Source organism: Dermacentor andersoni, chromosome 2, assembly GCF_023375885.2.
Source record: "Dermacentor andersoni chromosome 2, qqDerAnde1_hic_scaffold, whole genome shotgun sequence".
Lineage (NCBI taxonomy): Eukaryota > Metazoa > Arthropoda > Arachnida > Ixodida > Ixodidae > Dermacentor > Dermacentor andersoni.
Window position 1 is genome coordinate 8,119,532 of NC_092815.1, and position 72,089 is coordinate 8,191,620.

At 47.0% G+C, this 72,089-nt stretch overlaps 1 long non-coding RNA gene and 1 pseudogene across 1 annotated transcript; both read right to left on the reverse strand.

Annotated features, from left to right (window-relative positions):
* Window positions 1–12,308: 12,308 nt before the first annotated feature.
* Window positions 12,309–18,439, reverse strand: LOC126543022 (uncharacterized). The gene is made up of 3 exons (XR_007601910.3): window positions 18,315–18,439; window positions 13,243–13,452; window positions 12,309–12,406 (listed from the first exon to the last, which is right to left on the reverse strand). It is a non-coding gene; the product is annotated as an uncharacterized lncRNA (long non-coding RNA).
* Window positions 18,440–51,620: 33,181 nt separating this feature from the next.
* On the reverse strand, window positions 51,621–52,722 carry LOC126542899 (uncharacterized; annotated as a pseudogene).
* Between the last annotated feature and the right edge of the window lie 19,367 nt (window positions 52,723–72,089).

The following is a 72,089-nucleotide window of genomic DNA, read 5'->3' on the forward strand; positions in this document are numbered from 1 at the left end:
AAACTGGGTCCGATGAGGTTAACTCGATGTCGTGAACGATCGCAGTGGTCCTGCCCTGTGTGTCAGAAAATACGTCTTTAAATTCAAACCCGAGTTCCCTCAGTTCGGCCCTTTGATTGGGATTCATCTCCGCCTGTTCTACTAAATTGTCACTGGTCTCGTGAATGTCTTTTGCCTCCGTCACTGCTGTTAACTCCGGAAAGTCGACAGGCATCTCCTCAGGTTGGTTAAGGGTCATGTTCACAATGGCTTCCCTCTGCCGGTGGCGTTTAAGTACATTGCTATGGTACACTTGTAGTGTCCTTCGTTTTCCCGGTACCGTGGTTACGTAGTTTGTTTTAGTTAATTTCTGAATCATGTCAACCAGTCCTTCCCATTGAACCTCTAGCTTGTTTTTCAATGAAGGTTTCAGGATCATTACCTTTTTCCAAACTTCAAAGCGTCGCGTCCGAGCCGTCCTGTCATAGTAATGCTCAGAATTGCTTCGTTCCTTACGCATTTGCTGCTCAGCAATTATTGTGGCAGGGCTTATGTTCAATAACTTTCTCCTGCATTCTGCCTCTCGAGACATTTCAGGCTCCGGCGCTTGGCTGACCTCTTCATTAGATGGTGTACTTTCCGCATTATCCCCTATAGGGCTATCCTGTTTGGTGCTGGTTGACGAATCCTCCGTCAAACCTGTTTCCTCCACCACTGGACATTCGTACACTGCCTTGGCCGCGAGCTCCCTTGCCTTGTAAAGAGTTAGGGCTTGTACTGTTCCCTCACTAAACACGATTCCCTTGCGTCGCAGAATCCTCAGATTTGTTAGAAAGCAAATGTGGATGCTGAGGCGGCAGATGTGCCGAGACGGCAGCTTCAGTGTCCAGTACTCCAAAAGGGCCTTCGATATGAATCTTGGCCACAGGGAGACAAACACTGGAGGCCTCTACGGCTTGCCTTATCGAAGCACATTCTCCTGTGAATTGGCCTTCCTCTACGTACGACGGATACACTACGTCCATTGCGGCTGCCGAGTCGCGAAGCACCCTACACGGTTTGCCGTTTACCACGAGGTCTCGAATGTATGGTTCTAGCAAGTTCAGATTTTCTACGTTACTACTTAGTGACATCAATACTAGTTTGGGATTTGTGCACCCCACGGAGATATGCCCCGTTTGCTGGCAGTTGTAGTGAACTACTGGTTTCTTTGCCTCGAAAGCCTTTTTTTCTTGCCTCTCTCCCCTCCGTTCGGGCGACTCCTCCTTTCCTTCGCTGTCCTCGTCACTAGTTTTCACCGAATCTGACCTTTCCATTGTTTTATACCGACTCGACTTTGACCATCGCTTTGGCTTGTCGAGTCTGTATTTATTCATCTCCTTCTTAGGAGCGTCGTTGCCTTCGTTCGCACGGCGAGTTACGTACTCCTCACCAAGATCGGCCGCTCTCGTGATAGTGTCTGCGCCTGGTCTATCCTGAACCCAATACTTGATGTTTGCTGGCAGCCGGTGGTAGAACTGTTCTAAAGCAACGCACTGCATTGTATTTTCGGCGTCGCCGAGTGCACCCTCTCCTCTGAGCCATTCCTTCAGGTTTACCTCCAAGGTGTATGAAAAATCTGAGTATGATTGACTTTGTCTTCTCGACTTCCCTGAATTTTCGCCTACATGCCTCTGCTGACAATCAGTACTTTTTATTCAGCTTCGCTTTAACTTCATCGAAGTTCTCTGCTTCTTCTTTCCCCATTTGGGCAATGATATCAGCTACCTCACGTTGCAGTAACGTAGGCAAGGGTTGCGGCCACGGGTTTCTCGCGAATTTTGCATTCTCACACGTGCGCTCAAAGTGTACCAGAAAAAGACCTATGTCCCCTCCTACTGCGAAGGGTGACATCAAGTCGTGCGCTCGCTTTCACGTGCCTCTGTGCTAGGTCTTTCAGTATTTTGAGCTTTCTGAAGCTCAATCTCTAGGCGCTTCCTTTCGAGGTCGCGCCCTTGTTTGGCCTCACGTGCTGCCTGCTCGCGCTCTGCTTTTCCCTCTAGGCGCTTACGCTCTTCCTCCTTCTCTGCAATGCTCTCTAGGCATTCCTTTAGTTCATCGTCGTCGGCCCCCATCGCATCGATCGCCTCAATTGTCTCCGGCTTTCTCTTTGATTCGGCAATTTGGAGGCCCAACTCTTTGGCCAAGCTCAAGAATTCGGGCTTCTTTAGTGCCTTCCAGTTCATGGCTGCCCTTAGTGCTACTAACTCTTCACTCTGTAACAACCTTGACGTACTCAAAACTTCCGTCAATGGTTAAAGAAAAATTGCTGCATGGTACATTAAAAAAATACGTAAAGCCAAGTGAGTGAAGCCAACCCACGCAGAAGCGGCTGACATCGCACGCAGCGCCCTCCACTCAGTCGCCTACAAAAGGGATCGTCCACAAGCACCGAACGGGATTTGCAGCCGACTGTTCGCAGCTCACGCATTATTGTTTCACGTATCATAGGTTCTGACAATTTCGAGAAGCAAGCGACCAAGTGACGACACGAAGATTGTGGCGCTCCGAGCCGATAGCTGGTCATCGAACCACCTGCCGAGCTGCCTCGTGGCTACAGCCTGATCGCCTTCCATCGCGCAGGCGATCTGCGCCCCAACCCACGCAGAAGCGGCTGACATCGCACGCAGCGCCCTCCACTCAGTCGCCTACAAAAGGGATCGTCCACAAGCACCGAACGGGATTTGCAGCCGACTGTCCGCAGCTCACGCATTATTGTTTCACGTATCATAGGTTCTGACAATTTCGAGAAGCAAGCGACCAAGTGACGACACGAAGATTGTGGCGCTCCAAGCCGATAGCTGGTCATCGAACCACCTGCCGAGCTGCCTCGTGGCTACAGCCTGATCGCCTTCCATCGCGCAGGCGATCTGCGCCCCAACCCACGCAGAAGCGGCTGACATCGCACGCAGCGCCCTCCACTAAGTCGCCTACAAAAGGGATCGTCCACAAGCACCGAACGGGATTTGCAGCCGACTGTTCGCAGCTCACGCATTATTGTTTCACGTATCATAGGTCCTGACAATTTCGAGAAGCTAGCGACCAAGTGACGACACGAAGATTGTGGCGCTCCAAGCCGATAGCTGGTCATCGAACCACCTGCCGAGCTGCCTCGTGGCTACAGCCTGATCGCCTTCCATCGCGCAGGCGATCTGCGCCCCAACCCACGCAGAAGCGGCTGACATCGCACGCAGCGCCCTCCACTCAGTCGCCTACAAAAGGGATCGTCCACAAGCACCGAACGGGATTTGCAGCCGACTGTTCGCAGCTCACGCATTATTGTTTCACGTATCATAGGTTCTGACAATTTCGAGAAGCAAGCGACCAAGTGACGACACGAAGATTGTGGCGCTCCGAGCCGATAGCTGGTCATCGAACCACCTGCCGAGCTGCCTCGTGGCTACAGCCTGATCGCCTTCCATCGCGCAGGCGATCTGCGCCCCAACCCACGCAGAAGCGGCTGACATCGCACGCAGCGCCCTCCACTCAGTCGCCTACAAAAGGGATCGTCCACAAGCACCGAACGGGATTTGCAGCCGACTGTTCGCAGCTCACGCATTATTGTTTCACGTATCATAGGTTCTGACAATTTCGAGAAGCAAGCGACCAAGTGACGACACGAAGATTGTGGCGCTCCAAGCTGATAGCTGGTCATCGAACCACCTGCCGAGCTGCCTCGTGGCTACAGCCTGATCGCCTTCCATCGCGCAGGCGATCTGCGCCCCAACCCACGCAGAAGCGGCTGACATCGCACGCAGCGCCCTCCACTCAGTCGCCTACAAAAGGGATCGTCCACAAGCACCGAACGGGATTTGCAGCCGAGTGTTCGCAGCTCACGCATTATTGTTTCACGTATCATAGGTGAGTGGGTTGTGACGAGAGCTTCTTCAACTTCGTTACTCTTTAGGCTGCAAATCCCGAGTGTCGTTTGATTCACCATGGGCATTGATCTGTGTACTTACCGTGCGCGGATAGGCCGCTTTGTAGCGCATGGCCATTTTGCCAGTGGTTGTTCGCCAATATGGCTTAGGCCTGCCTTGGCTACTAGTTGCTGGCGCGTGGGTGGACGCTGTTCCTTGGTTTTGTTTTGTATTGCTCATTTGATACTCTGCGCTGGCGACGTAGAGACCAACCCAAGCCCGGATAAGGTGGACCAAGTTCTCGCGCTTGTTAAAGAGTTAACGTTGTCAAACGAAAAATTTCAGAAAGACACTTCAAACAAGCTAAAGGATATTCAAACGAGCGTCACATCACATCACATCAAAAGGCGACTCAGTGGTGTCGAAGAGCGACTAAAAGCAGTTGATAACCTGTGTCATGACGTCACCACCGTTAACTCAGTCGTTCAGGAATCGCAGGAGCAGCTGAAAACCATAGAAACTAAACAGTTGGAGCAGGCCAATCTGGTTGTTGATGACCTAAATAACCGTATGCGCAGAAATAACCTAATATTTAAGGGAATCCCGGAAGAACCAAAGGAAACATGGGTTGACACTGAACGCATCATCAACCAGTTTGTGTTAACTAAGCTAGGCTTCAATGCAGGCGAAATAGAGCGAGCCCACAGAATAGGTCGACCTAAAGCAGGTCACATCCGACCAATTGTCGTGAAATTCCTGAGTTTTAAAGACAAGAGCATCATTTTAAGAAATGCTTCCAAATTGAAGGACCTGCAGAAGCCACGCGTGTGGATTGAAGATTTCTCGGCCCGAATGCATCTCATCAGGAAAAAACTCAGAGATTTCGCTCGCGAAGTACGTAAGCCTAACGAAAAATATACTGTGGTCTACGATAAATTTCTTCTTGGAAGCAAATGTTACACCTTTGATTCATCACAAAACAATGTAACCTGTCTTTCAACGCTCAATGAAGCCGAAGTATGTCGGCTGAGTGAGCAACCTACTGTTGGCGCACGAGAGGACGAAACTAACCAGAATGATTGACATAGTCATGCTAATCAAGGTGATTCATTGTCACTCCTGCTGTGCAACTTTCGAAGCATGTTTCACAAACAAGACCAGCTATGTGCATTTATTGAGGCTTGTTCTGTAGATATTGTTCTTGGGACAGAAACTTGGCTTACACCCGATATTGGGGACAACGAGCTGTCGCTCTCTAGAAACTTTACTATATTTAGAAATGATAGGGTGGGCGCACGGGGAGGCGGTGTTGTAGCTGCCGTGAAATCTAATCTATGTGCTCGCGTTGTTGACACACAGTCAAATATTGAAATTTTGTGGATTTCACTTCAGGTCTGTCCCTCTGTGACTTGCGCAGTCGGGGTCTGTTACCGTCCGCCTGATGCTACTTCTGAATTCATCGAGAGTCTTAATCATTCCCTAACTTTAATCCAAGACAAGTATCCAACTTCACCTATAATCCTTGCTGGCGATTTCAACTACCCCACAATAAATTGGCAGACGTGTGCGCCCCTAGGTTGCGCAAGGAAGAGCGAATGCAAGGAATTTCTCGATGTTCTTTGTTCATTTGATCTGCATCAAATAGTTTGCAAACCAACACGTGAAAACGCTATTCTAGATCTAGTTCTCACAACCGAACCGGAAAATATGCTTGTTCACGTCCTTGAATGTATTAGCGACCACAACGTAGTACACTGTGAATACCAATTACAATGTAGTAAACCAGAAAAGGCAAAGAAATCTATTTACGATTACTCCCGTGCAAATATCGACGCGATTCTTACAGAGCTGTCATATTTTTCTGTGTGGTTCTTGGAAACATGGCTTATCGAAATGCAAATTATAACTGGCTCGCTATCCGAAGAAAGCTTATTGAACTGAAACAAAAGCACGTTCCCAAAATTAGAATAACGTCATCAACACAGAGCACATGGTTCACGTCCCAAGTAAAGAGAGCAATAAATAAAAAGAAACGCCTTTACTCTAAAGCTAAGTTGTCCCACTCGGATGGTGATTGGCAGCGATACCGAGAACAATCAAATAAATGTAAAGCTGAAATTGAAGCATCTAAAGGCAAGTTTTTTAACGGTGACATCGTCAGCATGATAATGAACAATCCGAAAAAGTTTTGGAAAGTAATTAACCCTAAACACTGTTCTCAATCCACTATACCAATCGTTAATAACGGTGAGCTACTCTCACCATCTGAAGCTGCGACTGAATTAAACTCGTTTTTCAGCTCTGTATTCACAAACGAAAATCCAATTACACCTGACCTTACGTTTCCTTCAATTAACTCATCTATGAATGATCTCATAATTACACCAGAGGGAATAGAATCGGCCATCGATCGACTTTCGAATAACTCAGCGCCAGGTCCAGACGGCGTCTGCACAAAGATGCTTAAAATGACTAAACCTATAATATCTCCCGTATTAGCCGCCCTTTTCCAGCAATCAATAGATACAGGAATTGTACCAGATGACTGGAAGGTCGGTCGTATCACTCCCATTTAAAAATCAGGTGACCGATCAGTGCCCTCAAACTATAGACCTATATCCTTGACTAGTATTCCATGTAAATTACTTGAGCATATCATATCTTCCGCAGTTATGAAATATTTATCTGAACATAACTTCTTTTCTAACAATCAACATGGATTTCAGAAAGGACGCTCTTGTGAAACACAGCTTTTTGAACTTATAACTGATCTTCATCAAGCTGTTCACGATTCCATAAAAATCGATGCCATATTTATTGACTTCAAGAAAGCATTCGATAAAGTTCCCCATTCTCGCTTAATGATGAAACTTAGCCGGCTTAACATACATGGTAAAATTATTAATTGGATCTCAAGTTTTTTAACCAATCGCTACTAATTTGTTTCCGTAAATGATCACTTTTCCGCTTTAGCACAAGTTAAATCTGGCGTTCCTCAGGGATCCGTTTTTGGCCCAATCTTATTCTTAATTTACATTAATGACATCAGTAACAACCTGACCTCAACAGTTCGATTGTTTGCAGATGACTGCGTTGTTTACAGACAAATTATCACCTCTGAAGACACTAATATTTTACAGGCCGACCTAAACAAAATTTCACTTTGGTGCGAGCAATGGCAAATGGAAATTAATGTTTCTAAAACTAAAACAATGACATTTAGCAGAGCCAGTAACGTTCATTTAAGTTCATATTTTATGAACAGCATATGCATAGAGAATGTGTCTACATTAAAATATTTGGGAGTCCATTTAACTTCTAACCTTACATGGAATGATCACATTGATGAAATAATTTCGAAAGCAAATAAAACACTTGGATTCATTAGGCGAAATTTGTATTTAGCAAATTAGTCAACTAAATTATTAGCTTACACAGCTCTAGTTCGCTCAAAGATTAAATACGCTTCCATAATATGGAATCCAAATCAGACTTACCTAATAAACAAGCTGGAATCTACAAAATAAAGCAGCACGCTTCATCACTAAAACATACTCTAGAACATCCAGCATCACGGCTATCAAAGAGTCCCTCCAATTACCGTCTCTAGAAACACGACGACTGTTAGCACTGCTTTCCCACTTCCACAGATTGTATCATACCCCGTCATCCTTTACAGCATCCCATATCAAACCCCCACAAAAACTTTTTCCCCGCCTCGACCATCCCTTCAAAGTGCGTCCCATGTTTGCACGTACGAATCTCCTGCGACAATCACCGCTCTTTCTAGCTATTCATCACTGGAATAAGCTGCCAAAAGAAATTGCTTCTATACGTGATCATTACTCATTTGTTAGTAATTTGAAGCGCAGTTTTACGCATGTTGGGTAAAAGCAGAATTTTATGCCTTTGACGCATTGTAAGTGTATCTACATGCTTTGTACGGAGTGTTGTTGTTGTTGTTTTCATCATGTATGCAATTCTCTTTCCTTTTTTTCTTTTTATATTTTCTTGTTGTATTCGGTGATCTTTACCACGGTGTTCTATATTGCCTTCCCCCCCCCTAATTGTGTTTGAAATATCCTGTTGTTAACCCCCCCCTATGTAATGCCCATAAGGGCCTTTAGGGTATCTGAATAAAAAAAATATCTTAGTGAAGGATAGCCGTGCACTCACCATATGCAGTCACGAATCCAGACACCTTCCTTCCGAACGTTTTCACCAGAACGAAGAGGCTACGATCTCGTACTTGTCGTCCAAGTTGGGGTCTCCAGGGTTGCGTATCCTAATCGCTGCCAGCCAGTTTGTTGCGTACTCCAGGGCAGCGTATCGTACTGCTGCCGAGTTGTAGCGACGCCTGCCTATCGAAGCTCGACCGACGTTACTATTGGGTAGCGTGGCGTTGTCGGCGGGCTGCAGGCATCCGGTAGGCCATGGCAACCGGGCAAGGACGAGACGATTTCTAGTGCGAAACTTGCACGGTTTATTCAAAGGTTGATGAAACATAATGAGAAGAGACTGAAGTGATCTAAAAAGTACATTTCAGAGCCCCTTAAATAGGCTCTCTACAATCGTGGGAGGGATCTTGCTTCCGTCCACGTCGCGTGACTGGCATAGAGTCTAATTCGCGGAAAGAGGACCCGTCCTCCTCCGGTTATACCGAGCCTGTGGTTATACCGAACATGCTGCAAGGAGGAGGGCGTCCCGCCTCCAGTTATACCAAGCCTCTTGTCCGGGAATTGCAGATGCTTGTCCTTCTTTTTTGGGCGTTGCTGGTTCGCGGAAGTTCCCCTGTTGGGTTTGACAGTTCGAGAAAAGGATCCCTCTAAAGTCGCACACGCACGCACAAAAGAGGCATGTAAATACTGCGGGGCTTCCGCCAGACCGGCATACACTTGAGGCGACCAAGACGAATTAGGAAGTCGCGCTTCATTTCGCTGAGGCATGGTGGGTGAAAGTCCTTTCTGCACGAGGTGCTAGACGCCAGCCGTAAGAGCCTTCACTCCTCGTTTCTGCGCTCTTTCACGCTCCCTCCTCGACTATGGCGCCGCCTACGCTGCTCGAGTGTAGCAACGGCGCCAACATGCGTTCCTCGACACTCTGTAGGCGCTTCTCGAGCAAAAATGGCGCTGACGCGCCGCGCGAGGGCCCACGTGATGCTTATTAGGCCAGTAGCGACCCGGCGTCGGCCTCGGCCAGAGCGCGCGAGGAGGAGACGGCATTCTTCAAAGCGTGCCGCACACTTTACGAAGTTTAAAGGGCTTTAATGCAGCGTCACCACTCCCCCGGTTGGGTGGCCGGAGATTTGAATTTGGAAAAAGCTATTTGGACCCTACAGATGCAATTTTCTCATAAACTGAGTCCTTTTTTGGCCCGAAACAAGCGTTGCGAGGTTTCCGGAATGATATTTAGACAGTCCACGTCGACTTCTTATTTGCCTTTACTGTCCCTTTGAGCCATCCAGCTTTCCTTGAAATTAGCACAGGTAGCTTAGCTGCGGAGTCAACGTTCACTCGCCTTTTCTAGAAAACCAGAAGCTCCTTACTTTTAAGAGGCTGTCAGGCAAGAGGCTCCAACTTTCATTCTCAACAATGTGGATGTCACACTCTTGCTATTTTTCACTTACATGCCATGCAGCATCAATTCACCGGGAAAAATCATGTAAGCAATTTCTGCTTGCTGTGCTAATGAAGCGAAGTTTCAACATTACTGTTCAAAGAAACAAGTGGTTCTTTTCTGCATCCAGGTCGACAGCCTATACCAAACTAAGCCATGATAAAACACAAAGAGGTATTTTAGGTGTAAAAGCTAATATATGCGCGAACATTAAAATAGGCGCTTATAGGCCTTTTAGACGTTTGAATAAAATGATCCCGTGCGCATGGTTTGTGTTTTAGTTAAGTAGGAAGAATAATGACGTGAGTAGAAAAATAGGAATTGTTGCCTGAACCTCGTGTCCCTAGTGATTACATTAGCAGATGGAATGCATTATATTCGAGGCTTTGTCTTATTTTCTTGTAATTTAGTGAGAAGTGTAGTGTTACACAAATACCACATGCTCTTATTGTGGTGTTGCATTTTGTGGCAACAAATACAGAAACATAAAAGTATATTGCTGCACACTTTCTTAGTAATACTGTAAACAGCACCATAATATAGTATGCAAGAGGTACGGAACCAGCTAAGCACATTATAATATATAGGTAAGCTTCATTTTCCTTCGGCCATAAGGCTGCAGCTGCTTCGTGCTAATTCAGATAACACACACGTATAGCTTATAGGGGTATTACTAAGGCTCGCGCGTGCGCACCTGACCCTTCTCTGGATCGCACAGCGCCGATGGAGCGGCAGTCGCTCGCTAGCACTTTCGCAGCAGCCCTAGCAGTCAGAGCTGTGACCCCTAACCCGCGGTTCGCAGTGAGTTGCGACCACGGCGGGTTCAGGCCAGGGGGGACAGGGTGAGTCTCGACCTGAGGTGTTTATTCACCTTAGAGTACATGTATACCAACTGGCAACAACAGCCACAACACATACAAATACAACACAAAACAAAACCTCAGCGGCGGAGCATTCCGCACGTCTGTGGTGAAATAAACCGCACAGTGTGGGAACCACAAAAGAGGCTGATAAGAGTTCAGCTCACCCAGAGTGGATCCGCGCTCGGGCCTTGGGGCGGTCAGTCGCTCACAAAGGCCGAGAGCAGCAGGGGGACGGCGTGCGGCGGTCTCAGCGGCTGAATTGAGATGCGGCCAGTCGCAAGCTCCTCAGCCGAAAGACAACGGTGCATCGGGGGAATAGCGCTTCTCCCCGAGCGGCGGAGAGGGAGTCTCCCCGGTTCCAAGAAAGGGAAAGGAGGGAACGGGGTGCCTTGGCTGCAGCGTCGCGGCCAGGCGCAAAGAGCAGCGGGAGCGGCGAAGGTGCCCTCTCCCCGCTACCCTCCGCGAGCGAGCACGTGATTATCGCGTGATAACCGCGTGGCTGCTCCGGAGATATCGGGATGCGCGTGCGATCCCCACATCCCCCCTCCTTAAAATAACCCTTTAGCCGCTAAGAGGCCGCCGTCACCTGAGGCTTTCCTGAGAGAGGCATGCTACTCCGACAGCAACACGGTTTGAGTCCATGTTGGTGAGGGAGCAGCTCTAGCTGCAGACCGTCGTTGTCGCCGTGTAGGTAGTCGCGAGCCAGGCCGGAACATTGAATAATGCCACGGAGCAGCTTGACAGCAACGGGATGTAGTAGGAGGCAAGAAGGCCGCTGGGTCCGGGTCACCTTGCGCCTCGGCGGCGTCACCTGCCTAGTCGGACGTGCCGGGTCCGTGGTGGCGAAAGGGTCCCTGGATTTCTCTTGGCTGTCTCGATCATGCTGACGCGATCCCCGAACCAGCCTCGAGATGGCACAGGACAGCTGTCTTCTGATGTTCCCGGAGGTCGTTCCCCTCTGGTACGGTCGAAGGCGTTTCTTTCTGTTCGTCCCGACACAGCTCTCTCTGTCGTCGCGCACCCTCGCGGGGGTCGGCACGCAAGATCGGCAAAGGCGCGCCGACACACCCCTGACGATGGCTTGCACCTCGCTGCGCAGCAGGGGTCCACTCTGTCCTTGCGGGTGAAGTCTTTCGCTCGGCCTTGCGGCTGGGTACTTGGTTGCGGGGCTCGCAACTCGGTCGCTGAGTTCTGCGGCGCGGTTCGGCGAATTCTGCGTCGCTGCGACCATTCCGGACCGGAAGTCGCCCGCTGCACCTCTCACCTCGCTGTTAGCCGCCGGAGGATCTTCTTTTCTCGACGCCTGTTGCCTGCACTGCGCTGCTGACTGCTTACCCATACAAAAATTTTTAGTAACATTTTATAAACCGTCTTTAGACAAATGTTACTAGAACCTATCGACATTCTTTAAACCGTCTTTAGACTCTGTAACAACTTCCTACTAACATCCTACCGACTATTGGCCACCGATATTGAATTGAAAGTATAGATATAAAATGTCGATAGAATTCTTACCGACTGCTTATTATCATATGTCGTTAGAAAGTGTCAACTGTGAAGCGACTATTTATTGACCACCTTTATACATCCTAACAACTTGCTAGTAACATCCTGTCGACTATTCGCCACAGATAGTTGACAGGATGTTACTAGGAAGTCGTTAGGATGTATAAAGGTGGTTAATAAATAGTCGCTTCACAGTTTTTAGGAAGTACATAAAAATTTTATTCAGAGGTAATTACTTTTGCAATTATATATTGCAAAAATAAGCTTTGATTATCTCTGAATAAAATTTTTATTTGCTTCCTAAAAACTGTGCAGCGACTATTTATTAACCATTTTTATATATCCTAACGACTTGCTAGTAACATCCTGTCAACTATCTGTCTGTGGCGAATAGTGATTGCCAAGTCGCTAGGTGTGGCATGCAACAGAAGAAGACAGGTTTCCATTTGTGCTTGAACACATCCATTTAATATCCCCGGGCTAGTAAGGAGGACGAGTTCTCCAGCTGCCCTGGAAGTAGGCTGAAATGTTGCGTTGTGTAGTCTAGAAAAGAGAAGAGAAAAAGCAATATATTAGTTTTGCTACAGTGACATTGCAACACACCATGCATCTGTTTCTTAAAAAGGAAGTGCACAAGAGACAAGCTTTCAACCCTGTGAGCTCTAAACATCTCCACCTGTTTTGTGCAAAGTCCTAAAAATGCATGAAATGACTGAATTAGTGCGTTAAAGCTGGGAGCGTGATGGATGTGCGTAACCCACCAACAGATGCACGACACACAAACTCTATCATACCAATTGTCATCTACAAACAAAAGCTGTAAATCAACTTCAGTTTAATGAACTTCGATATTCGTATTGTGACCAGTACATGGAAGTTTCATGTGTGAATTATCTTAGGAAAGGCAAGGTGCCAGTCATAACAGTGCTGCAGCTTTGCTTGGGCACAGGTACACAGAAGAGTTGACTTTTGTGTTGCACTTAAGAACCACGAAATGATACAAGCAACATGTAAGCAGTTGAACAGGCATTACGGACGTTCTACAGCAAGATTAGAAAATGCCTTTGCTGTGCAGGCAGACATTGTCAAAGTGAGCTTGTTACTAAACATGTTAGCTTTCCACAAGACAGGAAATTATATTATCAGTGCAATCATATGACCAGGGCCTCTATCACAAAAATACATATGCCAACAGTAATGACAATTTTCTAGTTATGGTGGCAAAGCTTGCATTATAGTATGCTATTATAATCAGGTTAATAGCTATTTTAGCAGGAAAGAAAGGAGTATACCCTAAGATAGCACTGAAATTGACATGAAAGGAGTTTTGTTGAAAACTGCACAAAGAATATTAAGATGCTTCTTTGTGACACACATACCTACTATGGTGTTGACCTTCTTGGAATCCAACGGATCCTTCTGAGGAAGGCATTTGACAGCCACCCAAAGAAGGACCTCCCTTCAACGTCTTCTATTGAAAAAGGAGCTTTAAGGAGGCCCTCCGCGAAGTGAAATCCTGAGTTGTTAGCATCCAGGCACAGCCTCTTCAGCATGCCCTTTTCAACGTATACACCGTCACTGATGTCTACCTGTGAAAGAATACAACAAACACAGATTCATTTTATACACGTTTGATCAAGGAATGGTTAGGAAGTAGGGTAAGGTTTGCAAAAACGGAAGTCGCTGCTTCTCGTTGATTCGGTTTAAAGAACAAAGCAGCCTTACGTATACCATACATGCATTGTACTGAGCTGTGTACTTTTACGTAAGACTAGAAAGTATTGGGAACTTCAATGCGAAAGAAAGACATGCATCTGCCTAGAATTAAGCAAATGTGTGCCACCCCTTGACACAGAGTGAGATCTGGTGCTGTTTTAGTGATTAGCAGACACTGAAAGCTTCAAGCCTCATCGAGTATTGGGCCAAGCTGTGCTCGATTAGTGACGCACAAGTGCTCGAGAACTATCAAACAAGATGCGATTGTCTTCAAATACAATTCTGACTTCCCCTTGCAGACATGCAGTTTTCAATTTACTGACTGCACTTGGGTGTAAAGATTTTGTCTGACAGAGTGAATAAACCACATACACAAGCAGCATTTTCATAGTTAGCATAGTCTTTAATAGGTACTGATACCTTCAATTTAGAAAGCCCTGTATATTGGGCCTCATCAAACTAATTTCACAAAAGGTTTGTCAAGGTAGAAGCATAGAGCTTTAGTCATTAGAAGCAGGCACGTACCCAGGATTTTTTTTCGGGGGGGGCCCACCACCACCTCCATCATCATCATCATCATCATCAGCCTGTTTTATGTGCACTGCAGGACGAAGGCCTCTCCCTGCGATCTCCAATAACCCCTGTGCTGCGCCAACCGATTCCAACTAGCGCCCGCGAATTTCCTAATTTCATCGCTCCACCTAGTGTTTTGTCGTCCTCGATTGCGTTTTCCTTCTCTTGGTACCCATTCTGTAACCCTAATGGTCCAACGGTTATCTAACCGGCGCATTACATGACCTGCCCAGCTACATTTTTCCTCTTGATGTCAATTAGAATATCGTCTATACCCGTTCGCTCTCTGATCCAAACCGCTATCTTTCTCTCTCTTAACGTTGTGCCTAGCAATCTTCGTTCGATCGCTCTTTGCGCTGTCCTTAACTTGCTCTCAAGTCTCTGCCTCATATGTCAGCACTGGCAAAATACACTGATTGCACACCTTACTTTTGAATAATAATGGTAAGCTTCCAGTCAGGAGCTGGCAATGTCTGCCGTATGCGATCCAACCTATTTTTATTCTTCTGTGAATTTCCTTCTCATGATCAGGGTTCCCTGTGATTAATTGACCTAGGTAAACGTACTCCTTCACAGTCTCTAGTGGCCAACTGGCGATCCTGATCTCTTGTTCCTTTGTCCGGCTATTTATCATTATCTTCATCTTCTGCATATTAATAGTCAACCCCACTCTTACACTCTCTCTGTTAAGGTCTCCAATCATTTGTTTTAACTCGTCTACATTGTTGTTGAATAAAACAATGTCATCGGCAAACCGAAGGTTGCTGAGATATTTGCCGTCGATCTTTACTCTTATGCCTTCCCAGTTTAATAGCTTGAATTCTTCTAAGCACGCAGTGAATAGCTTTGGAGAAATTGTGTCTCCCTGTCTGACCCCTTTCTCTACAGGTATCTCCCTGCTTTTCTTGTGTAGAATTAAGGTAGCTGTAGAACCTCTGTAGATATTCTTACGCGAAGAACGAGTCAGTAAGACGAGAAACTATTTACAGATTATATTTACAACAATGGTTGCAGCGCTGACCGGTTAGATTCACAGCGCGAGCCCAGTTCGTTCTTCCTCCTCTTTTCTGGAGTGATGGCGCCCACGCGCATCGGTCAAACAAACGAATACCAGACGCATGTAGCAATACGTTCCAAGCTTTTTACGTAAGCGTTCTGTACTCCTTGATTACGTAGTGCCTCTATGACTGCTGGTATCTCTACTGAATCAAATGCATTTTCGTAATCTATATAAGCCACATAGAGGGGCTTATTGTACTCTGCAGATTTCGCGATAACCTGATTGATGACATGGATGTGATCCATTGTAAAGTATCTCTTCCTGAAGCCAGCCTGTTCCCTTGGTTGACAAAATCCAGTGTTGCCTTTATTATATTGGATATTATTTTGGTAAATATTTTATATAATACTGGGAGCAAGCTAATGGTCCTATAATTTTTCAATTCTTTAACGTCTCCTTTTTGTGGATTAGTATAATGTCTGCATTCTTCCAGTTTTCTGGGACCCTTGCAGTCGATAGACACTTCGTATAAAGAGCCGCCAGTTTTCCAAGCATTATGTCTCCTCCATCTTTGATTAAATCGACTGTTATTCCACCTTCTCCTCCCGCTCTTCATCGTTTCATGTCTTGCAGGGCCCTTCTGACCTCACAGCTAGTTATAGGAGAGTCTCTGTGTCCTGTTCATTACTGTTTCTAAGTGAAGTATCGTGACTCTTCTGGGTACTGTATACGGGTCAGCTTAGAATTTTTCCGCTTGCTTTTACTATATCTTCGAGATTTCTGATGATACTATCCTTCTTATCTTTTAGCGCATACATCATGGTTTGTCCTATGCCAGGTTTCTTTTTTACTGATTTCAGGTTGCGTTCATTTTTTACGGCTTCTTCAGTCTTTCTCATGTTATAGTTTCGAATATCAGTTATTTTCGCCTTGTTGATCAGTTTTGACAGTTCCGCGAATTGCGTAACGCTGTGCGGCCGCCAGTCCCATACAACCGCGTAGAGCCCAGGACTCTGCGATTCTAGACGTACTGCGCTCACCACGAAAGGTTAGAAAAACAGCCACATAAGCACAGCACAGAAGTGGCTACGTGAGGCGGTTCGACCGATAACTGTAGAAGCGCCATTCAAAACAAGTAATTGTTCTCCACTTCCGGCGGCGTTTTCTCTACTTCCTTTTTTAAATAAAAAGATGTTGATCCATAAATATTCTCATAAACAACGGTTAACTTCCTTATTATTCGCTTTTGCTTGCAGTTTGGTTGTTGCCTTGGCTCTCTCCCTTAGTAGATCGCTTAATTTCTCAACTCCTTGCGATTTTTTGTTTCCAGTTGCCAATTTTGCACGAAAAGTGCTATACAATTAGGGAAAAACAGACGAGGTAACGGACGACAGTCATCTTGCTCATGGGCTTAAGGGTTATTGCAGTGTTTCATGATGGACGCTCTTTCACATTATTTTATTTCCCACCTTATCTAACCTATATCACGTGTATATGGTTCCGGGCATCTGCAGCGTCGCAGCGAGCCGTAACTCAAGGAAATAATGAAGCAAAAGGAAAAGTTAAACGCAATTGGCATTTTCTCCGGCCGCAACTCGTTCCATGAGAGTGCAGACCAGCTGAGTAACAGCCGCATCGCTCTCCTAGTCCCAGGATCAGCCTAAACAAAGAAGATTGAACTAACAAAAGCAACAGCTATGCGCGTGACGGTTGAATAGATGGTGACAACTGAACGCATCTCGAGTTAATCGCGCGGGTGCGGAATCTATGAGAAAAGTGTCCGTCACATTACAAGAGGTGCCGATAACTACCGCCATCTAAAAGGAGTGAAAAAGGCAGCATAATGCTGACCGATGAACAGCTGCCAAGTCTCAACATTGATCTGGCGGCGCTCTAGGAATGTGTGAGGAGTGGTGGCGTGGGTGGGGAGGGTGGGGGGGGGTATGCCACTTGATTTCGGGGGGGGCCCGGGCCCCCCCGGGCCCCCCCCTGGGTACGTGCCTGATTAGAAGACAGGTGAAATGAGTTAATTATTGCAATTATTACTGAAAATTAAATTTTAGACAGCTCATCCCAATGAGAAATTGATGCAAGCAGTTTGTACATGCCACATAAGCATTTAGATATCAAAAATAGGGATTAGAGAAAACCTTCCCTCAGAGGTTCAAGCAGCCAAGCCCTCAAGGAGACATAACTTCTTTTTCTGTAGGCAGAAAGACGCTCCAGTATTTTATTGACACATATATGTGCCCATGCATATATGTCATCTTTGTTGTAAACCTTTTTTTTCATGTACATGCAAGGTGTGTTTATAACATCTCATTGTGCACAAAATTTGCGTAATAATTTAAAGACCGCGATTTTCTAGCGATGGTATTCCTTTTCGCTATTCGTTAGTGGGCTGACCGACGCCCCGGCCCGTGCTACGTACTGCAGCTGCCGGCCGTTAGCGGTGGGCGAGAAGAGTGATGTAGAATCGAGGGGTAAGTATCGCTACAAAATCGCAGTCTTTAAATTATTACGCACTGCCGTAACCTACGATTGCAAGAGCTGACATTTCGTTATTAAGATTTGGTTGGTCTGTCTTTCTTAAAGGCCGGCGTCCGATTGAAATGTCTAGATTAAAAATGCACCTTGTTATTGTAACATCGGCCTATATCCGCTCTGTAACATAGAAGACAAATACGCGAAGACACTCAAGAACATAAACAATACACACAGGTTCTCGCGACGCGGACTTCCAAACCGAACTATATACATACAAAAATCTTCATACAAGCTTCTATCTGCTTAAGCGTCAAACATAGCAATCGTGTGTCAACGCGCGAAGCCCATGATACATCGACGCATACATTACACATGTACTGTACTTGCGGGAATGCCTATATAGCGAGTAACTTCTTGCCAGGAAACTACCGAACGAACACCAACTTTCAATGTGTTTTCATAATTGTGTGCCCATTCAGGCATAGCAATCAAGGCGGGTAGCAGAATGCAAGTACGCTGTAACATCAGAGGAAGCTTTCGTGAAATTGCTTGCTAAATGTGCACAGCAACATGGCTAACATACGATAAGAAAGCGCTTTGCTCTAGCTAGTTACACAACGCTCATTACGTAAATCATAAGCTTCAAGAATGTGCGCAAGCGCCAAACTTGCTTACCTTTCAAGACTTGGCAAACGCTCCTTCGTCTAACAGGTACAGAGGCACCGACGTTTCTCTGGCGCAAGCACTGTAGAACTTCCGATGAATTCCAGCTCCACAAAAGCACAACCTTCATCAGTCTTCCAAACTACCAGACTTTTCACGAGAGCGCGGGCAGGCAGCTCGGCAGAACAAAGGCAGCTCGGACGGGCACTGTACTAGGGCACTCACTGACGACACTGGTGGATCGCTCGAAACACACGGCGAACTAATGGCGTTACACGAGTCCGGAGGGTTTGGGATGGTTACTGCACACGACAAGGAGCATGTTTTGTCTAGGCACTTCTAAAATATAACTCAAATACCACCTTACTGCAAGAAGCATTCACTACAACCAACGTGGTGTGTCGACCAAACAAATACTGCAGTAGCGCCACTCTGCGGTTTTGTAGAAAAATATATAATAAATGAAAAAATTGCGTGTTTTTTCCTAATAACATTTGACAGAGTCCTTTAATAGATTTGTTTGGTCCAAAAGTGTGTACTTTGTACTTTGTGACACGAAGTTCAAGGAAATGTATATATAATAAAAACTAAGCGGATGTTGCCTTCAAGATTCGCATTTGCTTCAGGTGCATGCAGGTTGCAAAAGCACGGCCTTCGAGATCAGACTTTGTCACTCAACGGAAGCCGTAGTGGGAGGCGGAGAGGCATTTAGGCCCCAATCGTTGGGTTTACAGTGCCTAGGTAGGCTTCCTTATTTATGAAGAATATACGGTGACTTCAGCTCAACCATGAGCGAGCTATACAGACACACGCGGTACGATTCGGTGTCCGATCCGACGTGCGGCGCTGCATGCTACGGCATGAGCGGCGCGTAAGCTCCGCCCACATCTAGCTCCCCAGCTTGAGTTCATATCCACGTCGAGAAACGCAATATAAACAACTCTGCACAACACTGCTTCGCTTTACGCGAACGCTGTCGATAAAATTATGCCCCTGTGAGTGACAGAACACTTCACGACGGCGCGTTGTCCACTGACGGCTCCGCTAAAGCCAGCGATAGGGCCAGTAGGCATAGCTAGGCGGACGTTGCAGCCGACGGCGCTTGCGATCCAGCCCGAGCTCGTCGAAGAGTGCTTATTTTTGCCAAAACAATTAACACTGTACACTTAGGTCGGCCGTAATTAAATACAATTGGTTTACTCGACGCAGTCGTTGCGAAGGGCAAACGTGCAAGCGAAGCGGGCAGCCTCGCTCAGACGGTCGATGTGTGATGTCTCCTCGCGCAATGCCCTCGCGTCGCAGCTCCCGATCTCACCAGTAGCTTAGTGATAGTGTACAGGGCGCTGGTTTGAATAACAGGCACACGTTCGAGATAATTTTACTGAACTGGTAACTATCTCATGTCAGAAACAAACTGCAGCAGGCAAGGAAAAAGAATAACTGCGAGAAACCGGCCAGCCAGCACCGCCTCCGTGGAGGGAACGTCAGAGAACGTCACATGCCAGCCGCGCTGCCATTGGCTGTGGCCAGACGACGGTGCAGTTGTCGGACACGTCGGACGATGAAAATCTGCCCGGTTTGTCGCACGCCGGACGTCCGATCCGGCGCTTCGGCACGGCAAAACACCTCGATTCGGGCTGCAGTTTCGGCGCGTCGGACGCCGGATCGGACCGTGTGTCTCCCGCTTTAGTTGGCGAACACGAGCCGATCAGCGCGCCGTCCGTGCAGCTCCGTCTAGTACTATGGTGTATGGCCTACGGGCTTCTTTGACACCTACTGAGCACAAATTCATGATCACCGCTCATATACACGCTTCCCATGGCACTAGCTGTCATGTTTTCGAGAATACGTGCCCTCATCTTGAATTGGTGAGACCATATTTCCTCTTAGCGTCCGGTATTAGAAGCAATTTTTTTCTATGAACATTCTACTATCATCTGTTACTAGGAAGTTGATTAAAAATTAGGAAAACAGTTACTGTGCAAAAAAACATTTTTTTAAAGGCAGCCAGTCTTTGCATATTCATTTATAGTTCAGATGCTGTTATATGTTCATTTTCACTAAATCATTTTTAACAACTTTCTAGTTACCAGTGTTACTAGAAAGTTGATTGAAAATTGTGGAAATTTACACCTGTCCATGAAACAAGACTGTCTTGCACCAGCCATGTTCACTGAATAATTATAACCTTATTGAATATTATTCATCCATGTTTTGTAACTTGGGTTATGTACTTTTAGAACATAATTATTTTTATTGACTTCCTATTGAATCGTGTTTCTGAAAAGTTAAAATAGTGTGTCTTAACTTTCTAGTAACTTTCTTTTTACATACTGAAGTTAGAAAAGAAGTAACCAACTTTCTTTTGACAAACGTTACTAAAAAGTAAAAGTCAATAGGATGTTACTAAAGTTGATAGGATGTTGATAAAAGTTCTAAAGAAAGTAAGGAAGCATTTTTGTATGGGTACGGCCTGCTCGTCCGTACCGGCAGCGGAGACGGTCTTTCCTTTTTGCTTGATGGTTGTTGCACGGCTCCCGACGGGCGGTCTGCTGCTGCAACAATTCTGTTAGCCCCTCTCGCTTCTTCCAAAGAGAAAGCGCGTGCTCGCTCTGGAAGCCTGCATGCTAGACATCGGAGGAGCATTCCGTCCGGTATCGCGCACAATAAAATAGCCTCCGCGAACCGGACAGAGTTAGTTCTGCCGAGATCGCAAGTTATAACGCCGCACTGGGCTCGAACGTCGAGCTGTGCCACCCGATGCCGCTGCCTGCGGGCGCGGGAGAGCGTTCTCCTCGGGCCACTCGTTCCCTCTGTTGTAGTAGGGTTTGAGATCACAGACATGCACCGGTCGGCTGATCGGTCTTAACTTCAAGTCCGCCAGCCTGTACACGAGCGAAGAGACAGTCTCTCGCACCCGGTACGGTCCTGTCCATTTCGGCGCCCGAGAAGCTGAGAATTTCTTACTGGCGTCGCTCAGGACGTGATTCCGCCGCAACACCAGGTCGCCCACTTTGTAGTGAACTTCCCGATGAGAGCGGTCGTACTGCGCTTTCTGCTCGGCACGTGCAGTGCTCAGGTTCCGTCGCGCTTTTCGTAAAGCCTCCGTTACCTTCGCGCGCAGCCCAGTCGCATAATCGGCGCGTGCCGACGAAACAACCAGTTCCGTGCTGCTTCGTTCCTGTAGAGTAAGTTCTACCGGACTCAACAGCTCCCTCCCAAGGTTGAGGGTGGCGGGTGTATACCCAGTCGATCGATTCACTGTCGACCTGATAGCAAATCCAATTTCAGGAAGACAAGCGTCCCACTCATTGTGCGTCTCCGCAAATGCAACTAGCATGTGCTTGATGTTGCGGTTCACACGCTCAGTGGGATTCGCCTGGGCATGGTACGTGGTTGTTCTCCTGTGTTTAATGCCGAGAGCTGCACAAGAGTCCACGAAGAGTTTGGCAGTGAAGTCGGACGCATTGTCCGTTATCAGCTGCTCAGGATAGCCGAATCGTGTAAACACCTCGATCAGCTTTCCCATGATCACGCGTGCCGTCAGCTTCCGTAGGGGGAACAGTTCCACCCACTTGCTGAAATGGTCTGTGACTACGAGAAGGAATCGGTTCCCGCTCGGTGTCCTGGGGTAAGGTCCCATGACGTCACATGCCGCAATTTGCCACGGTGTTCGGCTATTGATCGGCTGCATGAGCCCGGGTGGGCGTCCACCACGCGGCTTCACGCGTTGGCACACGTTGCAAGAGCGGGCGTAGCGCATCACATCCCGCTTCATTCCAGGCCAAGTAGCAAAGCGGCACAACTTCAGATAAGTCTTAGGGCCACTTGCATGCCCAGCCAGGCACGTATCGTGAAAGTAGCGTAAAAGTGCTCCTCTCAGCGTGCGTGGAATCACCGCTTTGAAGGACTCATGTGTATCCTTCTCCGCGGGGATATATCTCAGCAGGACGCCGTCAGAGTCTAGCACGTAGGAATCCAACGCGCTCACAGCAATACCAGCTGTTTCGGAGCGCCGCGCACCCACAGCAATACCAGCTGCGTCTATGTGCGCCGCGGCCGCGCCGCCGGGCTCCCGGAGCCCCTCAAACACTTTCTTACAAAACGGATCCTCCCGCTGTGCCTCTAACAGCTCCTTTCTGCCGAACACGCTTCCCACTGAACTGACGCAGTCCAAGTGGTTCACGCTTTCGTCCCGAGAAGGGGGTTCTTCCGCCCTTCCTTCGGGACCAGCGCCGTCGAGCATTGCAGCAGTTACTCTGCTCTTAGGCTGAGTCACTGAGGAGTCACGATGGGTATTAATGTTACCCCTCCTGACGACCTCAATTGTCGCCGCGGTTAGTCCGCTCTCAAGCTCAGTTTCGGGCGAGGTGAGTTGAGTAGTAATGTTACTCTTCTCACCGTCAACGGGCGCGCGCGAAAGTGCGTCCGCCACAACGTTGTTCTTTCCTCTCCTGTAGCGAACGGTAAAATCGTATCGCTGCAGAAGTGCCCATCGCGCGAGCCGGCCGCTCGGCTCTCCTAAGCGCCTAAGCCAAGTTAGTGCCATATGATAGGTCTCAATAATGAATGGGACTCCATCAATATAGTAGTCGAACTTTTTGAGAGCGAAAATGATCGCCAGACATTCCTTTTCGGTCACGGAGTAATTTTTCTCTGCGGGAGTCAAAGAGCGGCTGGCAAAAGCTACCGGGCGCAAGCTACCTTCGTGCTGTTGGAGCAAAACCGCTCCTAGGCCAAGGTCGCTGGCGTTCGTATGAATGACAAATTCTTTGTTCAAGTCTGGTAGCCTTAACTCGGTGGTTTCCACGAGCGCTTTTACGAGGTTGCGCAGTGCCTCCTCTTGCTCGGGACCCCACCTCTACTGCTCACCTTTCCTCAACAGCATTGTCAAGGGGGCTTGCAGTGCAGCGCAGTTTGGGATGAACTGTCGATAGAAGTTCGCCAGCCCCAAAAAGCGTCTCAGTCCGCCTATGTCTGCCGGTGACGGGTAGTTCAATAATGCCTGAACCTTGTCATCACACGGTAGAAGGCGTCCGTTATCAAGTTTAAACCCCAGTAGCGTTACTCGGTTTGCTGCTATCTGGGTCTTGGTCGGGTTTAGCGTTATCCCCGCAGACCTCAGACGCTCCAACACGTCCCTGAGATGGCGTAAGTGCCCATCAAAGGTACGCGAGTATACCACAACATCGTCCAGGTAAGCAAGAGCATGGTGCCACCTTGCGTCACCCAAGACACGGTCCATCAGGCGCTGGTAAGTCGCAGGCGCACCGACAAGTCCGAATGGCATACGGGTAAACTGGAAAAGTCTCCTGTGACAAGTGAAGGCAGTCTTCTCTCGGTCACAGGGATCTACCTCCACCTGAAAGTATCCTCTGCTTGCATCGAGCGTAGTGAAGTACTTCGCTCCGCCTACGTTGGATACAATCGAGGGAATGCTAGGAAGCGGATATGCGTCCTTGCGTGTCACCTCGTTCAGGCGGCGATAGTCAACACAAAGGCGGGGCGTCCCATCCTTTTTAGGAACCAACACCACAGGAAAACCCCATGGGCTGTCCGACCTTTCAACAACGCCTGTATCGAGCAGTTCGTCCAGAGCGCTGTCTAGTGCTTTTCTCTTAGCCAAACTCACCGGCCGAGGATTACACTTCCACGGAGAGGCGTCGCCTGTCTCCATTTTGTGCCTGTATAGCGTAGTGCAACCAGGCCGCTCTGTGAATACGGCGTCATATTCAGTCAGAAGCGATGAGAGGCGAGCCTTTTCTTCCCCCGACAGACTGCTTGAGTCGTTCAGCAGCGGGTGGTATAGTTCGCCCCTCACTGCGGCACACTGTGCCACCGCAGCGGGGGTTAGGGGCTGTGCGGGAGGGGAGCAGTTCCCCTCCGCGCCTCTTTTCTCAGTGCGGTTGGCCGGACGGCATGTCGACCCGGCCGCAACCTTTCTGAGGGACCTTTTCGGGCAATCGTTTGGTCGGTCTGCGCGCGAAGCATCATCGAACGAAGTTGTCTCTGACGCTTTTTGAAATGAAACGAAAGGTTTCAGGGTGCCACATGCTCGCTCCCTATATCCTCCGTTGCAGACGTCAATAACAATGCCCGTCTTGGCGAGGAAGTCTCTACCAAGAATTATAGGAACCGACAGGCCGGGAAGGTGAGCGAGGCGTTGTCGCCTCACCCGTTTCTCCCACCGCACCACAAGCCTAGCAGCACAGCTCACGTGTGCCGTGCCGCTGGTGAGTCGGAAGGTCACATTACTCTCTCTCAGTCGGATAGCGTTCCGACGGAGATGTTCACACACCTCGTCGCCAAATAGTGAAGCGCTTGCTCCTGTGTCTTACAGTGCAAAAAACCTGCGCCGGGCGATTGTAACCTCTATGAGCGGCATTGGCGTGTCGCCGGGTGGTCCGAAACGACATGCCAGCGGGGCAAGGAGTTCATGTGTCTCACTTCGCGCCGCTTTAACCGCCGCCGGCCATGCAGCGTTGCTTACCGGCGGCTCCGCTCGTTTCCCGAAAGCGCGTGCTGTCGGTTCGCAGGCTGTCTGCAATCCCGGGCGAAGTGCCCCGGCTGGTTGCACCGATAACAGAGGAGAGCCGGCCTTTGTCGGGCTTGGCGTCCAGTGCCTCGCGCCGTTTGACCGTTGTTCCTCTCTATCGACTGCTCCCTTGCAGGCACGCTCTGCTCTGGCATCCTCGAGCCGGCATGTCGGCCACGATTCTGCATACCTCGGCCATCGGCAGCGCGTGCTGCACGCATGGCATAAGTGTACGGGTCGAGAGCTCGGTCAGATAAGTCCCAACCGTTTCTCAGTTGTCCGTCAATGAAAGCAACCGCACCATCTCCACCGGAACGAGTGCGAAAAGTGTCCCCGTTCCACGCGCATCGCGGCTCAAGTGCCCTCGACGCTGGGGGTGGAGGTCGGTATGAGCGCGAGGCGAGTATGTCCGCCTGTATGCGCTTTGCCTCCGAGGCCAGCTCATCCAAATCCCTGAACTTGCTGCCTCTTAGGTACGCTGCGAAGGTGGGATGAGCTTGTCGCGTGACTCTCTCCACCTTATCGCAGTTCGGAGCAGTAGGGTCAGCGGTACGATAAAGTTCGTCCATCGCCCTGACGTACTCGAGCAAGGATTCGTCCGGATGCTGAGTACGTAGCTCCAACTCGCGCCGCAGACGACGCTCGTAATCTGCGGGCAGGAATTCCTCGCGTAAGGTCGCTCGGAACTCGGCCAGCGTGCTAGACCGGTAGCCAGTAAGCCGGAACCAGCGGGCAGCGTGATCAGTTAACGACACTGGTACGACGCGTTCCAGTATCTCGCCATCGGACAGCCCCGTTGCGCGCTGGTAAGTCAGCACGCGATCGAGGTATTCGTTGACGCCAACTGAATCATGATACCCGTTGTAGGTGGGTAAGTCCACCCTCATTCTCGGTCTAGCAGCTGCGGCGGCAGATGTCAGCAGAGTGTTCTGCACGGCACCTGTCAACCTCTCAATCAAGCGCATCGCATCGTGCAAGAGTGCCTGCTGAGACTCGCTCTGGCCAGTAATGCCTGGCACAGGAGCGGGACGCGTTGAGCAAGTGTGCCGCAGTGGCTCCATGCTCTCCGCAAACTCTGGTGAAGGGTTCGGCGTAATGTGCCTCACGCCTTCAAGGGTACATCCTGCCGGAGAGAGCGGCTCATGTGTAGCGCTACCCTCTTCGAAGCTTATCAAATTCGCAGGGTTAATGTTCGCCGCAGGGCATGACTGAGCGGTAGCAGTTACCGCCGCTTCGAATTGTTGCCTGTTGGTAGCAACCTGCGACAGCGTATACAACGGCTGTAAGTCAGCCCCGTATGCTGCCATGGTTTGTTCGTGTGGTGGCAATCACTCACACAAACAAACTCAACCTGTCACACCTCTGGCCCCACGTTGGGCGCCAAATATAGGGGTATTACTCAGGCTCGCGCGTGCGCACCTGACCCTTCTCTGGATCGCACAGCGCCGATGGAGCGGCAGTCGCTCGCTAGCACTTTCGCAGCAGCCCTAGCAGTCAGAGCTGTGACCCCTAACCCGCGGTTCGCAGTGAGTTGCGACCACGGCGGGTTCAGGCCAGGGGGGACAGGGTGAGTCTCGACCTGAGGTGTTTATTCACCTTAGAGTACATGTATACCAACTGGCAACAACAGCCACAACACATACAAATACAACACAAAACAAAACCTCAGCGGAGGAGCATTCCGCACGTCTGGGGTGAAATAAACCGCACAGTGTGGGAACCACAAAAGAGGCTGATAAGAGTACAGCTCACCCAGAGTGGATCCGCACTCGGGCCCTGGGGCGGTCAGTCGCTTACAAAGGCCGAGAGCAGCAGGGGGACGGCGTGCGGCGGTCTCAGCGGCTGAATTGAGATGCGGCCAGTCGCCAGCTCCTCAGCCGAAAGACAACGGTGCATCGGGGGAATAGCGCTTCTCCCCGAGCGGCGGAGAGGGAGTCTCCCCGGTTCCAAGAAAGGGAAAGGAGGGAACGGGGTGCCTTGGCTGCAGCGTCGCGGCCAGGCGCGAAGAGCACGGGAGCGGCGAGGTGCCCTCTCCCCGCTACCCTCCGCGAGCGAGCACGTGATTATCGCGTGATGACCGCGTGGCCGCTCCGGAGATATCGGGATGCGCGTGCGATCCCCACAAGCTACAATATTAAAACTGCAACCATTCAAGCCAAACTTTCAGTTCTCTAAAAGACAGAAGGGCAGCTCAGAATTACAAGGTGCAGTACTTACAGGCTCAGATGATAAAGGACCCTGAAGCAAAGAAAATATGCCCCCAGATTTCTGCGTCAGTTTGCTGGACCACACCTAAAGTTGACCTGTAATGAAATAATGCATTGCACTTTTATTAATACCCTTTATTTCACCCAGCAAAGCACATTAGCTCTAATTAACAGCACAGAACTACAATCATGAATAATAGCCTCATATCTTCAGTAAACGCCAGTGTTCAGTCGAACGCCTTGGGGTTGCATCTCATCGGTGAGGGCGAATCTCCTTTCTCTCACGATACTATCCCCTTTTACCACACAGTCGTCTGCGGCAGCTGTTATTTAGAATAAATTTATCCGACGGACTCCCTCCGTATGCTCTGTAAACAAACATTGTAAATCCATTTGAGGCAATCGCTGCGACGAATTTGACATTGCTATGCCCTTTGCAGCTGCTAAATGTCTGTGCCCTGGCCCTCAGCTCTTTAGGGAGCCGCAAGAACACTTCTGTGCAATCAAGGATTCATGTGGTCAAGAATGCACCTGGTCAAGGATTCATCAACACCAGGTGCGAAGGTCAGATTCGTGGTTGCGGAACCACGCGTTCGCGACACCCGTCAGGTAGAAGACCGCGTTGTTCAACTTATGAGCATCGTCCCATTTGTTGTGGGCACTCACGCATTCATAACATGAGAGCCAGTCCGCGAAGTCGTTTTTATCGGAGCCGCTGAAGATTGCTGCACCTCGTGGACGCAGCGATCGCGAACAGAGAAAGGTGATGGGCAGCAGCTTCTGACTGCGGAGTTCCAGGATTGGGGGAAACTTAGCAACCTCCACCATATGTGAAAGGCGCATATATATATATATATATATATATATTTGTAAATGCTTGTGTGTGTGTGTGTGTGAGAGAGATTCGCGTATATCTTCTACAGCGTGTTTCCGTATATGCAATAAAAGTGAGACATGCAAACATCCAATAGAGAGAGTCAGTTACTAATAATCTACAGTAATACATCGAGGCGCTCTGCAGCACTGGTTTCTAAAGCTGAACCTCGGCAACCAGCGAAGCTTGCAGCGTCCCACACATGTAAGTGCAGTGTAAGACGCAGTGCCTGCGCGATAAATAGAAAGCACGCGACTACCTTATCCAGGCCGCATTTCCATCACCACCTGCGCGTCGCAGCTAGATTTGGGAGATAGTTTTCTCCACTACCTTATCAGCTACCTTGTCCAGACAGCTTTCACATCACTACGTCCGCGTCGGAGATAGCTCTTCGGAGATCAGAAATACAGTTGTAAATATGCGAGCGGGATGCGAAGTAGGGAATAGATCCTTCTTTCAAACGCTAGCCGGTACATTGGTTTCTTCGCAGTACCGCTCCGCCACTACCTTATCAACTACCTTATGCAGATACCTTTTACATCACTGCCTCGGCGTGGCAGATAGCTCTTCGGAGATCGGACTTACAGTTGCAAACATACGAGCGGGATGCGAAGTAGGGAACAGATCCTGCTGTTAAACATAGCCCGTACGTTGGTTTCTTCGCAGCATCGCTTCGCCAATACCTTATCAACTACCTTGTCCAGACAGCTTTCACATCACCGCCTCTGCGTCGCAGATAGCTCTTCGGAGATCGGAAATACAGTTGTAAACATGCGAGCGGGATGCGAAGTACGGAATAGATCCTGCTGTTACACATAGCCCGTACGGTGGTGCCTTCGTAGCATCGCTTCGCCACTACCTTATCAACTACCTCCCCGTCGCAGACAGCTCTTCGGAGATCGGAAAAACAGCTCCAAATATGCGAGGGGCATGCGAAGTAGGGAATAGATCCTTCTTTTAAATGCTCGCCCGTACGGTGGTTTCTTCGCAGCATCGCTTCACCACTACCTTATCAACTACCTTGTCCAGATACCTTTTACATCACCGCTTCCGCGTCGCAGATAGCTGTTCGGAGATCGGACTTACAGCTGCAAACATGCGAGCGGGATGCGAAGTAGCGAATAGGTCCTGCTGTTAAACATAGCCCGTACGTTGGTTTCTTCGCAGCATCGCTTCGCCACTACCTTATCAACTACCTTGTCCAAATACCTTTTACCTCACCGCCTCCGCGTCACAGATAGCTCTTCGGAGATCGGACTTACAGTTGCAAACATGCGAGCGGGATGCGAAGTAGCGAATAGGTCCTGCTGTTAAACATAGCCCGTACGTTGGTTTCTTCGCAGCATCGCTTCGCCACTACCTTATCAACTATCTTATCCAGGGAGATTTTACATCACCGAGTTCGCGTCGCAGGTGATTTTACATCGAAAATACCATTTTAAACATGTGAGCGTGGTGCGAAGTAGGCAAGAGAGTCTTCTTTTAAACGCTAGCCGATACGTTGGTTTATTCGCAGCACCGCTTCGCCACTACCTTATCAGCCATCTTGTCGAGGCACCTTTCACATCACCACCTCTGCGTCGTAGATAGCTATTCAAAGATAGAAAATATAGTTGTAAACATGCGAGCGGGATGCGAAGTAGGGAATAGATCCTGCTTTTAAACATAGCCCCTACGTTGGTTTCTTCGCAGCATCGCTTCGCCACTACGTTATGAAGTACCTTGTACAGACAGCTTTTACATCACCGCCTCCGCGCCGCAGATATCTCTTCGGAGATCGGAAATACAGTTGTAAACATGCGAGCGGTATGCAAAGTAGAAAATAAGTCCTTCGTTTAAATGCTAGCCCGTATGTTGGTTTATTCGCAGCATCGCTTCGTCACTACCTTGTCGACTACCTTGTCCAGACAGCATTTACATCACCGCCTCCGCGTCGCAGGTAACTCTTCGGAGATCGGAAATACAGTTCTAAACATGTGAGCGGGATGCGAACTAAGCAATAGATCCTTCTTTTAACCGCTAGTCCGTACGCTGGTTTCTTCGCAGCACCGCGCTCCACCACTATCTTATCAACTACCTTAGCCAGGGAGCTTTTACATCACCGCCTCCGCGTCGCATGTGATTTTAGATCATAACTAGCATTGTAAACATGCGAGTGGGGTGCGAAATAGGCAAGAGATTTTTCTTTTAAACGCTAGCCGATACGTTGGTTTATTCACAGCAGCACTCCGCAGCTAACTTATAAACTACCTTGTCCAGACAACTTTTCCATCACCTCCTCCGTGTCGCAGCTAGCTCTGGAAATTGTAAATACTGTTGTAAACATGCGAGCGCGGTATGAAGTAGGGAAGAGATCATTCTTTTAAAATTTAGCCCATACGTTGGTCTATTCGCAGCAGCGCTCCACTAAACACTAGCACGAAAATAGTCTTCCGAGGGAAATGTGTTCTCTTGAATTTCGAGGATGCATACCTTCATAGAAGCACCAGCACAGAAATGACGCAGCACTACGCTGGAAGTGTCATCTTGTAAGCGCGCGATAACAAAACGTTGCGTCGCGCAAAGATGGTATTTCGAAATTGTGCAGCTCTCGTAGAACATACAAAATAGTTCACCCATTTGCACGGACGCGTCTTCCCGAAAGTCGGTATCTTCCGTGTCGATTTGGAGACTGCCGGCTAGCGAGGTCGGTGGTAGGTTCTCGGCAGTCCTCTGAAAAAGCGCCCCCAAGTGCTAACGTTTCGGTCGATAAGACGCTTCTACATACCTTTTTTTTTGGTTGTTGACTGTCATGCTTTACTAGACGTCGACGTCCTTTAAGCACATATATCGAATAATTTTGTATCATCTAGTAGGAGACGTTTCGAGAGCTAGGTCTATAGGCCTTACCTTTCTCTCGTATCCGAGAGGCGAATCATAGTCACGGGGTTTCGATGGCGGCGCTTGCCGTCAGCAAAATGCACAGCGCACAGGCGGAGCGTGTGTTCTGTGCAAGGGACGAAACCTTTTCTATTCACTGCTGCCATACACTGTCTCTTCAAATTCGAATTAGCGGAAAAACTATGCAACTATTAGATGTGGCAGCCGCACTCCTCTTGCACCCCGTTATGCGCACCGCACAGCTGTTTTCTTGCAGAATTCCTCTTGTTTCAGTTGTTACAACCATAAACAGCGCAGTGATGCCTTGTTGATAAAATGTTCTGAAATGAGATCCCAAAATTTGTTAATAAGCACAAAACAGCTCGCGCATCGCACAGGCACAACACCACTTAAACAGACAACTCGCTTGCGGAGCTGCCCATAGGCCAGCTACTCTCGTTATCAGGCAACAAATAACGGCTTCCGACTCACTGGTTTGAGCTTGCCGTTGCAAACGTCTATACATAGCAGACGCACGAGGTCATCACCCCAAGATTTTCTCTTCTGTGATAGGCCTGCCACCTAGGTGCCCTAAAGCTGTCCGGATGATAATACTCTCATCTTCGTATGTAGGGCTGTCACACAGGAGATGTTTGATGGTTTCTTCAACACCACATTTGCTGCATTTGACACAGTCCACCATTGAAATGAGGAATGTGTAGGCGATTGCGAAAAAAAAAAGAAACTTCTTGTAGCAGGCGGTGAAGTAACGTTTCTTCCCGTCTAGTTAAAGCTGGTAAAAATTGTGATATGTTACGTTGGCCCGTGGCGTGTAGGCGTCGGCTGGTGAACTATGCTATATTCCATTTTCTAAGAGTAATAATATGGGCAAGACCGCTGAGGTACCACGCTTCATCCGTTCTCGACCATGGTATTGAGATGTTTTCAAATTCTCCGTGCGCCTCACGGGCAGCTTTGTCGGCACTTGCCAGTAATGTAGCAGTGCCCAGGTAGCCACTGAGATATTAGGCCATGGCCTATGTCCGCCACTTGATGGTAGTGTTATCGTATGTCTGCCACCAGTTGTTGAAGTGGGCTGCGGCGCAGAGCTGACAGGAGCGATTGCAGAGCTCCCTTTCAGTTACATAATATAGCCGAGTGATTTGGTGACTGTTGATTCGCATAAAGCGCTGCGCTACGGAGGGCAGCAAGTTGGGAACCTCTCGTTGTTGTGACGTGGGTGACCTTGAACTTCTTGCATATTGACATCGACGGAATTATAACCGCACCAGTAGACCTGGGCAGAGTCGAAGAGCCATCTACATCAATGTGAGTTTGGTTGGAGTAGGAATCATACAGTAGATGTAAAGCAGCTTGATTCAGCGCATAAGTTGGCAAGTTCGACTTCTTTCCAACTCCAGGAGTGGACAGCCGCTCTTGTGGTTGCCGGATACACCGCAAAGGAGTCGGTGGTCTTGCTGCCGGCTTGAAATCGGATGAAGGAGAGGAACGGTAGGTGGCTACAATGGTTCATAAATTTGTCTCTTGTCTACTTTTCTATAGAGAAGCAAGGCGTTCAGACTGGTGTTGGGAAAGATGTTGAAAGTCGGTTCTAAGCATGTCTGCTGCGATATACGTACTGATATGATATTCTCTGGTGATGGGAATCGTTGCGGTTGTTGAAGCGCATCGCAGTAGACTAAGACTGGCTCTAAGCGCTTGGGCTTACATGCTATCAAGCCCTCTGAGATTTGTCTTCCGGGTGTTATGATTGCCGTAGAGAACGTGCTCTTGGTCACGCGCAAGAGTACAATGAGGAAACCACGATAGGAAGAGAGTCGGAGGACAGTCCCAACGCGATGCTAGGTGCTGCTATTTTTCCCGAAACAAGCTTCTCCCATCAGAGAAGAAGCGCGACGAAAGGAAGAGTAGTCATTCCAAGGCAGGCCACGACGACGCGAAGGACTCGTGTACGTTTTCTGGAAGAAAGCCGCCACGAACTTCTGTCTGCCCTCTACTGAGGAGCAGCGGAGAAGACCAGCTGAGAGTAAAAGGTCTCCTCTCTTATTCTCACGGCCAAACCTGCTCTCTGCCTTTGCACCCGCTGGAACTTAGGGTGGGGTCACCGGTCCGATATTCCGTCTGTGACAGTGTTGTATGTGCTTTATTCGCTGTCGTCCTGCTGGGTGGTGACCTGTGTGCGATTGGCTACCGCCAGGAGGACGCGTTGGAACAGGGGTGTTAAATGACGGTGCGGAGAGAAAACAAGCGGCTCTGGGCCATGGAAAGAAGGCTCATCCAGACGCTCGTTGCTGAACACTTGACTTTGAACACTTTTTCTATTGAACGATGTCAATTTTTTTTAGTTCAAGTGCCAGTAAACCTGTTGGTTATCGTTTTCCCAACTTCCGAGCTTCTGATTTCTTCCACCCGAAGCCTCAACCACGCTATCATATGGAACCGGGTTCGAGACATAACCTGGCGCCGCAACACGGCTGCTTGACAGCACGGGAGTTCTGTAACGCAAGAGATCCATATGAAAAGCGCTTTCTACAGTTGAAACATAGAACACACCGACAGTGTCTATGTTTTTCCAGCAATGGCTATTAAAAGGTGACGGATCCAGAAGAGTAGCTTCTTTAGCTAGGTCATATGGGGGCTCCAGGAGAGGTAGCGGAAAACAAGGATCCCTAAAAATCGATGGTTATCTTGTTCAAGGTAGGCTGACCATTCACAGACACCGATAATAAATAATCGATTTTCGCGTGAAGGCGACTAATCCGCATTTTACTGTTGAGGCGTCGAGGCCTTGTCTCTGAATGTTAGCGGACGTCTGCCTTGGAGCCTTTTGTAATCTTGCCCGAACCGGTGTGCGAGTTACTCCTGAAGCCCAGATGCAATTCTCATCTGCGTCAATTGACAGGCTCACTGAACTGTGGCAGGGATTCTGCCAACCCAATCAGAGCTAGGTTGAACAGAAGTGGGCTCAAAACGCCACTTTGAGGAACTCCATGGCTGGTGTAGTGGTTGGTAGTTTGGCCATCCTCGCCGAACACAATAAAGCTCATTCGGGTCAGGGGGCTCTGATTCCACCGAAAAGTTCGGCCTCCGATTTCAGCAGCCACGAGCGCGCCACGGATGGCTTCCTGAGACTCAAACTCATTATCATAAACCTCCTTCACGTCCAGAAATTGCGCTGCCGAGAGGCGTTTACATAATTTCTCTTGTTGAATCGAAGACACAAGATCAATGACTTTGACGACCGACGAACGGCCATGCCGAAAGCCTGTCATTGAGTATGGTTAAAAATTCTAAAGAAACAACTCAAGGCGCTTGAGGATCATCGTTCAATCAACTTGCTAACACAGCGAGTGATAGCAATATGCCGATATGATGTTAGTTCAAGGGGAGAATTTCCTTGGTTTAAGATTGGGATAAGACGACTACGCTTAAGCTCAGAGGGAACAACACCGTCACTGCATCAAACGTTGAGATGACGTAACAGGATCTGTCGTGCTTCGTGGTCAAGGGGGTGAAGAGCAGCCCATGTTATATTGTCGGGTGCGGGCGAAGAGCAACGCCTGCAAATGGCCATAGCAGCCTCCTGTTCATAGATGGATAAATATTCGTCCATTGCCGAATCTTGCATCTTGAAAACAAGCAGGAAGGGATCCTCTGGAGTTTGTAAAATAAAATATTTTCGTCGATATTATGCGTCCTCCAATTTCGCGCCCCCAATTTCGTTACAGTCTGTGTCGTGGGTAGAATGAGTGGACCCAGTCTCGAATTCCTAAGGAGCAATCAATGACGGTATAGTACAGCGCGGCTTCAGCATGGCTGAGCACATTTAGTGAGACATGATTCGTGCGGGGTAATCCATGTGTAGCATAATTATCACCGAGCACCTGGAGTGCTCGGTGATGGACGAACAGCCAGATAGACGAACAGCCAGGCTAACACCTCCAAGCTCTGACTTCAGCACATCTTTCTCCCTTCGCATCCCATCCCACGGGGATTGTAAAAGGCAGCGACATGACTTCTCAGACATCTGCCTGTGTAATCTTTGATATTTTCTCTACAGTTTTGCTCGCAATGCAATATTACGTATAGCTGTGATTGCCTTACGCACCTCTGGATACACCTTTTCAATTTCACCACACAGACTTTGCTGTGAGGACCAGCGTGTAACAGATGTGCAGCCGCTTACACCCACGCCAAGAACAATCGAACATCAACCTGCAAAGCGAATAAAGAGTAATAACTAAGGACGTATTATAGGCTCATGATACCGCGCTGTAGATGTGATCCATATGCCCAGGTCACCATTGTTGCTCACAAGCATATAGTCAGTCTTTCAAACTGTGCAGCAACGCAAGAACATTGCTTTCTTCGCCTCGAAGCGCGATACTCAGGTGCTGTAGGCAAGGGTGCCAACGTCTGCATAACGACAATCGCGGTAACGCCAGTACACTCACTCTGTAAATGGAAGTACAGATCGTAAGCACCTCATTTATTTTTCGCTCTTATTAGTTGTATGCTCTTATACTTTGGGATAACTCTGAGCAACCGTTTATGAGTAAAGAACGCCTGCCGTGCGTGGTCAAAGGCGTTTTTCGCCAGTATATGAAGCTTCTGATGAATATTACTAACGAATATTAAAACGACAAATATTACAGACGAGTAGTATAACAGACGAATATTACAAAAGTAATAAAGAAGCTAAGCAAAGGCCACGAAAGGCGCCCTCACTGACGAAGAGAAATGAGGTTGGTGTTAACATAGGCAGCAACAAAACAGTAAGCGGCAAGGCCGAGCGACGACAGCGGTGAGTTTTCCAACCAGAGAAAAATGGTGTGTTCCTGCAATCGGACGCTAGCGGAAAATACAAAGCATGCGCGTGTCAAGGAGGTTAACCGAGAGACAGCTAACCTCGCAATACCATCCATCATATGATGGCCTGCATAATCGAGCAAACAGGTTTATGTTTAAAGGGGCAAAAACAAATTCGCGGTGAGAAGAATTTAACAAGAAACCTATTGCAGTTTTTCCTGCTTTTGATGCTATATACTTGCACACCGATGAACACAAGTGCAAGACAGACACCGCTGTTCGAAGATTACACGACTGTGCTTCCAGCAAAAACAAACGACCTGGTTTACGACCGGGGTTGATAAATTGATCCTCGCACGAATAGCGACACACGAGAAAGTTTTTTTTTTGGTTTTCAAGCCTTGCGTGAATTTACGATCCTGTGACGACGAAGGGCGTTAGACCTTACTATAGTAAATTGTTAGTACTGTCATGTATATGTTACACAATTCTATAGAAGTTGAAAAAGAAATTCTGCAGCGATACCTAATAGTATCACGCCGTGCACAATTTGGAAGCTCCCAGTGTAAGTCTACCTGCCATCTAAGTCTTAATGTCATCATCTATTCGAGGTTAAAAAAAGACTAAATTATAGGGTTTAACGTGCCAAAACCACTTTCTGATTAGGAGGCACGCCGTAGTGGAGGACTCCAGAAATTTCGACCACCTGAGGTTCTTTAACGTGCACCTACATCTAAGTACACGGGTGTTTTCGCATTTCGCCCCCATCGAAATGCGGCCGCCATGGCCGGGACAGCGCCATTGAAGTGAAAGGAACAATAAAAGCATTAATGACATCCAACAATGCCACTGTCTTCAAGAAAAGTCTTTAGTGCTTTTAAAGCGCTCTTCTGCAAAGACGTTGTTGACCAAGGACCCAAAATTTTCTTTAATCTGAAAGGCCTGCGGTCTTATTTAATTAGGGTTGATTTAAGTCGGCATCTTGGTGTGTCGTGATGTGGGCAATCTAGAAAGAGGGGATATATACCTTCGTCTACAAATCCAGAATCACATTCGGGCGTTTCCGCACGGCCAATTCTGTGTAAGAACTGCTTTGTGTAGGCAGTGTCTAGCCTTAATCGTTGAATAAGGGTTTCCATAGTTCTGTCTAATGACAATGAAAATTTGAATTGAATAAACGAATCAATACGGTATAAGTCCGAGCTCTTAGAATTCTCGTCAAACCAAGTGTTTCTACACATATTGAAAGACGTTGTCCTAATAATGCAGCGCAATTCATTGTTTGATATTGGGAGCGGCACCGCATCATCTTTGAGGTGTGCTTGTCGTGCTGCTTTATCGGCTGCTGGTATCCAATGCCCCGGTACACTGGAATGCTATTGCATGTTTCGCTTCGCTTGCCTTTGTGAGGTTTTTAAGTGTTTTGTATATTATACTATCACTGGATGTTTTCCATTTTGTGCTGCAGAGTGATGTTAGAGCCGCCTGTGAATAGCTGAAAATTACCCATTTTCTGCATCTCTTACTGACACTATAAATTTTATCGCGCACAGGATTGCGAACAGTTTAGCCGTTCTGTACGAAGTCGCACGAGATAACTTAAATAATGCTTGTTTTTGAGGTGCGGTATAATGAATGACGAAGTTGAAGAGGTTGCTGTACTGGAGCCATCTGTATGGACGTGCGTATCCTGAATACCGCATATATATCTGGTAAAGTGCTAGTTGTTGAGCAGCTTGAGTGACCATGTCTCTTTTTCTGAATATCCCGTCTATTGACAATTCGATTTTTGGAAGTGTAAGCAGTCATGGAGGATATTCGACATTGCAAAGCAAGCAAAGCAAGCAAAGCAAGCAAAGCAAAGCAAGCAAAGCAAGACAAAGCAAGCAAAGCAAGCAAAGCAAAGCAAAGCAAGCAAAGCAAGCAAAGCAAGCAAGCAAGCGAGCAGGCAGGCAGGCAGGCAGGCAGGCAGGCAGGCAGGCAGGCAGGCAGGCAGGCAGGCAGGCAGGCAGGCAGGCAGGCAAGGCAAGGCAAGGCAAGGCAAGGCAAGGCAAGGCAAGGCAAGGCAAGGCAAGGCAAAGCAAAGCAAGGCAAGGCAAGGCAAGGCAAGGCAAGGCAAGGCAAGGCAAAGCAAAGCAAAGCAAAGCAAGCAAAGCAAGCAAGCAAAGCAAGCAATCAAAGCAAGCAAGCAAAGCAAGCAAGCAAAGCAAGCAAGCAAAGCAAGCAATCAAAGCAAGCAAGCAAGCAGGAGCAGCAGCCGGTGTCTCACGTCGTCCTCGTCTACGTAGCGCCGTAACCTTTGTTTTCAAACTCTCGCGTTCTCGCACACAGCGCTCACACGTCCCAGCCTCCTAGAATTGTGGCATTGGAGTGGCCTTGAGATAACTGGTAGCACAGGGTTCCAAAAGGGGCCCACATTGACGTGCGAAGGGAGACACTCGCCTTTGAAAATTATTTTCACACAGCGGGATGTGCCGAGGCGAGACACATGGGTTATGGTGACGCCATCAACGGCTTGCTACACTAGAATCGGCAAGTCAGGGCTTGAAATGGAGACATCCACGTTGTAGATGACACCAGTAGTGGAACCACTGTCCAGCAGGATATACGAGTGGACGTTCGTGCCTCCAAGTTCTGTAAGTTTATTTAAAGTGCTCAGCGTATTGTCATGGTCGACGTCAATAGACAACATATTTTTTCGTGGGTTTACTCTAACCTCTGTGACTTGCTTTGGGGCGAACGCTTCAAGTAGCACCGAGACAGACTGTTGAGTCGCCTCAGGTTGTCGCTAGCGAGTTTTGCTACAAGTAGAATTGTACTGACTGCGGTATTCCGAGTTGGTCCTACCGTTGGCATGCTCGAAGACATGGACGCCCTGATGGTGTGCTTTCGTTTCGCCTTGTGGCTCCGCACAAACTCGAACGCGTCATCGGAGAAGTCCTTACTGCTGAGCGAGTAGACACTTGTGATGTCGCTGTAGGCGTTGCCCTGGAGACCGGTCCGCTTACTAGACGCAACCGCCGCTGATGCCGACATCCCCGGCAGAGCACAGGGACGTCAGCTAGCATCCGCGCCACGAACCATGGCAGTTATCGTAAGATGTGCGCAGAAATCCGGAGAAAACAACTAAGCTACAGAAATAGCGTCCTAGCTCGCCGACACTTTGCTTTAGAGACATATATACACATCTTGGGCTTCCACAAGCGCTGCATGGATTTAATGTGCACGTTCAAGTGAGGTCCCAACGAGGGAGCAAATGCCAGCACACACCCACACCTATAATTTGCGCCAAGCGCTAGCGAAGACGACTTAACGGGCCGTGCTGGTTTCGTGTGGGGTGCGATATATTCGCAGAGCACGCGTAGGCGGCGAATGCGACAGAGCGAAGACTATCAGCAGTACCACCACCGGCCAGTCCCGCTCCACCTGGGTGCCTAATGGCGGTCAGAAAAAGGGCGCGGCTCTTTGCAGAGAGACGCGGGCCCTTGTTAGCGCGCATAGGGATCCTTGTGCCCTGTTCAGCCGCTATTCCAACCGCTGCTTCACCGTGCTTGCTTGTATTCCCCTCCCCGAGCGCTGATTGGCCGACCTCTCAGCTGTTGTCTTGTAATAAATATCTCTCTCGGCGTCGCCATCGTGTTCTTCGAGTGTGACCTCAGAGATGTGCGTATCACTTGCGCAGGCATTACGCACTCAGGGCCTATGCGGCACCCTGCAGCAAGATCATGCTCTCTTTCTCGTGCTACGGGAGTGGGGCGGGGGACAATATTTCGAATAACGAAACACGGGCAAGGCGCAGGTAACCATAACATAAGTGCCGTGTTTGGTCTTTCAAATTGTTGTGCCAAGTGTTAGTGTGCTCATCTGGAAGACACCATTGTTTTGTTGACAATTAGGCGAGGTACAATATGAAAGCTAGCGCGCGTAAGAGCTCAGTTAGATGGGAAGCCGCTCTGTAAATGAACAACCTAAGAGATCATACAGACGCGTTCCTACTTCGCTCTTAATGCTGTGCATTCCTACTGCTCTAAACTGCAATACCTCTCATGAAAGAATTGGAAAGGATTTGGCAGGCGCTGCGGCGCCTTCCAAATTGTTTCGCGTGGCTACTACATAATGGCGCCACAATGCATCGCCAAAAAGGGGATTGTTAGTGCGAAGTCGTCACCAAAACTTGCGAGGATTGCTTTTAATAAAACTAAGAAGGGTGACGCTGAAGTAGTATTGTGTGGCGTTTTCTTTTTGTCTGAACTCTGCTTTCGCGCTGTGTAGTTTGTGTCGAATGGAAGGTTCATGGTTAACGTTTTTTTACAACCTCGCGTCTTACCTAAGGATTGTTCACTGTTGATTTTCCAAGTTGACTTGGTATCAAGTTAGTAATACAGTCAGTAATAGCAGATTTGAACCTGAGCCAGAATAGATTAGCATCAATGGCTGCGTCGGAAGCTATAGTTGCGAAAAAAATTCGAACTCGTGTGCGAGACAGATTAGCACCTTATCGTCTGCCCTTTCGACATAAATTACAGTTGTTACTGATCCACGCTGTTCACCTGCAAAGCTAAAGCAGAGCGGCAGCAAACATTTGGGTATGCTTTGACAAGATAAGCCCTCAGCTACATCAATTCGAATCTAGTCTATTGGAAAGGGCTGACTAATAAGTATCAAGTAGGTTTTTAGCTGTGCACTGTTTGCGCGTTGGAGATGATATGATTTCATGAAGGCTAAAGTTCAACATTAGGTCTACCAGTATATCCACGGCAAACAATGTCTCACCTCCCCCCTTCCCCCTCCCTCCCCCTCGGCCCCCTGAGTTGAACACGGGAACATGGCGGCGCGAGCAGCAGCCTGGATCATCGAATTCACTTGCAGGAGGCGTCAATATGACTGTCTGGAGCCGTTCACCTACATGAGTGACCTATACTTTCAGCGTCATTTTCGCCTTTACAAAACGTCAGTGTACTGGCTTGATTGGAGACAGGAGAGACAGTCGGAATTGGCGAAGACCGTCAGCCTTTATAACAAAATATTCTAATGCACTCCCAAACAAAAACTACATCCTAAGAAAATACCACCCAATATTATCAAGTAACGAGCATCTGCGAAAAGCATCGGACGTACGTAGGGTTACCTATCGCCGCAACAGGAAAGTTAAAGACATGTTAGTGCACGCAAAAGTCAGCCAACAGCATTCCCGCTTGATAAAAGAATGTTGTGGCCTCAGGTACAAAACCTGCAGGCACCTTCAAAGTGACAATAAAATTAAGAGCACCGCAAATAGTTATACACACGAAGTCAAATCTAACTTCACTTGTACCAGTTCGGATATGATTTATAGGCTTGAATGTTCCTTCTGTAAGAAACAATATATCGGTGAAACAGGACAATCAATGAACGTCAGATTAAACGGACATCGCGTGGACACAGCTAAAAACTTCCCAAAGCCATCGCCGAGCATTTCAACCAAACAGGTCATAACTTTGATGAACTTAAATCTACATCTTACAGTCAAATTTCTGTTCTGAACGAGAAAGAAAATACAGAGAATCATACCTTATTCATAAGTTCAAGACATTGCAACCAATAGGCATAAACGTTTCACTGGGAGCTTTAGAATCTATTCGCTATGCTAAATTACAAGCTATAGGCAACAATACTTTGTATTTCTTAGCGTATTTTTTTTCCTTTTCTTTCCTTTTTTTTTCCAGCCGGCGTGTCAAGCGCCGTTGACACGTCGGCTAACACGCGTGCGTTGACACGTGATTGACAGATGGCAGGGTCCCTGGCCTTGTACACAGCACTCCTTTATACTCAATTCGACACGCTAACACACTTTCGCTCGTTGCCGCACCCACCCGCCTTACACCCTCTCCCCTTTAGAAGAACCCCACCTATATATACTGTGGTGAGGAAAGCATATGTCGCCTTCAAGAAGGGAAGTCCAGTTGTTGAAACGTTGGCTCCTGCTTTCACCTTGTTCTCGTTTTGCTCAGTGTACTGGCTGTATGACGAGTTAGGCGAAGACCCTCGTCTGCGGAGACAGCGTGGCGAGAAAATTGCGCTTTCCGGGCACAGATTGGAGGGCGGAGAAAGAGTTCGTGCGATCACTTCGGATTGCTCACTCTTAAAAATTTCACAGCCTTATGGTTGTAATGCGGGTGTATTTATCTTTTCACCCTTGTAAACCCCTTGCAACACCTTTCTTTAACAGAAAAGGGTGTTCAATCAGAAAATACCCTTGAAACACCCCAGTCTTTCTAATTTACACCCTAATTTTAGGGGAATATGTGAACTTTGCGGGAGTAAGTAAGCCGACTTTGCGTAGCCAGATATCAGCAAAAGGCTTCGCAAGATCAATGGCAAAATCTTTACAATGCTATCACTGAATACTTCAAGGTGTGCAACCAGTTAGACTGGGAATGGTTAGGAGTGAGGGCTAACGGTAAATAGCCCACCAACTTACGGTTCGTAAATCACATTGGCATACTCAGCAACGCTGCAGAGTATTTGCAACAAACGTTTGAGGACCTTAGCGAAGAAAGTGTAAGAGTCTGATTGAAGGTTAGTATGCAGAAGAGAAAAGTAATGTTCCACAGCCTGGCGAGAGAACAAAATGTCATGATCGGCAGTTAGCCTCGAGAACGTGCGCGGAAATACGTTTATCTAAGTTAATTACTCGCAGGGGCCTGTGATGAAGAAAATTTTTAAGAAATAAAAAAATTAGCTGGAGAGCTTATGGCAGGAGTTACTAAATCATGACCATGGAGCTTACTGCTCATCATTGATTTGTACCGTTACTAACGTATGGGGCCGAAACTTGGAGGTTGCCAAAGAAACTTGGGAAGACGTTGAGGACCGCGCAACGAGCGATGCAATGAAAAATGTTAGGCGTGACGATAATAGACGGGAAGACAGTGGATGTGGATTAGAGAGCGAACGGGTATAGCTGATATTCTGGTTGACATTAAGAGGAATAAGTCGTGCTGGGCAGATCATGCAATGCGTAAGGGTGAGAACCGCTGGCCTATTGGAGTTGCAGAATGGGTGCTAAGGGAAGGGATGCACTGCCGAGCAAGGTGGTGAATAAGGTGGGCGTGATGTAATTAGAAAATCTGAAGACACATGGAACCAGTTAGCACAAGACAGGAGTATTGGAGATCGCTAGAGAAGCTTCGTCCTGCGATGGACATCAAAATGGGCTGATGTTGATGATGTCACGACAACCATGCCAGCGTCTTGGCATGTCATTCATGTTATATCATGCATGCGTGTCAGGCACGTTCTGATAGCTCGATTGCGTCGATTGCGTTGGGGGAGGGGCAGTAGCGGCGTAGCCAAGGGGGGCACACCGGGCACTTGTAACGCTTGCTAACAGTAAAAGTTTTGCTACTATGGCACTGGCCGAAGTCCTTGCCCCTCCACAGTCAATTGGAACTCCCCCGCCCTCACACGAACCATTTTCTGGCTACGCCACTGTGGGGAGGGTGCGTAAGGTTGCTCTAGACCCCTCCCCCTATTACTTGACAATGGAAGCGGGGGAGGGGAGCTGCCGCCGGGCCGCAAACCTTGGGCAGCCCAATTACCAGCTGCATTTCCTTTTGGACATGAATACTGCTCTAATGTCATTACACAGTAGGATTCATGGTGGCTCGAGGACATGCGACTTAAAAAAAACTACATACAGCCATCAGCAAACCTTAGCTTGAGCAGGTCTTTGTGAGCTGGGCAAGAATCTCATAAAAAGAAAAGCTGCGCACCCCTCTTACATACATTGCCAGCTCTGGATCACCACCGACTGCACCTTTGTGACAAAAAGAAATCACACAGGAACTGCTTTGGGAGTTGTCTCAGTATGCGTAAGCATTGTGACACTTGCTCATCTACACGCAGTCCAATGTCGTTATCAATGTTATGAGACTTGATCCAACGAGTATAAGCGACAGCGCTGCGGCGACGCGAGCTGCTGGTCGCCGGCGCAAAGTGAATGAAGCAAGCAAAGTATTGCAGGTGCCGGTGTCAGGTGCGCTGATGACGTTCCGTTCATTTTAGACGTTATCGCTCTTTAGCGCTTCACTCATCCGCGTCAAACCATTATCAACCATTCTCCGGCGGCGTCTGCTTGGGGCACGGCCGCACGAACGGTATCTTGAAAGCGAACTGCAATGCGGACAGAGTGGGCCCACCACTGAAAACTTCACGCGCTGTGTTCTCGCCGTTTACTTCGCTTTGAAAACAGACGCGCGTACACCTATATTGAAAGTGATCTGCGAAAAGTGCATAGTGCTGCATGAGCTTAGAGCTTCGTGAGCGCTGTGTTCTCGCCGCTTCGGTCACGTTGAAGCGAGAGCTAGCACGAAGGTGAATTCACTCACTGCTGTGGGTTCTATGTTGAGAGATACCGTGCGGTACAGGATGACGGACGGATGGTTTTTTTTTTGTTGGGTAAGTATAGAAATGCTCACGTGATAAAAAAATTGAAGGGCCCGCGAATTTCACGATAACCACCATCACCAACCTACTCCCCAGCCCCCTGCTGAGCGATGCTGTCTTGGTCGCCCCCTCCCCACCCCCGGGAAAAGGGACACTACGCCTTTATATGAGTTGAAGAAACGATGATGAAACGCTGACAACGACAAGAATGGCGTTTCCTAACGCGTTATCTCATGGCCTCTGAGATTTGCGCGCGAAGCTGGCGCGCGCGAAACTGAGAGGCCATGATTGACCGCTTAATAGCATAAAAAGACGAAAATGTAATGCCAAGGTAACAGTAAAAAATGTAAACAAAGAACTGATCTTAACCATACTGGTTGGGGAAAATAAAACTTAGACAGCCGCAACACATGCCACTAAAGCCACCACCGCCGGCATAACGCGGAACCAACAGTTGGCAACATTCATTCGCGCTTTTCCGCTACCACGCCGCTACACTGCTGCTTCGTCTCCGCAGTGAGTGCCGACATCTTTTCGCGCCTATCGTTTTGTTTTTCTGCAAGTCCGCGCACGCAGCTCATCAGTGGATGCACGGCTGCACTGCCTCGCATTGCGACCTGCGTCATTTTCTCGTGTTTGCACAATTGGTGCGAGATATGTCGCATGTGAAATGTTTGATAGAAGTGCCTCACGTCCAAGTGAAGCGGCCATACAGGTGCTATATGGCGGTGTGCACCGTTCTCGGAAGCGTCGTCGGGTTTTCGGCATGCAGATTTCAGGTACGTGCAAAGGCGTTTAGCCCTCCTATTGATCTCCGGAGCAAAGCGTGCAATATTTCACGTGAAAGATGCAGTGCCCGTCACCATGGTGTGAATTTCGAGCGGCAAACGAGAACTGCGGCACTTAGCGCACACTGCGGCTGCTAAAAGTCAGCGTGGAAATTGTTTTACGTTACCATAATATATTGCTCTCAGTCTAACCTACGGCTTGTGGACAGCTAGCCCATTGACTTTTGCTTGTGGAAGCGATAGGTATGTAAATGGGAAGCGGTATTAATTTTAGAGAGCAGACAGTTGTTTTTCTCGATGTTTGCTCGTGTTCATGGCGTTATGAAAGCTAGAAAACTAACTGGCTTGATTGTGCTTAGTTACAACTTCACGGGGCGTAACGTTGGGGCTGTATGTGTTTTCTGTGCTGCGAGTACCACTTTCATGTTTTGTTGCATGAGAGTGGTAGCTGGTACGTCCCGCCTGGGCAGAATAAAATAAAAGCAATTTCCTCACTTTCATACGTATGCAATGTGACGTAACGAAATTTCCAGCGTTTTATTTGGAGCGTAAGTATCATATCCGATATAGTTTACTAAGAAACTCAAATTCTATCTTAGCTTAGTAGCCATGAGACAAGTGAAACTTGCATTCCTTTTTGAATTGTTCGCCGAAACCGCACAGCTCCTGGCAGATGCGTCATCGGGTATTTAACAGTGGCTTCGCTGCGTGAGTCGCTCTGTGCGAAAATATTGCCCAGTTAAGAATCCTGTTAATTTATGCCGGCACTCGCTCATATTATTTTTAAGCGGTTACTATCCCGGAGTACCGGACGATGCCAAACTTGTTGCGAGGTGTAGAAAACGCGGGAAATTCGAAGTGGCGCGCCTGCAAGTTCCTGTTATTTGTTTCGTGCATTCAAAGCCAACGCACACGGTATCACTGATTTATTTCCATTTCTGCTGTACTTGGTCAATCTAATGTGACAACCGTACTTGCTCGTTAATCTGCCTTTATTGTGTATTCAGCTTGGCTTCCAGAAAACACTAGAATTTTTTTCAATATCCAAGTGACGGAATATTTCACTGACGGCCGTGTGTGAAACACACAAGATGACTAAACTGATAGCAAAATGATGAGATATATCTTTTATAGAGTTTGGACTCCACTTTTGGTGAGGATGTCGATCGACCTTAGGCCTGGTGACAGCACGCCCAACATGGCCAAAGTGCAGCCTGTCACTTGAGTGCCCCCGAATGTACCATCAACATCAGAAAATGAAGCAGAGCAGGTAGGAAAAGTTTTCACTTTCGAACAGAATACTGACAGCTGCCTTTTTTAAAAACTAAATAACATATTTACAAAAACAATGCTTTCTCTTTGTGCAGCCTACAGAGAATTTTTTTGCTTGTTATACAGATATTCAGAAAGCAGTTCTGAACATATTTTGCATGCATAAATAAAGAAAGAGTGCACTTTCTGAAGAAATTGATGCACTGAAATGTGCATTCGGCGCACACAAAGCTGCAAAATAAGCAAAAACGTTAAAGCAGTAAAAGAAGCGAACAAAAAACGGTTTGAAAGATGTTCTAGCATCCTAATCCGCCTTGGCACACGGAACTAAATATGACAGCAACAGAGGTGCATGCAGAGAAGTGTTTGTAAAAGTTTACAAGATATGGACATTGTCTAAGAAATTGTTATGTACTCGGATCTTCTTGTTGCCATGGCAGTGCAGTAAAAGCTCAAGATGACGTCCTGCTCCTAATAAAGCACCTTTAGATTTTAAAATTAAATTCTGCCCAGTTGAAAAAGACAACAGGAATTCTTGTCGCAACTACAGAAATTTCTGTCGCGACTGCAGAAATTTCTGTTGTACGACAGAAGTTCCTGATGTTTCTGTAGTTGCGACAGACATTTTTGACGTTACCACAGAAATTCGGATGTAGCAACAGAAACATTCTGTCCCGAAGACCAAAAGTTCTGATGTCACGACAGAAACGTTCTGTCGCCACAACAAGAGTTCTCAAGTCGTGACAGCTTTCTATCGTGACAGCGATTCTGACTTTATGACAGAAATTCTGTCGTCGCAACACAAAGATTCTGTCGCGACGATGAAGAGTTCTGAAGTCGCAACAGAAACGTTCTGTCGCGACCACAAGAGTTCATGAAGTCGCAACAACTTTTTATCGCAACAGCGATTCTGACGTCGCAACAGGAACATTCTGTCGGGACTACACACATATGTGCCACTTTCTGTCGCAGCGACATAAGGTCTGACGCCGTGACAGAAGTGCTTTCCGTCGCGACGCTTTAAAATTGTATGTCAGTTTCGCATCGGTGGTGTACACTGCACTTCTCTCTTGCGCGGTATTCAATCGTGCTTCCCTGAAGCCGGCAATGCTGATAGCACCGACACCGGTATTAAAGTCAACGTGGCACAATTGTTAGAATTGTGCCGTGACGACGAGGCACCAGCAACGCCATACCGGCCTCATCAAAATCATACCATCTGCGGGAATGGCTGCGTATCCGTTTTGCTTTATTTGGTCAGATGTGGCACACAAGCCTGTGGACTTACATGTGCCGTTACACTGACACATTAGTTAATTTCCTAGAAATATTGCATAAGCTTTTGCGAAGCGAAAAGGAAGTCTTGGGTTGTTCCACAAAGTTGCGTGAAAAGCTGTCTCGGTCGGGTCTCATTATTCTAGCACAGCGCTGTCGTGAGAAGCCAGTATGCTGTCGGAAAGAACATTCATCTACGAATGTTTATGTAGCTATTTTGCATTGAACACACGAATTATATGCGCGCTCAAAATTGTAAAGAGCGAGAGGCAACTGTCGAAATTAGTAGTAGCAACCCTGATAGTCACCGTTGTCTATTTCTGAATTTCTTATTTAATATGAATCTCGTACAGCAAAGTCGATGTTCTAAAACTCTACGATGTACCCGCCGATGGTAATAACTTTTTCTCTTCTGGAGACGCGGCAGTTGACGCGGTGGAGTGACAGCGGATCTTGGCTCTTAAAATGGAAATGTAAACATCAGCGCAGACAGATTCGTGCTATTGATATGGCCAAAATGTACACCCAAAGACTTTTTCTGGGGTGGCGCAGTGGTAAGATGCTGGGCTCGGAATCGTCAGGTCGCAAGTTCGCATCCCCGGCACAGATGTCTTTCTTTTTTCATATTTCTTTTACTTTTATATTTCTCTTTTTTCTATTAACAAATTTACGTAGCCCTAAAGAGGTTTCTGTCAATTTTAATTAAATATTGATGAACTACAGAACTTTCGACTACAGGACGTCACACTACAGACAACAGAGCGACAAACAACAGAACCACAGAAACAACGTGCCAAAATACGACAGACTGAAATTTCCTGTTGTGTTTTTCAACTGGGTGGGGTTTTACATGCCAACGTCACAACCTAAAGTTTTTGCCACCTGGCCGTTTTTAATGTGCACCTGAATCTAAGGGCATAAGCGTTATTGCGTTTTACCCCCAATGGAGGGCAGCTGCCATGGCCTAGATTGAAGATGTGACCAGCATGACTGAGCAGCATGGCGCCATAGTAACTGAGCTGTAACACTAGGTCAGGATGATAAATACTGCTCAGAGCTACCAACTTCTTGGCTCACAAGCACTTTGCACTAGGTTAATGGAGTATGGAGTACTGACAGCGACCGTTTATGTACCAATTTATTTTTAGGCTGTCGACTCCATTATCAGGGTGCGAAGCTTCAGTTAGTCAAAACCTCCCTGAATTACACAATCAGCTCAAAACATGCGCGATGTATAGCAGGATTTCGACAAGAAAATGGGGTCAAATCATGTCGCCGAAAATGGAGGTGGCAGTCACACTATTTCATGCATTGTGCCTAAAACATAGTTCACTTCACTTTATTACCTTAAAAACCACATTATAGGGGTATTACATAAGGGGTGGTTAATAAAATAAACATTAGAAACAGGCGTTCATTTTGAGATATGGGTGACAACAGCTTCAGTAAAGGCAAATGGGCTTGTGATGGCTGCGATGGCGTGTGGAAGGCCGTTCCAGTCCCTTGATGCTCGAATAAAAAATGATGCTTGAAAAGTGGTGGTCCGGGCACGTGCGCGTGCAACTTGAAGCGGATGACCGGTGCGATGAGATATGTATGAAGGGGGCGGGATGTAGGGTAGGTGATTTAGGGAGCTGAAAAAAAATGAGCGGAAGAGACAGAGGGTGGCAACCTGTCGACGGAAAGAAAGCGTTTCCAAGCCAGATTGCGCTTTCATCGATGAAATGCTGATATTGTATGAATATGAAGATTGAATGAACTTAGTAGCACGATTTTGCACAGCCTCAAGTGCTTTTATGATATAAATCTGATGCGGATTCCAGATGGGAGATGCATATTCAAGTTTCGATCTTACAAATGATTTATAGGCCAACGCTTTTACTTGTTGTGGGGAATGACGCAGATGTCGCCTAAGAAATCCCAGTGATCTATTAGCAGCTGAGATGATGTTAGTAGCGTGCAAGCGCCAGGACAGATCACAAGATCGGATGACACCGAGGTATTTGAATGATTGGACTTATTCTATTGGAACATCAGCAATGGAATAGGCAAATGTGAGGGGGTTACCGCTGCGAGTGAAAGACACGAGTTTACATTTGTTAGGATTTAGGTTCATTAGCCAGCGATTACACCATTCTTGTATATTATTGAGATCGTTCTGGATGAGTGTGTGGTCAGATGTGTTAGTAACTTTGCGGTAGATTACACAATCATCTGCAAACATGCGAATGTTACATAATACATGCGTTGGTAGATCGTTAATGCAAATTAAAAAAAGAAGGGGTCCCAAGACGGATCCCTGGGGGACGCCTGATGTTACGGGGAGTCTGTTAGAATAATGGTTATTAACACAACAAACTGAGAGCGGTTAGTCAAGAATGCTTCTATCCATTTTAGTACGTCGGGGTGTAAATTTAACTGAGACAAATTAAGCAGCAAACGTTTATGAGGAACTGTGTCAAATTCTTTTGCAAAATCCAGGAATATGGCGTCAGTCTGAAGGTTACTGTCAAGGTTAACATGCAGGTCGTGAAGGAAAATTGCCAGCTGTGTTTCGCAAGAATAGCCTTTTCGAAATCCGTGCTGACAAGGGTGAAAAAAAAAAAACAGATTGAGTCTAAAAAGTTCATGATATGCGAGTATATGACGTGTTCCATGATTTTGTAGGGGACACTAGTTAATGATATAGGACGATAATTTAATGGGGTGTCTCTGTTGCCTGATTTGAAGACTGGAACGACCTTGCCCACTTTCCAGTCGGATGGTAAGATGCCTGTAGAGAGTGACTGCGAAAACAACAAAGTTAGGTACGCAGCAGGTACATGGTTAATATTTTTAAGAGTTTGGAATTAATATCATCTACACCTGCTTACGATGAAAGCTTGATGTTATCAATAATCGAAGTGATTCCGTCTGCCGAGAATATAATTGGCGACATACGCACAGTTATGTTAGTAGATGTGGGAAGATCTGGAGTTGAAGTCTCGTTAGTAAATACAGAGAAAAAGGCTGCGTTAAAAATGTCAGCACACTCGCTGTCGCTGACCACTTCGCCATGTGCATTTAACACGCTGATCATGCGCGCCTCCTGAGCGTTTATTATTTGCCAAAATTGACAAAGGCTGTTCGTAAGCATTTTAGGCAGTTCATCGTGGAAAAAGGAGAATTTAGCTTTCCGTATAGCCCTCAGATAATCGTCCTCGGCCACAAAATATTTCTCCCAAGTGTCCGTTTAGTTTGGCTGAGCGGAGGAGACGTTTTTTTTTTCTTTTCAAGTCGCTGAATCCTTTTGGGGAACCATGGCTTGTTACGATTTCCGCGGAACGTTATTATCGGTATGAACTTATCAACGAGATCACCTAGTTTGTTTTTAAATATTGACCAGTTTTCATTAATAGAGCGCGTAGAACATAACCTCACGAACGTAGGAAGAAATGTGCTCAGATCACTATTAATTGCATCATAATTACCTTTATTGTACAGGCAGATTGTTTTGCTGACTAAATGGCGTTTCACGGGTTGAAACGAAAATGTGGCGTGAAATACTTTATGGTCGCTGACTTCAGGTAGATATGCTATTGATAAGCTTTCCGGATTACTGGTTAGGATGAGATCTAAGATGCTGGAAGTGCTCAGTGCAACGCGTGTAGGTTCTGATACAAGTTGGGTTAAATTGAAATTAAGGCAGAAATCCACAATATCTCTGGCTGGCTCACTGCCCATGCTTATGGGGACGTCATTGCTCCAGTCTATTTGAGGAAAGTTAATATCACCAAAAAGGAGGACTTCTGCTTGCGGGTGTTGATTACTAAGGTCACTCAAACTGTTATTAGGTTAAATGAGAAATCTGGAATATTATTCGGAGGCCTGTAGCAAACACCTAGAATGATAGTATGGGGGGAAGCATGAATATTTAGCCACAATACTTCAAGATCAGAAGTAATGTTTTTGGCTACGGAGCATGATAACTGCCGGTGCACAGCAATCAGTACACCGCCCCCCCCGCATGCCTTTGCGATCCTTTCGGCAGACATGAAATTCCGGTAGGTCGGCTAGTACTTCTGTGTCTGTTATATCTTCTGTTAGCCACGTTTCGGTTATCACCATTATATTACTGTTGGATGATAAAACAAGGTTGGAAAAAGCGTCACGTTTGGGAAAGAAACTGCGTGCGTTGGCAAAGATTACAGACAATGATATGTTAGATTTCGGCTTGACAGTGTAGCAGAAATGTTTACGACGGGGAAATTGCTATATTATTTCGTTGACAGACTGCGTTTGCTCGTCGTGGACGTAGCGCTTATGGCCCATATGCAGTGTTTTAAATCGCAAAGAAAAAGGTAATGATTTGCTTTTTGCGATAGTTATGAGGTGCCTGCGAGCGTTTTGTACGGAACGAGTGAAATCCTCTCCAACGCTGAAGCTGGTTCCTTTAAACTTGCGGCCGTTAGAAAGAATCAATTCTTTTGTTTTATGGAAGGTGAATTTTGCTATGGACAGGACGGTGGCGGTTAGTACCTGTGCGATGACCGAGACGATGCGCGCGCTCAATTCCCTTCAGCTCGATACTAATATTCAGATGATCGTGGCAGTTCTTGATGATAAGTTGCTCGGTCTGGGCAAACGCCTCTGATTCAGTTGATTCAGGGAGGCCATAAAAAATAAGATTATTGCGTCGTGACTGGTTCTCAGCGTCATCAATACGCGTTTCAAGCCTGTGTACCACGGTGGCCACTTGAGCGGTAGACGTTTTGACGGTTTCAAAGTCAGAGCGCAGGGAGACAAGATTTTGATAATGCCCCTTTAGATCAGTCATGCGTTTGCCCATGTCAGCAATAGCTTTGTCTGTCGACAATAAATGAACTTTCGGGTATTGAACCTGACTGATTAATTGCGACTGTCCAGCAGACAACTTCTTCAATTCAACTAGTAAAGCGTTGGAGTCCGGCCCTGGGTTGCTTTCAGTATCGCCCGACATCATCAACAAGGCACGAATTACATGAGAGCACTCAAGAGCGACAAGAAGGCAGCAGTGCGGGCTCGGCAGCTGAAGCAGGAAATATTTGCTAGACTTCTTACAAAAAAGACTGTAAGCTTTACCAACCTGCATGACAAGAGTGAATGGTTTAGCGATCTGCGTCTGTGCACAGCCGCCGAGCCCACAAGTCGCCACCGGTAGTGCGTGCTCTTTTGTAGTTGACCGTAAGGTTGATGTCGATGACGACAGGTTCGTCCATGCTGCATCGAGCACCACCGTCTTCGGTAGCGGTGTCATCGAAAACGCAGATCCGCCGCTCCCGACGAAATCCAGGGGCTTCAAGGGCGGTGCAGCTGAAAAACCAGGGGCGCACATCGGGGAGGGGTGACAGGCAATCCTGTCAGTTTCACCTGACGAAGCACGATATTGCAGCGGGGCTGCCAGGGAAGCCGTCACTAGGGCTGGAAGCAACAGGCGCACGAGTGCGCGCTGAAACACCTGCATGACAAGAGTGAATGGTTTAGCGATCTGCGTCTGTGCACAGCCGCCGAGCCCACCTATAGTGAATAATAATTAGTCAATTTCTAAAATATTCTTCTCAAAAGTTTTTTTCAAGCCTGAAAGAAGGAGCCAAATGGTGTTCAGACGCACGAGCGGTTAGTTGCGCAGCAATTCTTGCATGTATTCATGGGCTTCTTTCAAGCTTGGAAAAAAATTTGTATTGCACCTATTGAGCAGTAGAAAACTGTATTGGGAATTTTTCAGGATGCTCTACAATATTCGCACTGACACTTTTGCTTTGAATACAATATTTGACCAGTTAGATAATCGTTAATAACTAATTACCTAATTAGGAAAAATGCAAAAATTGGTTTCACTTGTTCAAAACAATGGCAAACGACGTTACCTTGGTTCTGTCCAGCTACATGGCACTTGTACATATTTAAAGCATGCACAAGTCACACAGACCACCTGGTACTTACAAGGCACATATAGAAGCGGCTAAGTTGTGTGAGCGAGCCATGTGTAGCGAATCATGAGAAAGGGCCATATTTCTTTGACTTAAGGGCACGATTAGATTTACATGCTCGACACCTTGTATCAGTATGTTCTAGGCCTGTTCGTAGTTTAGTTGCTACATAAACAATATTTCTCCACCCGCCGTGGTTGCTCAGTGGCTATGGTGTTGGACTGCTGAGCACGAGGTCGCGGGATCGAATCCCGGCCACGGCGGCCGCATTTCGATGGGGGCGAAATGCGAAAACACCCGTGTACTTAGATTTAGGTGCACGTTAAAGAACCCTAGGTGGTCAAAATTTCCGGAGTCCCCCACTACGGCGTGCCTCATAATCAGAAAGTGGCTTTGGCACGTAAAACCCCATAATATTTTTTAAACAATATTTCTCCACATGTAAGCTCATATGCCTCTTTCAAGTATATTGCGTCGTGTTTCCAAACTATACCGTTCTCGCGCTTCCTTCATTATGTCTTCATCTGTTGCTGTGCTAAATTTTTAACATGCAACTGCGCAAATTTTCATCTAGTTTTCATATTTCCTCGTTGTTTGATGGCGTTATTTCTGAACAAGTTTTCTTTAAACTCTGTTGCACACAGCAGTACACAGCAGCGCTGTCTAGAGTGGGAACAGTTCTTTTTTTTCAGATTAACATTAATACACCTTGCCTGGGCAATGTAAGTATTTCTACGTAACACGGCAGTGCAATAATGTTTTATATTGCATTCAAGCATCATGCAAAAGCTGCTTACTTACCAGATGAGAATATGTATGTGTTGGAAGTAACAGAACTGGAAGCAGCCAGTAGATAATGAGGCCAAGGAAAGCATACAGGAACATGTTTTAAGTTTCTTTATATGAAGCATAGAAATGATAAATTCAAGGGAAATGAAAGTGGATGAAAAGACAACCACCTGTGGGTGGGGAACGAACCCATAACGTTCACATTATGCACGTGATATACTGACCACTGTGGTACTACGGCCGCGTTCCAGCGTCGACAATCTGAGGGGCCATTGTGGACGGTTGAATGCTGCCTTAGTAGCACAGTGGTTAGTGCATCGCATGCCTAATGCAAAGGTTGTAGGTTCGTTCTCCACAAATGGCTGGTTGTTACTTTTTGACCATTTTCAATTCCCTTTATCAATTCTACATTTCAATAGAAAATTACAAGTAAGTTTCCACGTGCCTTCCCTGGCTTCTTCCAGCTGTGATTAAGAAAAATTGGTACCCTCAGTTCCCTTTCTTCTCATTTGGAAGAACAGGAGCTTCATTTAAAAATCAATGAATTCACCTTTTACAGCATCTCAATGTGCTTTCAAAGAAATCTTATCGCAGCATGTGAAGTTTTTTTTAAGATGATGATATAGCATGGGAACTAATTAGTAGCCTTTGTGTACAGAGATATGACTAGTCCAATAAATAGGGAGGATTTTAAGAAGCACTTCTAACATGGTCTGATCATGTGTTTAAAGGAAACTTAACGCGATTTCAGGCATAACTGTTGCCCCTGAAAAATATTTGGATCGCCTGCATTGGCATTGTTTTTAGGGAACACCAATACTGCTTCGATACAAGTAGCCTCGTGGAACATGAAGCATCGCTTCTTGCTGAGTCAAGTAAAGCTTATCTGCATAGATGAGGTCCATGCGTCATGCCCGAAGGCTGTTTAAAGGCTGCGAATAAGAAAATTACTTCACTAGCCTTCCATAGGTTGCTGAGATTGCTTCAGTAGTCTATGCTAGTTGATCATAACCAATTTACCCGAGTCAACTTTCATCACAGTTGGCTTTGCAATGTTTATGCAAAATACCACAATTGCCTACGAGACATGTGACTGCACCAACACTTAGAATTAATGACGATTAAAGATTTATGGGACATTTAGTTTATTTAGTTTATTACTCCAGAACAAAATGTCAGGCACTTCGGTTATTTCTTCACCTCGCTCGGGCAGAAGCGGCATCACACCTGCTGCATAAACATTCACTACCTTTCGGCCAATGCAGGGAATGTTGCGAACTCGCCCTGTAAAAAGCCTGCACTAAGTAAAACGAATCACAACGTGCAGTTGCTGCCACGTTGACTTGGTGGAACGAGTAGTGAAATGCAGCACCTCCTGAACCAGTTCAGAAAGTGCAGGTGAATCGAGTGGAGATTATATAGGAAGAGAAGTTGAGTGATTCTGCATTACATCCACGAAATATACTTCATGCTACCTTTCCATTTATTTCGTTAGTTATTAAGAATCCCTTTTGAATGGTTGGACAACACTACAGAATGCCAACATATTTTCTAGCATTCAGTGGTAGCAAACATATCAGAGATTGTTCTAGTTTCTGGATTGCCGCCTTACCCGTTAACCCACAAGTTAATACCGGAAAAATGTACCAAATTTTCCTAATTTTCTACATACTCATTCTTTCGGTGTCATTATCATCCTAAAAATATATTACTTCACTGGTCTCTGGTTAGAAATAACACAAAAATAAAAGCTGCTCTTGAGGGCAGCTTGCCCTCAATGCCGACTGTAACTGTAGCGTGAGCACAATCGGGCTCGAAATAACAATACGAGGGGCCATCTAGAAGAACACTGTAAACGTCACAGTTGCTGTCCGTGTCTTCGTGACACCAGGTTTATGGCACGGTCCAGACATAGACTAGAACGGGAGATATTTGACGCTTTCTACACTGCAAAGGCCGAGGGCACGTGCATTAGCTGCCCTTCAGTGACGCTTACCGAAAAAGAGATAGCTTTTCTAACAAGATAGGGAGGTCGTGATGTCACGATGGGCCATTCTAGGTTGTATCTATTTAAAATCCTGTTTCTTCAAAAAAACATTTAGTTGAAAGTAGCGCCTTGTCCGTCGTACATGTTCCTCTTTTATTCAGCATCTTCGTAGCGCTCTCTTCTTCAAGTACCCTTTAACCCCGAAGTTAATTCCGGAAAAATGTACCAAATTTTTTATGTACTCATTTTTTCGGTGTCATTCTTATTCTAAAAATATGTTACTTCATTGGTATCAGGTTAGAATTAACACAAAAATAAATGCTGCCCTTGAGGGCAGCTTTCCCTGAATGACGACTGTAACTCATCTTTGACACTCAGAGCAGCATAATATCGGGCAGAAAGAGTGTGACTCATCATTGGCGATATTGGTACTATCTCCAGTCATTAGTACAGCTCGGGATCAAGGGTTAAAGAGTTAAAGGTTGTGACTTCGTTGCAGCTCAATTTTAATTCTGCAGCTGTTACACTTGGGTGTAGCGTGTGTATGTGCGTGTGTATGCATTTAAATGACTTCCTGCTAGGGAAAGCAACTGTAGTGCAGAGAGGCACCAGTCATGTTTATATATTTGCTTTGTAAAGATGCGCAAAGTTTATCTTTTGCAGTATAAACTTGGCGGTCTTTGGCCAAAGATGCCCTTGTGCTATTAAACCTATCAATTAATTATCTGTTTGCATTAGCAGGTGCTTATCAATGTTTTTTCCGGATCGATGCGCCAGTTTTAATTTGTTCTTCTAGAACCGTGCACTTCCCACTCAGGACTGCATGTCATCTGAGGTGTTCCTTTTTCAATGAAGAATGTTGACGTTGTCTTTGTCAAACTCGATTTCTTGCCTCAAACGAGCTTGTACAAACTGACCAAGCTGATAATTCTACCTGCTCATATATGAAATATCTTGGGGTTATGAACCCTCATAATGAATGACATATAGTACAAATATTTCGCGTATTAAAACAATTCCATGAAATTTTAAATATTATCTAAACTTAACCATGCTTTTTTTTACCACAATGCAGGGAGAAAAATCCCGGTAACACCATGCATTCAGTATGGTGACCGAGACGTGCATGCAAACAACCTCCTTCATGTGGACCAAGAACTAATCTTGAGTGTCTCGCAAAGACTTCCATGCGAAGTCCTGAACATTCTCGTCTCAGCGGAATGGCTGCTCTTCTATCAGCGCGTATATCACCAAGACTGCCAGTTGTAAAGCCTCGGAACCCCTTTAAGAAAGCTTAATGATTTTTATTTACTTTTCACGGATGGCCGTAGAATCTGAACATTTTTGATGTTTCTAACATTTTTACCTGGCACAAAGCGGTGCAGTAACTTCTATACCAGTGTTTCATGTAATTTAAGTGGCGCTCACTCTAATGCCTATCTAGTTTTGTTAGTATTTAAGAAATTAGAATGTCTGATGAGGTAACAGCATTTGAATTTGTCGTCGTGGCTCGTTCCAATGAGCTGCTAGGAAATAAGACGCAAAACCTACCACACGCCAGTTGTAGCATTTTTATTTGCATCACTACAGTATACACGTTTCAAAAGATTGAAAGTGGGAAAAAGTATCAACCACATTATCATCCTATGCTTGTCATGTCCGAGTAAAAAAGAGCTTTGGTAAACAATAAGCGCATATTCACTTGAGCTTAAAAGTAGTCATTCATTGCTAGTAACTCCATATGAAATCATGCTGACAGCTTAAGCTCTGCCATGACTAATGCCTCATACATCTTGGGAGCACATTGGCCGCAATGCCTGCAGGTATATTTGATTAGAGAATAGCTTGCACCCAGATTTGCCACACAATTCATGGCTGATGGCTTTTTTGTCGTCAAGTTACTACTATGTATTCAATATTCATTTAGATGTAAAGGACAATACAGGCATTAAAATGCCAAATGGCACTTGCATTTCAGGGGACCAAGTATCCAGCATGCCTGTCACAAAACGGGTTCTGGGGGCTACCTGGCCTCTAGAGTAAATGGACACCAGATGCTCTGTGTACAATGCAATCGGAGTACTTGTCTGAAGTGCTTGAAAGATGTGCTATGGGCTGTACTGGCACGGTCTGCTGATAATACATGCTTCTAGAAAGCTTGCAGTTGAGCATCTGCCACCGTACTGAAGGAACTGTCCTAATTCATTTTGTCGATGTGCTTGAAAATTTAGAAGCTGCAATGAACAGTTGTGACTGTTGCAGTGCTGCCGAACTAAAGCGCAAATTACACACCTCGACTCACACGGCACTCTGAAAGTTTTGCTACGTGGTATCTTTCTTTGCTACCTGATCTTATGGCACCTTTACGAGCAGTCACGGTGATTGCAGTTATTTGGTCTTGTCATTCGTAGGCCGCTTCTGAGACAAAGGCGTAGTGGATACATGGCAGCCAATTTGCGCATTGCCACGTTACATGTCCATGAGGCTTGTTCTCCCTGTTTACTACTGTGAAGTTCCATTTATCGCGCAGATTAAGAGATAGAGAACCATTGTAATCAGCATATTCATCTAAATGCTCCATGTGTGCATTCATATTGATACGGAACAGGTGCCACAGTATAGACGTCTTCAATTCAGGACCTTTATTTATTGTTTTTTATCAAAACCTCCTGACTTTACCGCATTATTCCCCGCATGGCACGCAGTAAATCGTTCTAAACTTCCCTTTACGAAAGACGATTCTCCACATGCTTTCAACTAGGCCTGTCACGTGAATGTGTGTGCGTTTGTGTACGTGTCCTCAGCGGTCACAGTCCTCAAGCCCGAAACTGACTCGCAAGCTCAAAACACCCTAAATGTCTTTCCCCCTAATTCATTCAGACTCCTCGCTTAGCATGTACCTCCTTTGTTTCTATATTTCCTACTGCAATTTGTGCAAACTTTTACAGGAAAAAGTGGCTTTTGTTTAGATTTCCTAGGTATACTTTGAGGCGCAATATACATTTCATGAAAAGGAACAGAACAAAGGAAGACAGTGAAGTGGCCAAACTACCAACTGTTTAGTGACAGCGTGAAAAAACGTAAGTGTGACAAGGCGCACCTTCCTGCGCACTCTAAAGCCTGTCGTTGTACGCCATGCTTTGAACAAGTATTGATTCTTGGCTAAAGTAGGGACCAAACAGCAAGAAAATTGTTGGAAGCGTTCTATATTAGAAAGGGTCTGATTGTGTCAGCGATACAGCAACCTTATTATATTCCGCAGAAATATGCTTTATCCAAAGTATGTTATCGTGGCCATGTTGTTCTGTCACACCTCGGCTCCCAGCACATGAGCAGAAGTTGTCTTTTCTTTACGTTTTTCCAGGCTGTAATTAAACAGTTGGTAGTTTGGCGCTTCACTGTCTTCCTTTCTTCTGTCCCTTTTCAAGAAAAGTATTTTGCGCCGCAAAGTATACTTACGAAATGTAAGCACCAACTTGCCCAAGAAGAAGACCTTTTGATTTTGTTTAGTTCCTTATTGGTTATATTCTTGAAGACTATTGTATTTCAGCGGAGCAACAACAACAACAAAAACAAATATCAAGGACGCTGTTGACTCCTGGCGGAACTCTGGAGTCATACGAATATACATATGATTTTGTGGAAGAGTGCTTGTTCCGAAGCTTTTTTTTTTCATGAAGCCGCTGTGCTAGTCTCGAATCAGCGCAAGCAAACACGATGAGGCTTAAAAATGTGGCTTCCTTGGTCTAGTTGGTACCCCATACTGTGCCAGGGTGTGCATGGAAGCCTAGAGGCACACCGAGGCGTGGGCTGTAGCAACTGACGATTATCAAAATTCCACGTGCTCATATATATGCATCATCTTACAGCCACCCGATGAGCCCGGCATACCTTATTGCTGAATTTAAGAATCAAATCTCTTTTTTCCAACAATGAAAATGATGGTGTACTAACGGACTTGCCAATTTCGCTGATTAGTGCTTTTGCCTCCATGATTCTCACATACGCATTTACCTTTGTGGGAGCTGATTATGCTGCAGTTTCAAGAAAATGCTGAAAGCAATCAGTCATTGCCAGATTGCACGTGCAGGAACGGAGTCGGTAAGGCAGCAGGAGACTCTTGACTTACGTTGTGAAATGATGTTGCCTACGCTCCTTTCCTTGTGACAGTTTCGCAGAGAAATGCTCCTAAAAGATTGCATAGTATTTGGAAAAGATTTCAAACATTTTAGACAGTTTAACGACTATGCGACATTGTAGAGATTACCGATTGCTCAAACAAGTGCAGAGCCATTTTTCCTGCCTTGCTCTCACTTATTTCTTCACCTTTAGTGCTTCGCACTCCCTCTGCCCCTTAGCAATATTAATTGTTGGAATTCTTTTTCTTTTCCTAGACGTTAGCTCCGCGTTCCCTAATCCCGTTCATTCCAATAGATAATAAACTTTCCTGCACGACTGCCATGCAGCCTTTTTTCTCGTGGAACTTGTATAATGAAAAAAAAAAGCTCTTGATACAGGAGTGTACTTGTCTCATTCGTATACTGCGCTGCCGGTGTCCCGCTAAAGTATGGTTTGTCACGCGGGGCTACTGGTGGTCTCCTGACATAAATTTATGTGAGCTTAATGCCACAAGTGACATTTCATAGCTTAGATGCTTCCGAGTTGTAGACTGCAATTACCCTTCCGTCATAAACAGTGTAGCTTGTCGTTGCTCGCTGGTCACTTTTTCATATACGTCAACAGTTCAGTCACACTGAGTGCGTCGCACATGTGTGTGCAAGCCGCCAGCAGGCTAACTCGTCAGCGTCCCTAGGAAGCATCCTGGCGTGACTGCGAACGTGGAGCTCCAGAAATGGAGTTCCAGCGAAATTATCAAATGAAAACGGCATGCGCTCAACCTAACTACGAATGGGCGCACGCCTCTCATAATTCATGAATTATGCACAATTGACCGCTTAGCGCGGATGTTATGCGCATCGACCTGTGTGAACTGCTTGCAATTGTCCGAGGATTTAGTTTTTTTTCTGTGGCGTGCAAGTGGCACCCTTGCTTCACTGCCAGGTAGCGGTATACGTTGCGTCCAGAGTGAAGCGCATTTATCAGTTGAACTGAAGAGACGACATGGCTTTTAGAGACGACACGTTATGGCTTTTTATCAATATACCCATGCAAAGCCTGCTGTCGGCGATGAAGTGCTTCGAGTATATGGTTGCGCCAAAGGGGATTGCAGCGAAAGAAAGATGCAACGATCAAACGACCATAGAAAGGAGGAAGCAATGAATGAAGTGCTTTGTTTAAACTTAGCTTTCTCGTGCATTATCTGAGCTGGGCTAGGTTTTTTGATGTTCTTGCTTGTACCGTCCCCATTTCCCAGGTACCCATAGCAGGCACGATGCACCGACTTAACGACTCTCACGTTATCTGACACGTTTTTATCTCTAACTTCAGTTCATCGCTGGCCTCCGCCTTGTGAATAAGGAATTAATACGCTTCTCTTTTATGTTCTGATTTTATTATCCGCACTTCCTATCCCTTCGCTTTTGTACCTTTCGGGTGCTGCAGTATCTCTAAGTTCTCGCTCCTGCCTCAACCCATCCTTTCTTCTTCATTTGTTGCTTTCTTCTGTGCGCTATTCGTATGACATAGAACTCCCTACACACGTGCCGCCATTCAAGATTCTCTTCGGCTATTTGTTCATTTATTTGATCACGAAGACGATCTTTTTGTCAATGCCTTAACGGTTCCCCAGCAGCTGCCCCCCCCCCTTTTTTTCTTTCTTTTTTGCTTCAGCTTATTGTTCTTAATTTTCACCTGCTCCCAGCAGCATTAGAGCTGCCCATATAGCCGCTTGTACGCCAGAACCATTTTATTTGCTTCTTTATGGACTCTTAAACAATGAGAGTTACTACAGAAACCATTAAAATGGTCGCTTGCAGGCGCGGTGTGGCATCCACGTACACTCTTGCAGATTCAGCTCAACGTTTGCTTTGGCAGGACTGCTGAATTTGCAGAGTTCTAGAGGTTGTTTGTGTTTCGTAGGCAGCTGCAATTGTCGGCGAGTGGTGAGCAGTGCGTCACTATGAACTAAACGAGTGCAATAACACATACCGAATAAAAGAGAAAGAACAAATTCGGTAAGTTGATTCTCAGAGGAGGCTTTGTGTTACGCAATAATATGAGAACTAGGTGGGGAAAGGGAGAAAAAGAGGGTCCACGGAAAGATGAAGGCGCTCTTCAAGACACCGGAATCGAAGCATGATACGGGACGTGAAATTCGCTGAGGTGAATTCGACCGATGTGTCCGCAATGAGAGCAGAATGAGGGAAACCCACCGCCGCATTGAGATCCACTGATGGAATTATGCTATTGCCTGGTGGCGCAGCATGTTTAATAATGCCGCAGAGTAGTAATTTATTTACGCACGTTATCGCGTGATGTGGTCGTCGAAGCTTCGGTGCTGTGGAGGGAAAGTGATCAGGGCCGGGTACACTAGCGATTCTCACTGTAGGGTCGAAGTTTGAGACTCTGGCCTGACACGGTCCCTTGTGGCTGCCTATCGTGATCAGTGAACTAGTACACAACAGCTGAAAAATAATTGTCGCTAACCTGTCAAGGAAGAAAAAAAATACAGAAGTGTTTTACTGGAGACCTTCGCGTACGTAGGAAAGAAAATTACTGAATGTGAAAGGGAAGTATTGTTCTGTTGTTACTGGGTCGAAGTTCTTTTTTGTCTCGGCACAACTCCGTTTCCCCTATTCCTATTTAGATTGGCAATGCAAGCTTGAATGACATCACAATTTGATAATCTGCGAAAACTGCAAACTGTTGCACTACAAGAAGAGACAAAATGAAAAAAATAAGAATGGCATGTTTCTAACTGCAGCTGTCGTACTCTTGTTATGTCGTTTCGCGATCTGAATCTACAAAGCGGGTTTCAAAACTGCAACACATACAATTTTTCATGTTACTTAACGCTACGCAGCCTTCATGTTCATTTCTTCATATTTGTGTGCGATGACAACACGAAGGCGCTTTCTCTCTCGATTTCACTTCTCATACATTGACATTGAACATTCGGGTCGTGCTTTCGAGAGTGCAACAAAGCCTTCTGGCAACCTTTTCTCTCAAAGCGCAGGTCCCGCCGTTCAAGGACGCCAAGCGGCGGCGAAGAGTACTTGTCGGTGCGTGAATGCATGCGGTTACATGCCTCTTTAGCTGTTCGTTGGCGATGCCGGACTAAATACAAAAGTGAGAAGCGAGAAAGCACAGCCCCCCTTTCTTTCTTTGTCGCTCTCTTTGGCAATACTAAGCGGGTCCCGCTGGCCGCGCTCTTAGGCATCGCCCTGTGTACACTGACTCGAGGTCAGTGCGGCACTGAATCGATAGACCTTTTGTGCCGATATCGGTGCCGCAGACAAGCGCTGCCCGCCCGAACCATGTTCACTTAGACGTAAGCCCGGTCCTTCCCATCATCTCGTTTCTAGCGAACTCTCAGTTTAATTTTCCCTTGTCTCATCATTCACCTTTTCATTCACTTTTCCTTCGTCTAATGCAGCTAATGGGTGGGAGTACTTGATGGCTTGATAAGGTTAGCGAAAGAAAATTGCGGCGTCACTCATCCTACGATGAATGTCGACGTTAACGCGGTTGTCAGTGAAGCAAAGTCACGTGTTGCCACCGCACGCAGAGAGGCGTCATGTATGAGGCGTGTATGCAGCCGAGCTTCTCTCTCCCGCGCTTCCCTCTGGACACGCTGGTTCATTTAGCGGCGCCAGCGCCAAGTCTGCGCATGACACTTGTGTGAATATAATACATTCAGAGAAGTTTATCTGAACATCTGTGACGCGGGTTCGATTCCGCCAAAGCACCAGCGAAATCATCATTTGAAGAGCTGAACATACCCAGTAACACATACCCGGTGACCCAAGCTGCCCTCAAGGAAGTTGACTAAAGAGTGGCACATTATCAGTGGCACATAACCAGTAACACCAAATGGCGAATCGTCAGTAACAAAAGGCGAACCCTTTCGCCCATGTCTGGGACTAACGTGGTGTACTTCAAGCGGCACCACAATTACTGTGGCTAAAAAACTGCACACTAACAACATACACAGCTGTCGACACACTATGGGCACATATCTGACACATATTCCGTGTTACAGACCACCACCTTCCTCGTTTTCCCGAGGAGACCTAGGGCCACTTTTTTTCTAGAGTGGTTGCGTCTAACCAACACCCCAAGTTTTGAGCTTCTCGCCCGCAGCCAGATTTCCGTAGCCTGCCTGGTGCCTGAAAAAAGCTTCCTACTTATGTTCAGTTCCAGCTATTGCGAATAAGAATAGCTTGTCCTCGGGGGCTCTCAAGCGCATCACATTGGCGCTCCTACACCTTTCATACGCTGACAAAGTCAGTTTGAGAATACTTTCCATCACTTCCGCTACTGTTCCCGTTTCGGCGAACAACGCCACATTGTCGATCATACCTCGAGAAGACGTTGACACTTACCTTTCTATCGAAGCAAGGGTACTGGGAACCTGGCCTCACATGCAGCTCATCAGGCCAGAAAGCCCACATGAGCTGTTCTACAATACACCAAGACGACAGACATGAGTGTGACATTGTGGACACGCTGCACATCGTCCAATGCACGGGCATAACTTTTACCATCTCTCACTTTCTCCACTCGACGTGTATATAGGGTAGCACACTGAACAAAATCTACTTGATATGCCTGCCTTTGATTTCCTTCTCTAGAAGCTTGCTTAATCTTAAGAGCCACAATGCGTTGACTACGAGCCTGCAAATTATCCCGTCCCTTTTCCCCAATGTAGGCCAGGCCAAGCTGTAACTCAAGCCGACCTCTCTAGAATTTTTTCTCTCTCCCCCCAACCAAGATGAGTGGCGTCGGAAGAAGGCGCGCCGTGGAAATATTCGACATTCTTCTGCAGCAGCTGCCTAAACTAATATCCGTCACATCGATGAGGAATTGCATCATAGTGTGGTGGCGCTTTGCAACTTTAGAATGTGGTAGTATACTGTCCCAACAACCCGACCGCATACTTACCTTGCCTTAAATGTGACTTCTGTAGCGTTGTTTGGGGAATATAGGAAATTACATCGCCCTAAGTAAGATCTTGAGACAAATTGCAAGTTCATTGCAAGTTCATTGTGTTTCGTGGGCATAAATGCTATATCGTTTGCTTTCTAACTGCTCCAAAGGTTTCTTTCAGTTATTTTGCTACGTGAATAATCTTCGTCCCCACAGCAGTAGCTATCTTTACACACAATGAAGTGTGATTGAATCAACTATGGGCTTGTCCGAGCTGACAGCGACTGCTAATACCCGATTAAGTCACTGCAGCCCTAGCTGACAGTGAATGTTGAAACTGTTCGTCTTTGGAACAAAACTGGCGTTAACAGTGGTTAGTACATGACGGATGTGAAAAAAGCAAAATGAAACGTAATATCGTAAATGAGATTATACATATCCTTACGGTGCATTTGGACAGGACCATGCGGGCAAGAGGGAGACGAATAGAAAGTAGTAGACAGTCTACTAGGGCTCTAACCTTTGTACCAGTCTGCGCGATTGCCACTAACTTTTCCCATGTAAATAGCTGTATATGCATTTATCCATCGGGCTTCCTCTTCGTCACATTTGGTGAAAGCGCTGAGTAACGGCCCAGAACGGAGCTTTGCAGTTCCGCCGCTACAGTTCTTCACTGATGTCGCAGGAGATGGTGTCTCGTTCAACAGCGCCTGCGTCGACTGCGTCTGTCGTACTAACGCATCCGCGCGATCCGGGAACCTTCTGCGCCACCGATGGCAACGACTGGCTGGAGATGTATGAGCGGGTGAGCAGCCACAACAAATAGGATCCCACAGTTATGCTGACGAGCATAATATTTTACTTGGCAGGAACTGCGTGAGTGTGGTTTCAAAGCAACGAAAAACTCCGTGATTGGGATAGCTGAACGCAGAAGCTGCAAGATCTCTTCGTAGAACCACTGGGTCGGAAGGTCGTCGCCAAAAAGAATTGGCATCGCGAGTTCAGATGACCACCAAAAGATACGTCGTCTATATACAAGACGTGTTGGCATTCTGCCGCAAGGCCGACGCAGAAATGCCGCAGTCTGCAAAAGTCCGGCATGTCTTAAAAGGTGTCGCCGATGACGCCTTCAATTTACTACGTTGTAAGAATTGTTCCTTGGTTAATAGCATTATCACGGAGTAAAAGCGTTTCTAGCAGGTGAAAAGCCGTCGTATCTATTAGTAATTTACAGGGCATCCCAATACAGCCTCAACATCGTCTTCTGAAGACTGACAGCTAGGACTCTCCTTCGCGGCAGCAGCAGCCTTCAAAGCAGCTGGCGAAGATCGTGCGCCGCGAGCAGGAAATCATGTGTCCCGTGGCTTTGTACGCACTTCTCAACGATACATGCGCTCCTATGGTTCCCCTGTTCAGGCTATTGTGCGCCAAGAACTCGCCAGTGGTGACTTGCAGCCAATCTGCACCGTTCCAGTTCCCGGCCATCCAAACGTCCTTCACTCGTGCATAATCAAAATCAATGGATCCCTCGAGGTTCTCGCAACATGTCGGAGTGGCGAACACCGGATGACCGACCTATTTGCTTCGTTGTGACCGCGTTGGTCATGTCGCCAGATACTGTCGCAACCACTGGTCCTCGATGCCGTTCTCGAATAGCCCTGGTTCAGACGGCAGCCATGTACAGCCGCAAGCCGAGCCGAACTTGCGTCCACGGAGGGTTTGACCACATGGCGCCGTCGTTCACCGTCGCCGAGCAGTCACCAGTCTCGGCGCATGTCGTCGTCTATTTTGGGCCTAAGGGCGTACCTCAGGAAAACTAAAAGATGCAGCTCCCGGAGGTGACGCTGCATTGTCGACATCTCCGCTAAAGCCTCACACCCTGCCGACCAGACGCAATATAGTCGATGTACATGTCCGACGGTGTCCACGTCCGAGTGCTTGTTGATATTGAACCCATATCTCGGTGATGAGCAACCGTTTTCGTTGCCGCCTGAAGAAAGTCCTTACATCTGCCGCATCTCGTGCTATCCGGGTCGCTGATGGAGCAACGCCCGTTATCCTTGGCATGTTCACTGCCCTAATAACTGCTGCTGATTTCCACACTTCCGTTTTATTTGCTGTTCTGGAACGGTGTTCCCATGACTTAATCTTCGGCCTCAACTTTTTGTCGGACCATTCAGCATTGATTGACAGGGCTGCTGCCCTCCTCCAACTCGAGCTGCCTAATCGCTACTGCCCTCCAAAATCAGCTGAGCCTCGTTTATGTTCTGCAGACTTCGTACGGCTGCCGCCTCAAGCCGCCATGTATATACCTTTGAGGTGCTTCCCATCTGTTCCTGACGGTGACTATGTGCTTACTCCTAATGTCAATGTTCTCCTGCTACGCACAGTTGCCGTTCCTCATACCGTTGTGACTGTCGCCGATAACCGCGTATTTCTTCCTGTTTTATATTTAGGTTTAAGTACGCAAGTTATCCCGAAAGGCATGTCGCTCGGCAACTATTCTCCCATATACGATACCGCCATCTCTGTATTAGATGTTCCGTGCTCGTCTGCAGCCACCTGCTGTCCGGTCAGTTCCGCAACGTCCGATCCCGGCATATTTTCGAAGATGATTGGTCAGGACCTGGTTCTCCAACAGGCTGCGGATCTGAGGATCGCTCGCTGGGACAGATTTCCTATGTGACCCATAACATTAACACCGGTGACGCAAGTCTTATCAGCCGATGACCTTATCGCATGTCGCATGCAGAACGCCACGTTATCCAAGCAGAAGTGGACAAGACGCTAACTAAATGTGTAATTGAGTCCTCTTCGAGTTCTTGGGCATCGCCGGTTGTCTTAATCAAAAGGAAGGATGGCTCCTGCGATTTTATGTCGACTACCGTCAACTGAACCAGATCACGAAAAAGGATGTGTGCCCTCTCTTGCGGATTGATGACGCTATCGATGGCCTTCGCGGATCAAATACTTCTCCTCAATCGACCTCCGATCTCGTTATTGGCAGATTTCGGTTGATGAACTCGACCTTGAGAAGACCGCTTTCGTTACAACGGATCGCCTTTACCATAATAAAGTTATGCCTTTCGGACTTTCTAATGCCCCAGCAACTTTCGAAAGAATGATGAGCTCTCTCCTTCGGGGCTATAAGTGGTCCGCTGCTTATGTTATCTGGACGATGTTAGCCTATTTTTCCCTGCGTTTGACAGCCACCTCAGTCACTTGGCAGATATTCTTGAAGTCTTTAGGGAGGCTAACCTTCAACTTAACTCTTCTAAGTGCCATTTTGGACACCACGAAGTCAAAGTTCTTGGCCACTTTGTCAGTGCAGTCGGTATGCATCCTCATCCTGATAAGATTCACGCAGGCAAGAACATTCGTGTACTCTCGTGTAAAAGATCTGTACAGCTGCGCAGGCTTATGCTCCTATTTTCGTTGATTTGTTAAAAAATTTGCGGGTATCGCCAGGCCACTGACTGATCTTCTCAAGAAGGACATTGCGTTCTTTTGGGCCGTGAACAAGCCGAAGCCTTCTACACCCTCATCCGCTTGTTGACAACGCCTCCAATATTAGGGCACTTTGATCCATTCGCACCGACTCAGGTACGCACCAACGCCAGTGCTCATGGCATGAGTGCTGTCTTCGCCCAACAGCAAAATGGAGTCGAGAGCGTCAGTGCCTACGCCAGTCTCGCCTCTTGCCCCCTTCAAAGCGCAATTTTTCTATCACCGAGCGCGAATGCCTCGCTATGGTGTGGGCAGCAGCTAAATTTAGCCCTTACTTGCTTGGCCGCCCATTTTCTGTCATCACGGACCACCATGCCCTGTGCTGGCTGTCATCGATGAAAGGCCCCACTGGCCGCCTTGGTCGCTGTGCACTCAGACTTCAGGAGTATTCTTTCGTTGTGATGTACAAGTCCGGCCGCTTACAACTGGACGCCGACTGCTTGTCTCGCCATCCCGTCGATCCTCCTGACAACGACGAATAGGATGCGGACGCTTGCCTTCTGGAAATTTATGACTTTCGTGACATCTATAATGAGCCGCGAAAGAACGACTCTCTCGGTCGATCATTGAGCGCTTGAATTCGGGAGGATGAGAGCGCGCAACCAGAATGTTCATGTTCCACGACGACATTCTTTGTAGACGTAACATCAGCTCTGATGGACCAGATTTACTGCTAGTTGTCCCTCGTCATCTCCGTTCTACTGTTCTTGTTGAGCTCCATGACGCACCCACTGCCGGACACCTTGGCACTTACCGCACTTCCTACACAGTTCGACGTCGCTTCTATTGGCCAGGCCTTTACCGTTATGTGCGATATTACGTTGCAGCTTGCAACCCCTGGCAGCGTCGAAAGAGGCCATGTGCGCAACCTGCTGGCCACCTTCAACCAATCGATGCCTACATTAATAAACGGGCACAAATGGATAGCGGTTGCCAGAGACTGTGCGACAAGATATGCCATTACACGTTCCCTGCCTAGCAGCTGTGCTACAGACGTAGCAGACTTTTTACTTCAAGATGTGATTATTCACCATGGCGCGCCCAGGCAGCTGCTGACAGATTGTAGCCGCTACTTCTTATCTCAAGTTGTCGTAGACATACTTCGTTCGCGCTCTCCCGAACACAAGCTCGCAACCGCATATCACGCACAAACCAACAGACTGACTAAACGACTGAATCGCACCCTTACAGAGATATTGTCTATGCACGTTTCAGCAGACAATCGCGATTGGGACAGCACTTTGTCCTACGTGACATTTGCGTACAGTTCGTCACATCATGATACCACCGGTTTCTCGCCTTTTTCCTCTTGTATGGACGCCATCGCACTCTGTCTTTTGACACCTTGCTACATTCAGTGCCGCGAAATACCAGGGAATAAGCCCATTACGTCGTTGGTCGGGCTCGTATGGCTCGCCAGATTGCCTGTGATTGAGTTAGAGCGGCTCAGGCCTCACGAAAAACTCACTATGACAGTCGACACCGGAACCTTCATTTCTCACCCGCTAGTCTCATTCTTCTGTGGACTCGTAGTCGCCATGTCGGCGTGTCCGAAAAACTGCTGTCATGCTACAGCGAACTCTACCGGCTATTGCGACGATTAGGCCCCTGATATTGCGAAATCACCCCTGTTGCAGACACGCCCTTCTCGTCCCAGCTACGAACAGACGTCGTCCACGTGTCCCCTTTGAAACCGTACTGTTCATCTAGTTCGCCATCGTTCTAACAAGCGCCGGGAAGGCGCTCTAGCCTCCGAGGGTTATGTTACGGTGCATTTGGACAGCACCGTGCGCGGAAGAGGTAGACTAAGAGGAAGTGGTGGACTGTTTCCGGGGGCTTTAACCTTTGTACCAGTCTGCGCGATTACCACTAACTTTTCTCATGTAAATAGTTGTATATACATTTGTGCATCGGACTTCCTCTTCGTAACAATATTATTACAGCTCTTTAGAAACTAGCATGAGATTCCTGGCCCGAGCTGCCTAAGGCACTTACGGCGGAAGCTCCATATGCGTAGAACAAAAATTATAGCATACTTGTGCGACCTTGCAGAATTGCAGCCCAGTTTCCAGCAAAGCTATGTATTTCAAGCAGCTTCAATAAGGGCTTCAGTTGACTGCAATTACTGTAAAGTGCTCCGTTTGAAACCGTGCCCGCATAAGCGATTTCTCACTTGGTAAATAATCTTTACAGTGGCAGTAATTCATCCAGGCACAATTTACTTCGCAGAACATTTATCATAGTATTTCCCGCTCTATTTTTGCTAAATTGCATGTCTGTAGCGTTCAGACTTCTTTCAGGGCATAGCATACAAGCGGCGTTCTTGGTAAAACGTATTTATAGCTGCTACGTATCGCTTGCATATGTTTTTACTGCAAAGGGCGTAATTAGTATGGACAGCTCAGACTTGACCTGCGAATTACCCATAACGTACCTCTTATTTCCGCCGAATATAAGCAGGGTGCCTTGTTGAGTTCACCAAGAACTACGGATAAACCAACTGCGAACGTCGTGTGACGCTTAAAACCAGTAACAAAGGAGCATTCAGTATTTCTTTGAAATACTTTTAATTCGTGAAGGAACGTGAAAATTTCTTTACCATTTTCACTTACTGTAGTCCCGCTTTCAGGAAGTCATAACCCTGGTGTAACCTAACGTTATTTCGGACCATTGGGGAGCATGCTCTATAGCTGCCGTATGACACTTTCTAACACTTGAGTAAGAAATTTTACTAAGGTTGTATTTTATCTGCAAACATTTGCCTTCGAACATAGGTTTGTCATAGCGTTCCACCCATTTCTGCTAAATATTACCTCGGTGGCATTTGTGGTTCTGTCAGGGCAATAGAAGAACAACAGTCAGAATTCGGCGCCGCTCGCTAGACATTCTCATGATGTTTCATACCGTTTGCATGCGTAATTTATTGCCAAGGCCCTGATTAACCCACCTACTTTGAACTTCGCTACATATCACCCACTACCTCCATGGCCTTTACTTTCACGAAACATAAAGAGGCTGCCTCTTCTATTTCACTGAGGATACTAGGCGAATGTCGTATCAAGCATGGAAAAACCGAAAAACAAATGAGTGTTCAATACTTATATGTCACGCTCCTAAATAAACCAGAAGCGTGAGAATTTAATGACATTGGAATTAACCTTCCCCACATTTGTAACAAACGTAAACTTTCTATAACGCAGCGCTTCCTCGGGACATTGGGAAGTGTAGCTTAAATGGGCAGCATGATACTTTCGAGCATTTGCTAAAGAAATGTTTTACAAAGGTAATATATGATGCACATGCGTTTAACTTGACCGGCAAATATGCTACAGCGTCCTCCCCAAGTTCTCTGAACTTGATGGTATGTGTAGTTACGCCAGACCAGCTGGGTACCCGCTCTTAAAGCATACTCATAACGCTCCGGATCACTTGCATACGTTT